Source organism: Trichosurus vulpecula, chromosome 5 (genome assembly GCF_011100635.1).
Source record: "Trichosurus vulpecula isolate mTriVul1 chromosome 5, mTriVul1.pri, whole genome shotgun sequence".
In the NCBI taxonomy this organism is placed as follows: domain Eukaryota; kingdom Metazoa; phylum Chordata; class Mammalia; order Diprotodontia; family Phalangeridae; genus Trichosurus; species Trichosurus vulpecula.
In genome coordinates, this window is record NC_050577.1 from 70,481,068 (window position 1) to 70,553,156 (window position 72,089).

The following is a 72,089-nucleotide window of genomic DNA, read 5'->3' on the forward strand; positions in this document are numbered from 1 at the left end:
TTGTCTGAATAATGGCCACATTAAGTTGAGATAAAATAAGTTTAATGTCCTATTCAAATTGGATCTTGTGACTTAAAGAAAAAAAAGGTCTTTTCCTTTGGATCTGAAAGCAATTGCTTGGAACACACTGAGTAGGTTGTTAAACCGGTAACTGGAAAGTCATTGTATATAAAATCCTAAAAGGATGCTAGGAGTCACCCAGTCTCCTTCTTGAGCATCTAGGCTCTAATATACAGTCGATAGGATAACTTTGTTTTAGAGAAAGGTAGAGAAAGCATTTATTAGGTACTTAGTATGTGCCAGGCACCGTGCTTGCGGTCATTAAAAGAACTTTGAAATTTTCCAAAGGCAGTTATGATCTCCTCCTCCAGGTCAACTTAATGCTTTCTTCATTGTCTGTTTGCAACATCTGTCCATAGATAGATAGATAAAGTCCATTCAAATGAATATTGTAGCCTGTACAATAGGCATTCTTCATCTATTTGATTGTTCCTATGAGAATGTTGTTGTTGTTCAGTCGTTTTAGTAATTTCTGATACTTTGTAACCCCACTTGGGGTTTTCTTGGCAAAAATACTGGAGCAGTTTGTCATTTCCTTCTTCAGTTCATTTTACAGATGAAGAAACTGAGGCAAACAGGATTAAGTGACTTGCCCAGGGTCACACAGCTGGTAAGTGTCTGCATCAAGATTTGAACTCAGGTCTTCCTGAGTCCAGGCTTAATGGTTGTAATAGCAATTTAGATTTGATGATCTTTCCCACCCATTAATAGGCCATGTGGCCTGCTTATGTCACAGGGAGCCTAAGTCACATGGGGTGGGAGGAGCTTCCTGACAAGAAAAGAAAGTTATGTCACAGGAAATGCTGAGAGAGAGAGAGAGAGAGAGACAGAGAGAGAGAGAGAGAGAGACAGAGAGAGAGAGAGAGAGAGAGAGAGAGCACAGTTCTGGCTGCTAATGGCTGCTGTGTGACAGAGCTGAACAGGCTGACTTAGCTGTACTATGAGTTTGTTTTGGGGAAAACCCCAGCAGAGGGTCAGAGAGGTTTTGGGATGGCGAGGCTCCATGTTGTGATATTGCGAATTGAATGTTTCATTGCTGTGGTAGACTGGATAAATGGCTTGTGGGATCTGGTTCTCTGGTGTCTGAATAAATGGTTCACTTCTACCGTCTACGTGGAGAGTCATATACTTTGCCATACAGAACTACATAGGCATTTTGACAATTATCATCTACATTGTTATCATTGCCTTGCTGACACAGTGGTCTCTCCACTGTACCGCCTAGCTTGACCCCTCTTATGAGAATAGTTAGGACCAATTGGTCGCATGTTGGGATCCAGGTATAACTATCTGACCTATCTTGCCTGACTGACAGCTCCTTTTTAATGTCCTTTGCTGGTTCTTTATCCATGCCATACCCACTAACTCTGGCTGTCCCCAAAGCTAGGTCCTCTTCTCCTTTCTCTCTCTATTATCTCTCTTGGTAGTCTCGTCAATTTCCAGGGGCTCAACCATCCTCCCTATGGAGATGATACCTAGTGTTTTTCATTCAGCCTTGAATAGATATTTTGAACTGCATGTTCCATAGGCATCTTAAACTCAACATTTCCAAAACAAAACTCATTATCTTTCCCTAAACCAACCAACAAACAAACACCAAAATACAAACCCACCTCCCTTCCCAACTTTCTTATTGTCTGACAACTCCTTCCAGTCATCCAGGTTGGCAACCTCAGTGTCTTTCTGGGCTCCTCTCTCTCACTCACCTCAACTAACCAATCGGTAATTGTATTACAATTTCTTTCTCTCCAATAACTTTCACATCCATCCTTTTCTCTCCATTCATACAGCTATCATCCTAGTTCAGGCCTGCATCATCTCTTACTTGGGACAACTATAATAACCTAGTTGGAATCCCAACTCAGGTGTCTCCCAATTCTAATCCATTCTCCACATAGCTGCTAAAGTAATTTTCTTAAAGTGTAGGTCTGACCATGTCACCCCTTCATCAGTAAACTCCAGTGGTTCCCCATAAGCTCTACAATCAAATACAAATTCCTCTGTCTAGTATTTCAAGTTCTTTAAAACCAGGGTCTCTTCCTACCTTTCCAGTATCTTCACCTGTATTCTACTAGCTAGACTGTCTTACTTGCTGTTTCTCACATCCGATGCTTCATCTACATTCTTTTTGCTTTTGTACTGGTTTCTCCCCTTGCCCAGAATGTTCAGCCTCCTAACCTCCACCTTGGAGAATCTATGGTTTCCTTGAACTCAGCACCAGTGACACCTCTCATTGGGGTTTCCACAGTTCCAACTGCTAATGCCTTCCTCTCCAAGGCTACCTTCTGTCTACTTGATATTTATCTTTACTATGATGTTTTGTGTCTGCTGTCTCCTCCATTAGAATATAAATCTCTTGAGGATAGGAACATGTTTTTGCATTTTCTCCGTATTGTCAGGACTTAACACAGTGCTGGCACATAAGTGTTTGTTTACATATTTGTTTACATAAGGTTACATATCTGTTTACACATTTGATTACATAAGTAATCGACAGACAGCCCAGCCAGCGGGTACCTTTGATATTCTCAAAATCTCAAGAGAAATTGAGAAAAGGGTCCAACAGGTTGGGCAGAATCTCTGCAGCAAACTTATGGAAGGACATGGATAGGACTTACATAGGATGTACAGGCATGGAGGGGTTCCAATGTGTACCACTGGAGGGAGTACCCACGTGCTGTACATCTCATTTGGCCATCTCACCATCTGCTACACCTATACCCTCCATGTCTGATGGGAGCTCTAGACCTTCACACTGGGTTTTCCAGAATCCAGGTGCCTATCCCTAATGGAGTTAATCCACTTATCTCTGGAGCTCCTACTCTAGGATCCAAACCCAATTGACTGGTGATTGATTATAGGCAAACTAGCCCATTGAGCTCATATAACTACTTCTTAGCTCTAAACACCAGACTAGGAATCAGCTTCACATTACTTCCAGCCATCTGACCAGGTCACTCACCATATGCCTGCTACTGCTGTATACAAAACCTTTCTCCCCTTTATCTCCCCAAAACAAGCATACCTTCCTGGCTACCACACCCATATTTGTGTTGTTTTCCTCTATTAGAGGGTAAATACTATCTCTTTTTTTTTAAAAAAAGTGTACCCACTGATTAGCATAGTGACTGGCACATAAAAAGCACTTAATAAATGCTTTTTCATTTATTCTATTATTTATTCATTCATTCATGAGATCACAGTTCCATCTGAGTATTTGAATATCTTCCCAACATTTCATGTTTATATGCTACTTACTACTTAGCTATTTAACAGGGAAATGTTTTTTAAAAATGAAAACTTTTCAAAAGTTAAAAAAGACCCTGGGAATCAATGAAAAATGTAAAGGAAGATGGCTGAGCAGTACAAGATCAAAAACTGAATTACAAAAAAATTATAAAAACTGAATTACAAAGTGGTAATCAGCAAAACAATCTGGAACTGGCCAAGAAATACAGTTGGTGGATCAATGGAATAGATTAGGTACACGATACACAGTAGTAAATGATCACAGTGATCTAGTTTGACAAACCCAAAGATTTTGGGACAAGAACTCACTATTTGACAAAAACTCCTGGGAAAACTGGAAAGCAGTTTGGCAGAAACTAAGTACAGACCAACATCTCACACTGTATACCAAGATAAGGTCAAAATAGGTACATAATTTAGCCATAAGGGGTGATACCATAAGTAAATTACAGGAGCATGGAATAGTTTACCTGTCAGATCTATTGAATTTGAATTGAAAAATTTGTGACAAAACAAGAGACAGAGAGCATTATGGGATGTAAAATGGATAATTTTGATTATATTAAATCAAAAAGGTTTTGTATAAACTAAACTAAGGCAGCCAAGATTGGAAGGAAAGCAGAAAACTGGGGGGGAAATTTTTACAGCAAGTTTCTCTGATAAAGGCCTCATTTTTCAAATATATAGAGAACTGAGTCAAATTTGTAAAAATACAAGTCATTCCCCATTTGATAATGGTCAAAGGATATGAACAGGCAGTTTTCAGATGAAGAAATCAGAGCTATCTATAATTATATGAAAAAAATACTCTAAATCACTATTGATTAGAGAAATGCAAATTAAAACAATTCTGAGGTGCCACCTCACACCTATAACATTGGCCATTATGACCGAAAAAGAAAATGACAAATGTTGGAGGGATGTGGGAAAATTGAGACACTAATGCATTGTTGGTGGAGTTGTAAACTGACCCAACCATTCTGGAGGGCAATTTGGAACTATGCACAAAGGGCTACAAAACCATGCATATTTTTTGACCCATCAATACCAATACTAGGTCTGAATCCCAAAGAGATAAAAACAAAAAAGGAAAAGGACCTATATGTACAAAAATATTTATAGTAACTCTTCATGGTGGCAAAGAATTGGAAATTGAGGGGATGCCTATCAGTTGGTAAATGTCACACAAGTTGTGCTATATGATTGTGATGGAATACTATAGTGCTATAAGAAATGACAAGCAGGATGCTTTCAGAAAAACCTGGAAAGACTTACATGAACTGATGCAAAGTGAAGTGAGCAGAACCAGGAGAACAATGTACAAAGTGATAACAATATTACATGATGGTCAACTGTGAATGACTTAGGTATGCTCAGCAACACAATAATCTAAGACAATTCTAAAGGACTCATGATGAAAACTGCTGTCTACCTTCAGAGAAAGAACTGATAGAGTCTGAAGGCAGATCAAAGCACACTTTTAAAAAACTTTCTTTTTCTTGTGTTTTGTGTCTGTGTGTTGTGTGTGTCTTCTTTCACAACATGACTAATATGGAAACGTTTTGCATGGCTGCATATGTATAACATATATCAAATTGTTTACCTCTCAATGAGTGGGAAGGGAAAGAAAGGAGGGCCAGGATTTGGAACTCAAAATTTAAAAAAAGAATGCTAAAAATTATTTTTACATGTGATTGGAAAAAATAAAATATCTTTAAAATAATAAAAAAAAGTTTTAAAAACTTTTTGAAATTTTTAAAAAGAATTTCTTTTTACACTTAAGTTTTAAGGTCCCTGGAAAATGAAAAGATTATATTAGAACATCTTTAAAGTCCCTTCCAACTTTTGCACCCTAAAAAACCCATTAGATGAAAAATTCCTTGAGAAGAGGATCTAGGATGTAACTATCTTTATATTCACAGTGTTGAATATAGTCAGCATGCCCAGTTGCATTGGAGAGCACAACCCAAATTCTACCTATGATAATTTGTGAAAATTGCAGGGGTAGTTACTGAAAAGAAAAAAAAAATCTCCATGTGTTAGTGCTTAAACAAATCTATCACAGAAATAATAGCTTTGTGGCATAAAGAGGGTAACTTAAGCTTTTAAAGATTTCAATAGATTACAGATCTTTCTGATGGTTCTTTGACACTTTTTATAACACTCCAGCCTTTAAGGGTCTAGAAGAGATATTTCAGTTCAAGCATTTATAAGGCATTTATGAAGGCCTCCCTATGCACAAGGTACAAAGATCATTTAGTCACAGGGGTGTCCTGCAGCCAGCTCAAACCTGGCTCTCAAGAGAATTGACATTGAAGAGATTGACAAAGGTGACAAATCAGGACTTGACTTCCTGTTTTGTTGGTTGTCTAGACTTTAAAAAGTGACAGAGAAAATTTTAACAACGCAGACTAAAATTTGAAGTATTTCATGAACACATTTCCCTCTTCCCCACTCCACTCCCAACCCTGGAGGGCTGATTGTTAAACATTTTCCAGCTCACCGCCATAAAGATCATCCAACTCAGACTCCTTATTTTACAGAGGAGGAAAATAAGATCTAGAGAAGTTAGATCAAGTTTTGTACAACTAGTAGGGACCAGAACCAGAACTCTAGTTCTCTGTCTTTCAGTTTAGTGTTCTTTTAAATGTATTTCACCCTGAATCAATGATCCATGTCTATACCAGTAGAATAATTGGGAAATTAAGTCAATCATCTAGAAAATCCAACCCCCCAAAATAATATTTTACCTAAAAACAAAGATAATTAAGCTAACCATTCTTTTTTAACCTAGCAAAGCTTTTTGTTTGTTTGTTTTTGTTTTTGCTCAGTACTTGGGAGCTCAATAAATGTTTTTTGAATGAACTGAAGTTACTTCTCATTCTATTTCCACGACTTTCGACTCCTAACAGAGTTGTAACTAATGCAGGCAATCAGGGCTTCGCCCCAAGGTGCTAAAATTTGGAGGCAACTGAAAGTACTTGAAGTATAGGAAGAAAAAAAGTCAAACTTGAACCAAGCACCTAGTTAGCAAAAATAAATTATTAGAATAAGCTAACCAGATGCTACTCCTATTTCCACTACCCTGGTAGTCAGCACCTTGACTTTTTCCCTGGTTGGGCAGGCCCCATCCTACTCCCCCCTCATTCTCTGCTGGTTATGTATCCCAGACTCTTGTTTTACACTGCTTGCCTCAGATGCAAAAATACTAGTTATTTACTGTTCCTATTTCTACTAACACTGCCCCTGGTCCAAGTTCCTATTACCTACCTCTTGCTCACACTACTGAGACAGACTACTAAAAATCTCCTTGCCTCTCCTCTTTTCTCCAATGAATCAATCCTGCATACCAGTGCCAGATTAATCTTCCTAATGCACAGATTTAATAATATCATTCTCTGCTCAAATGCTCCATATTACCTACTGAATTAAAAAGTCCAAACTCTCGAGCTGGTTTTCAAAATCCTTTATAATCTGGCACCCAGCTACCATTCAATTTAATTCAACAAGCATTTATTAGGGCCTACTGTGGTACTCTGCTAAGTGATTGGGATAAAAAGACAAAAAAATTGAACAGTCGTTCCCCTCGAGAAATTCACATTGCATTGGGAGTAAACAACAAATATTTAGATAAGTAAATAAATAATAGGTACATAATAAATACAGGCTATGGGTTTTGCAGACCAGACCTAGTTTGTACTCTGGGACTAACGCTAATATATCATTCTTTCTTCACCTCACACTGCTCCTAACCAGAGTTGCCTCTGAACATTTCCAAATATAACTCCTGTCTAGGTCTCCACAGATGTAGGTAATAGGGGCCTCAGATACCTACATGAGCATTCAAGCTAACAATGCATATATCAGATACTGGGTAGCCTTTCTGAAGATGTGCCCTGGCAACTGACTGCAGATACGATGGTCCTCGCCTGGTAAACAGCTGTTGAAGGATCGGAAGACTAAGTGCTCACCACTAAAGTCTTAGCACTGACAAATGGTTCATAGATGTGATTTTATCAATGGAAATGACACTCAAGAAGATATACTATGATATGTTTTGTTACCATTGGGCTCACTGGGACCATAAGGATGAGTTCCACCTGACTCGGAGTTGAAACTGCAACTACATGTTGTCCCCTCACCGCCCATTCCAATGAGAGCTCCTTAAGAAGGACTGTCTTACTTTTCCTTCTGTACCCCCTGCACTAACCATAGTGCTCTGCACATGATAAACAGTTATGTTTTTTAATTCATTCAATCAGTCATTCATAGAAAATAGGTGACTCACCATAGCTCATAAACAATCACTATAATTCTCTTCAATTCCTGACGAGTCCCTCTTTTTACCCAAGGCGCTAAAGCCCTCCCGACTCATAGTATTATTCTGTGGTTTGGACTTCCTTCAGAAAGCAAGCCAGCTTCAGAAAGCAAGCAAGTTTTCTAGCAGGGTTTTCTAGCAGGGCTACCCTTTGACACGGGTGATTCCCTCTTTTTCTCTCTCCCCACCAACACTACGCAGATATCTAAACTCATGGTATCATCTTGAGGGACCACCGAAGAAGGAAAAACAACCGCAAATTTGACAGGCAACCTCCTTCACACTGGACCTCCCCCATCTGAGTAACTTGTAGCGATAGCAGAAGGCAAAGTCCCAGGACTTTGCTCCCTAGATTGTATCTGTAGTCTCTTGCTGCTGCTCCTCTAAGGACCAGTAGCCATGCTCACAATCCTCAAGAACTTGGTATTCTAGAAAGTACTTCTTTTGTACATTCCGACCTCACCTCGCATTTGCTAAATTGTATCAGCCAAGTCCTAATCTTCTTGACCCCATTTGGGGCTTTCTCAGCAAAGATGCTGGAGTGGTTTGTCATTTCCTTCTCTAGCTCATTTGATCAGAAAACTGAGGGAAACAGGGTTAAGTGACTTGTCCAGGCTCACACAGCTAGTAAGTGTCTGAGGTCACATTTGAACTCAGGTCTTCCTGACTGCGGGCCCAGTACTCTATTCACTGAGCCAACTAGCTGCCCCATCTCTCATCTCTCTCTCTCTCTCTCTCTCTCTCTCTCTCTCTCTCTCTCTCTCTCTCTCACACACACACACACACACATGTATTCATATCTAATATATATTATATTTATATATATATTATTTTCCAGTGACTCTGAACTATTCAATTATTCTATGAACTAGTCCCACAGTCCCTACAATTAAACTTTTCCTCAGGCTACTCTCTATTAATTACACACATATACATAAATGTATATACAAAAAAGCCCACGAGATAATTATGGAGGGTGGGGTAGAAGCCACTAGCACCTGGATGGATCCAGGAAAAGCTTCATGCAGAAGGTGGTGTTTGAGCCGAGGCTTGAAGGAGACCGAGGATTCTAAAAAGGGGAACGTGAGGAGGGAGAGCACCTGGACGTGAGGAACGGCCAATGCAAATGAGCATAGCCTGGAGTTGGAGTGCCATGTGCGAGGAAGAGCAAACAAGGCCAGTCTAATTGGACCATTGAATGTATTATGTCTATGCAAACATATATGTGTGTATATATACACACATATATGCACATATGTGGGTACGTATATAGGCATAAACATACATGTGTATCCTATGGACATATAAGACCCTTTAGAGCTAGGATTGGGTCATCTTTGTATTTATATGCCCAGCCCACAACCCAGTGCTTGGCACATAAAACATATTCAATTCATGTTTGTTGAGGGATTGATTCATTCATAGCTGACCCATTGAAATGTCCCTTTCCTACAGTATACAACAAGAGATTATGGAGTGAATTAACCCATCTAAACATCTTAATTGTGAAATACTTGTTACAAATTTTTAATTTAAAATTTAAGCTTTCCCAGCAATTTCCACTTATATCTTTTGGTTGCATATCACCTTTACTTCTGAATACATCCCTCCTCAAATGTACATTCTTCTTTCTTAATGTTCCCTCCTTGGTTGCCGATGTTGGCCTCCTCGGGATGAGGCCATCAATAGCAGAAGGGGGAGGAAAAAGTGCTGAACAGGCAACGTGGTAGGTGGTCGGGCCAGTTCGGGAAGGGACACTGGGATTTGGGCAAGCAGAGAAGTCAAGCAAACTGATCAAATGGTTGTTCAGGACCCACTCCATACCAAAGACTTTGCTGGGTGCTGGGGTAAATGACAAATAACTGTGACTGTATCAGGCCTCTCAAGGAGTCTGTACACAATGATATAGCAGTGGAGATGACAAGTACACAGATAAATATAATACAATATAGGGTATGGTAGTGCAGTGGATAGAGTGCCAGGCCTGGAATCAGGTAGTTCAAATCAGGTAGTTCAAATTCCTGAGTTCAAATCTGGCCTCAGACACTTACTAGCTGTGGACAAGTCACTTAACCCAGTTTGCCTTGGTTTCCTCATCTGTCAAATGACCTGGAGAAGGAAATGACAAACCACTCCAGGGTCTTTGCCAAGAAAACCCCAAATGGGATCACGGAGAGCCAGACACAACTGAACAACGTGTTTGAACTCAGATCAGGAAAAGCAGGATATGTTTTTACATTAAAAAAATAGATGCCAGATTTTTGCCTCCCCCACTGGGAAACAGCTTAGTGGCTCCGGTCCATGTTGAAGCTACAAGTCTTGTCCTGTCGGGTGTTCCCTGTCCCTTCTCCCTGTCCCTTTTTCCTATCTGGGCCCAAGTTGGAACACTTGCAGATGGATACTTCCGAAATAGACCTCCTTGGCTGAGAGCAGGGGATGTGGCCTGGGTGAAAAGCCACCCATCCCAGAGTCAGATACCGGCCTGCAGCACTGAAATGGATGGAATGGGTAAAAAGGAGGGTATACTCCTCTGCGGCACCCTGATCCTCCTCTTTCCATACGCCGATAAAGCCTCAGCTGCCCCTCTCCTGGGAAAGGAGAGACTCTGACAGCCTGGAGAGGCCTGCTTTCTGCCTGGACCTTGCCAGGGCAGAATGTTAAGCCGAGGGGCTCCGGTGAAATGAGAGCCAGCGTTTCTAAATTAAGGTGAGCAGATGTCCTTGCTTTGCTCCGGGGGCCTGGTGCTGGGGTGGATATGGTGGAGGCGCTGGCCTTCCCAGGCTGCTGTCAATCTCCCCTTGTGCAGATGGTCAGCTTGGAAACCCTGCCCCACCTCCATTGCATAGGAGAAGCTGGGGCAGCAGGGAAATCTGTTGCAGCCTGGGGGAAAAAAAAGAGAGAGGAGGTGGGGGGCGGAGGGAAGGAGAAAAAAGGCCCTCTCTCCCAAGGCATGCTGCTAACAATAAAAATAAAAAATCCCCTCTGAGGGCCCCTTGGAGAACAATGGAAATCCTTTGGGGACCCAATGGTGAATCTCCTTACAAAGGCCGCCCTGCTCCTACTCTCCAGCTGCCTTTTCAGCAACAGGGCTCGTGCAAATTTACCCACTTGATTCTAAATCCTTTTAGACAGTATCAATGTGAGCCCGCCAGAGGACAGCCTACCTTACAAGGCTTGACAATTGAGGCAGCCTAGAAGCCCCAGAGGTGGGGAGAATATCTGCACCCCCGCATTCAAATGGATGTGAACCCTGGAGCCACTTTCATGTGGGGAGCTGCAGAAAGAAGGGGGTGGAAATTAACCTCGTGAAATAAATGTCTCTCTCCTCTCTCCTTCCCCCTCCCCCTACGCCCCTGTGTGTGTCGGTCTCCAGAAATGCCACATGATGGCCTCAAACCTTTTCCTAGTCCTGCCTCCGGGAGGACACCACATATTCTGAGAGCCAGACAGGCTGGACAGTCATTAGTCACCCAGGTATTTACACTGTTTTTCCTATTTCCTTTCTCCCATGGCCTCTGTGGTCAGAGTATAAAATTCCTAGGAACTCCCACCTAAACACTAGTTTCCTGTTTATGCTCTCCGTGGCTTTTATGTTTAGCCGTTAAAAGTAGTGGACTGGACTTATGAAACAATACTGGGGGGGGGGGGCGGTGCTGGCTGCAGGTAAGAAAGAGAAAGCATACTGTAGCTGTGCTTTGTGTTAGTTCTTTTTTAATCTTTTGTATAAAAAAGATTTGTAAAACTAAAGTTGTAAGCTAATATCCATGACCATGAGAGATACAGAGAGACAGATAGACACAGAAACAGAGACAGAGAAATAGAGACAGGAGAGACAGACAGAGACACAGACACAAACAGTCTGACAGAGACAAACAGACAGAGATAGGGAATTTATTAAGGGCTTAATATGCACCAGGCACTGTGCTAAGCCATGGTGATACAAATAAAAACAAAAACAAAATTTAAGTCCCTATTCTCAAGGAACTTACTTTTGAATAGAAGATGAGGAGGTAAGGCAGACCTGAGACAAGGCAGAAGTGGAAGTGAGCACTGCAGCTAGGGCCTCTATGACACGGCTGTTCCAGGCAGGGAGTCATCAAGGGTGAGAAAGGCATCCGGGTGGAGTCATCCTCAGGGGAACAATGCAGTTGGTGTGGAGGTGGACCAGACCAGAGAGGGAGCTGGGAGTGAGGTCATGATCCAGATTCCTTTGATGCTAGGCATCTACATTAATTTAATAGTTAAAAAAATATAAAGTTCACCACCAAGTATTGGATTTTTCATTTCTCTAGAACTGGAAGGGACCATAGAAGCCATCTAGTCCAATGCTTCCATTTTACAGATGAGGAAACTGAGTCCAAGAGGGACATGCTCAAGGACATGTAAATATTAAAAGGCAGAACCAATGTCTGAACCAACATCTCCACTTTGCTACAGCAATATTAAATGATCCAAAAACCTACGAAGATTAAACAGTTTTTGGTGAAGTTGTATGCCATTGAGAAATGTTGCTGTGTGCATGGAACAGATTTGATTATTACAGAGATTTCTTCTTATCTCTGTTAATAGTCCGTCCACATTTATGTAGGAAACTGCCTTTAAGGGTCATTAAAAATTGTTTTCATCCTGAAACTTGGTATCACAGAACCTGAGAGATGGAAGAGAGTTGTAGCTTAATGAGAGAGAGAGAGAGAGAGAAAGAAAGAGAGAGAGAGAGAGAGAGAGAGAGAGAGAGAGAGAGAGAGAGAGAAAGAGAGAGAGAGAGAGAGAGAGAGAGAGAGAAGAAGAAGAAGAAGAAGAAGGAGGAGGAGGAGGAGGAGGGAGGGAGGGAGACAGAGAGACAGAGACAGAGAGAGACAGACTGACAGAGAGAGACAGAGAGACAGTTTTTCTAGTGTTTTCCTGAAGATCTCCAGAGAGAGGAAACCCACTCTGGACACGGAATTATTCCACTTTTTGACCACTGTAATTGTCAGACACTTCTTACCCATATCCAGCCTCAATTTGCCTCTTTGCAATTTGCACCCTACTACTCTTGGTTCTACCTTTTAAAGTCAACCAGGAAAAATCTAATCCTTCCTTCCTATGACAACCTTGCAAGTACTCAGATGTAGCCCCCATGTCTCCTGTAGGTCTCTTCTCTTCCCAGTTAAATTTGCCAATATTACTGAAAAATTCCTGTTTAAAAAAGTTGTTATCTTCTCACTTGAGAAGAAGGAAGATTTACATCCCAGTCAAAGGGGCTGAAAAATTGGGTTGTGCTTTAGATAAATATATATTTCTTTGCATACAACTTGTTCAAGTCACGTTATTATAGACTTTGGAAATGCAAATTATGAAACTAAAAAAAGAGGTTCTTCCTATAAGCCAATCAAACTTAAGAATCCCAAGTTCAAGCTAAAATGCCATCTTGAGCATGCCTTTCTCGCCATAGTATTACTGAACAGTGGAGTGTTATGTTACCACTGAATTTCCTGTCTCAGATAAGGTTAAGCTAGACGTTTGATGTTATTTAAATAGTTTCACATATTTTATGATATCATGAATTATGCCATTTTCCACAGCTCACACTCTGGGCTTTAATGTTTCATTTGCCAAAAACAAAGGAAAAATGCCTTTCTCATGTCGACATGGCAGCTTGGGCAGTGCGTGCGATTTTGTGCTCGGCACAAAAACAACGAAGAAAAAAGTGAAACAACACCACTGCCTCCTGAATCATCCTGTACACATTTTAGAGACTGGGCAGGAGAGGGTAGAAAGAAATATGCCCCAAATGTGTGAGTGCATGAGGCCATATATTTTTGCTTCAAGTAGTATTCAAGCATCCTTCCGTTAAGTTGTTTTCTGCCAAAAGTGTTTGAAGTCCTTCCATCCCAGGAGAGCACTATAAAAGAAGTATGACTATACAAAGGGAATTTGCCCTGCATGAGAATTCTGTATAAAAACCCACATGCCACACTCTTTCAAGGGGTGACATATTGCCAACTAGAAACCAAGGTATAGTGGAGAAGTCAGAAATTCTACATTATTCTCCCACAAACTCAGGGTAGATAATATTCGTATGAGATGTGTCCAATAAGATACAATCTATGTCATTCTTCTTGGAATGAGTCATAAAATCAGCAGTTCCTGGAGGTATTGAGACTCACGTATATTCTAGAGCCTAGTGGCCTATAATCATTTTTGGTGAATGAGTGTAATGTTAATGGGATAATAAGATATTCCCCGGTCCATTAATAGACCTCAGTGGAGCCCACTGGTGGAGGGACTTGCCTAAGGAGGAGCTTGCTTAAGGGGAGGCTTGCTTGTAGGAAGGCTTTCACACCTTTTGCTAATTTCTAATTAGGCACTGAGTCACAGGGTTGTGATGCTGTCTGGCTCTGAGAAGTGTATGTATACTCTGAGTTGGTATTTTGCTTTGGGGGTGTGCCTATGAGAAGTATCTTTTGATTTCCTGGTTGAGACTCTGAGTAGCCGTATGTTCAGACTCTCTCGCTCTCTTAGGCTCTCTCGATCCAGGGGTGTATGTAAAGTGTATAGCAATATTGCTTTGGTTCGGGCAGTTAAGAGCCCTGTCTGTTGGTCTAATTTCTCTGCTTCTGTTTTCTCTGTATTTCTCTGCTTGTACTTTCTCTGATATTCAGGGCACTGACTCTTCCCCTGAACCAGTGAATGTAATTAAAAGTAGGATAGTTAACTCCTTTTTGAGCAGTCTTCCCTTGAAAAGCAGATCAAAGAACCTGTGCTAGCAGCCATCCTGGGTGTGCTAGGGTGCTTGCTGCTACAGTGAGCCACTGGGAAAATCCCAAATGTGGAATATGGTGATTGGCAGGCTCCTCCAAATTCCAAGTGAGTTTCGAAGAGTGGGATGTGAGAGTTGGGAGAAACAATTAATGGCAATTGATTCTTCCAAAAATTTGGAGTGGCATAGGATAGAGTAGCAGAAGTAACACAATCTGTCCTTGTCTCTAGCTGATCAGTCCCCATTCTTATCTCCCTAGCACGGATTATCTCCTTTTCAAAGACCACAGGTCTTCCCTGGGATTAGCTTCTGGTCTAGTAGGAAATTTAGCATATTAGGGACTTCTGAGATATCAAAGAAATTACTTCATTTTTTGCATGTCCCTGTGTCTGCTGTCCTGACCAAAAATGTGTCTTCTGAACCTCTGGCCTGACAAGATCTCTGGTCTTATAAGTATGCTCTCTTGTTCCTTCATGATTGCCCAATTTCTGACTTATAACCTTTTCTTGACCTCCATCAATTAATCAGTCAACAAGAATTTATTAAGCACTTACCCTGAGCTAGGCGTTAGGGGTAGAAAGACAGAAATGAAACAACCCTTGTCTTCAAGGAGCTGGCATTCTTTTTTCTTTCTTTTCTGCAAAGGTATGCGTTGGATTTATCATGTACTTAAGAAAAGCAAGCTCTGCGTAATAGAGCTCTTCAGTTCTGCATGCAATCATTTCCTTCTGTTTCACAAATGTGGAAATGCTCACTCTGTTTCTTGTTTGTTAAGTTCAGAATTTTTTAGAAATTGAACTTTGGCTCTCTTGGGTACATAAATAATACAGGAGAAATAACTTTTTAAAGTAATTTTTAAGCTTTTCTTTTCCTTTCATTTTCCCTCCCCTTACCCCCAACAAAAAAGAAAACCAAAACCTTTGTAAACAATATGCATTCTCAAGTGAAACAAATTCCCACATTAGCCATTTCCAAAAATGCATATCTTATTTTTTGTTTGGAGTCCATCATATCTCTGTCAGGAGATGGGTAGCATTTATCATTTTTGGTCCTCTGGAATCATGGTTGGTCATTGCATTGATCAGAGTTCAGAAGTCTTTCAAAGCTGTAATTTTTAAGTTATATTATTATATAAATTGTTCAAGGAACTTACATTCTATCCAGGGAGACTATATGTGTGTGTGTATGTGTGTGTGTGTGTATGTATATATACTATATTTTGTATTTATAATATATTTATATACAAAATATATATTCAGTAAATAAAAGGAAGAGGAGCCTGTTACCAGGAGGAATCAGAAAAGGCTTCATGTGGTAGTGCAGGAGCTGAATCTTGAAGAAGACTAAAGATGTGGAAGTGATGAGGGAATACATTTCAGGTATGGGGGATCACCAATATAAAAGGCATACAGATGTACCTCCTGACTCCCTCCCACCTGCCCACCTGCCCTCCTACTCCCAGCCCTATCCTGGATGCTGATTTCTGAACATCCCCTGGGACTGGATTATTAATTTTCTTTGGTCTGGTTCTTACTTTTCATTCCTTCCTTTGCTTTGTCTCTCTTGACCTTGGATTTTAACCCAGTCTCTGAGATCCATTGCTGCCTATGACATGATATATCATTAAGCCAAGGTAGTTGCCATGTTGGAACAGAAGGTTCCAGGACACCCGGCATGGTGGGACTCTCTCCTGGGTAGTCCTTGAGTCCTCTAAGTTCTATGTTGATTTTGAGTTGAGGAACACTACTATACATCGAATCTCAGTCTTACCATGGAATCTCAGCTAGCTGAGGACTATGAAAAATAGAATGTAGGTGCTTTAAAGGTAGGATCAATTTTTATTTTGTCTTTGTATAGCCAGGGACTAACATAATGTTTGGCATATAGTGGTTGCTCAGGGATGCTTATCGAATCCAACCAAGAAGCATTATCTTACTCCCCTTCTCCCCCAACACGGATCTTCAAAATAGTTAGGGGTTTGTTTTTTTTTAATTTAGTCTAACCTCAACCTGACAAATTTCTGCTAACCCTATATGCACTTACCAGCGTCATACAGACAAAAAAAACCACATGGCAAGGAACAACAAGAACAAAAAAGTGAGCATCAAGGTCTGGGGGCAGGTTTTGTAGGCTATCATAGCCCATCTATGCACACCCCACCACTACCCAACCACTCTTAGGCCTGGTCTAATTTCTTTCTGGTCCTAGACCTGGATTAATTAACATAGCTGTGGGTCAGCCTCACAAAGATTGCAGCCTACATCTACAAATAGCCTCAAAGGCTTGAGTGACCCAGGGCTTGACACACTTACTGGGAGCCTATGAAGGGCTAATGAAAAATCCCACTGGGACTGAATTCATGGCTAATTGGAGTTGCCCTGTGGTCAAACTTACGGGTAAACCATTCCATTGTTCTTGTGTATCTCCATTTATCAGACACTTGTGGGATTGCAAATTGAGCTTTGGAGGTAAAATTGTAGTGTAGTTCCTATGGTTTCCACAGTCAGAATTAAGCCTCAGGACTTATACAGTTAATTATGAACTTAGCTAGCAGGGCTTTCCCCTCCTTTTAGTTCATGTACTTCTATTTAGTGGGATCACACTCACACACACATATGTGTATGTATGTATCATATTTCTACATATTCTCATGTACATCAATAACATATAAATCGCAATGGACAAAATAAAGTTTCTATACACCTTTTTATAAATGCATTTCACATAGGCTTAGCTAGAGCTGTATTGGAAAAGCCGTTTTCCCAAAGCTGCTCTTTCTCTATATTTAGATAACAAGCAGAGTGGTGTTAGAACCACGAGGGCTTCCTGGGAGACCCTGTGCTATAAAACCCAGCATTGCTAAGAACTTTGCCAGGCTCCAGAGAGCAGCACACACCTACCCATTAATCAGCCAACAAGCATTATTAACTGCCTACTACGTGCTGGGCACCGTCCTGGGAGCTGGGGATACAAAGACAGAAGAGACAGCCCCCAATAGACCAGTATTGTCAGCAATCACAAACATTTATTAAGACTGTACCATGCTCTGAGCGCTGTTCTAAGTGTTGGGGGTACAAAGAAAGGCCAAAACAGTCTTTGCTGTCAAGGATGGAGAGAGGCGACATGTACACAGGATGCTGGGCTTGGAGTCAGAAAGACCAGAGTTCAAATCCTGCCATTGATACTTATTCGTTATACTACCCTGGGCAAACCAGTTAATAGCTTGGTGCCTCAGTTTCCTCATCTAGAAAATGGCCTTTAAAATCCTTTCCAGCTCTACATCTATGAACCTCTGAGCTTACATTCTAGTGAATGAGACAATGCAAAAATAATTATGTACATACATAGGGAGTTGATAGAAGCTAAATTTAGTCAAACATTTATTAAGCATTTCCTACATATCAGGGACTATACTAAACACTGGATATAGAAAGCAGGGCAAAAAACAGGTCTCTATCCTCAAGGAACTCACATTCTAATGGTAGTGATGATAAGCAAAAAAAAATGTGCATACAAAATATATACAAGTGTACCTGGGAGGTAATATTAGAGAAAACGCACTAGGGTGGGGAGGGGAAGGGAAGAGACTGAGAAAGGTCTCCTGAAGAAGGTAGGTTTTGAGCTGATGAAGGAAGTCAGGGAAGCCAGGGGGCAGATGTGAGGAGGAACAGCATTCTAGGTATGGGGTACAGCCAATGCAAAGGCGTAGAGTCAAGAGATGGAGGGGATGCGTGTGCAACAAAAAGCAAAGGTGCTATTGGTGTTGGGTCATAGAGTACATGGCATGGATTAAAGTGTTAGAAGCCTGGAAAGGTAGGAATGGACCAGGTTTCAAGGGCTTTAAAAGCAAAAGAGGATTTTATACTTAATTATGGAGACAAAAGAACTCACCAGGATTTATTGAGTAGGGCAGGATGGGAGGGGAGGGTAATGAGGTGGCCAGACCTATACTTTAGACTGACTACTTTTGGCAGATGATTGGAGAATGGCTTGGCATGGGGAGAGACTTGAGGCAAGAGAGTGCCATAGTCCAAGTGCAAGGTAACAAGGACCTACAAAATGGTGGCAACTGTGTGAGTGGTGAGAATGGGACATACAGGAGAGATGTTATGAAAGGAGAAATGACAAGACTTGGAAACAGATTGGCTATGAGGAGTGCACATGAGAGAGGAGTCAGGTATGACCCTGAAGTGTGAGCCTGAAGGACTGGGAAGATCATGGTGTCCTTGGCAGTAATATGGATGTTAAGAAGGAGGAGAAGGTTTGAAGGGAAATGTTGAGTTTGAGATATCTATGAGACATCCTCTTGGAGATGTCCAAGATTAAGTTCATGATATGTGATTGAATCTCCAGAGAGATGTTAGGATTCATCTATACATCTGGCAATCACTCACATAGAAATGAGCATTAATAACCCAAAGGGGGTGATGAGATCACCAAGCAGGGTAGTATGGAGGTTAGGAGCCTGGGTGATTGGGGAGATAATTATACTTTTGACAGTAATGGGGAATTTTGGAAGAGGGTAGTGTCAGGGGTGGGGTTAAGATACTGAATTCTGTTTGGGAAATGTTGAGTTTGAGATGCCTCTTCTAAAACAGGACATTCAGTTGTGGATAGGCAAGAGTCAAAGGACTAATACTAAACCATACCAATATTATTTTGTCTCTCTGCTTCTGTCCCTTCCCTTTCCAATCCATCATCCATACAGATGCCAAAATAAACTTGCTAAGGTACAAGTTTGACTATTCCATCATTTTCTTGCTTAAAAACCATGAGCAGGTTCCCATTTTATACAGGATACAACATAAAATATTTATCGTGAGAGCCAAATTATGGAAGACCTTCACTACCAGGATAAAGATTAACTTTCACCCTTATTTTATGCTAATCCCTTCTCAAACTCTATAATTGGGACAAATTGGGCTATTATTAGCCATTCCTCTAACTCAGTTCTCCATCTCCCAGAATTCTTCATGCCGGCGATGCATCATCTCTGCCTGCAATTGTTAATAATCTCTGCCTTCTCAATTTTCTTGTATTATGCTAATTGGCACACATAGCACATACCCTCAAGTAGAATGAAAGCTCTGTGAGGGCAGGACCGCTGTGTCTTTGTATCCCCCAGAGCCTGTCAGAATATCTTGCACATAGTTGATGCTTAGTAAATATTTGTTGAACTGTGAACTGAATTTGTTACATAGGAACTAAATTTTGTTACGTGTCACATACATAGCTATCCTTTTAAATTCAAGGGTGATGAGACTGGTAGTCATTTCTGTTGGAGTCAATAATAATAATAATAATGATTTAACATTTATATAGCACTTTAAAGTTTGCAAAGCATATATTATATAGCTTCTCATTTCTTCACAATAACCAGAGAGGTGGGCGCTGTGGTTGCTGCTTGTCTTTCAGTTTCCAAGAGAACCATTGACATCGTGGGTTGATGTCTTGACTTGCCTGTGAATTGGATTTAAGTGAGGCAGAGTTGTACATAGTTGTCAGCCTTACTCTCAGAGGCATCAGAGGCATTAGTGGCCAATGACAAGCCAAAAGTCAGGACAAGTGGTGATGGCCCGGGATGCAGTGGATAACCAACCTTACCAGGGTGTGGCTGCTGTACATGGTACAGCTTCTTGGAGCCACAGATGAGAGTCAGGTGAAAAGGTGGACACCAAATACTTGGATGTGGACACTTGAGTCTGAAGAAGTTTGCCCATGACCACATGGCTAAGTGGTTTGATCACTGAACTTAGGGTCAAGATCTAGATTCAAATTCTGCCTCAGATTCTTACTAGCTATGTGATCCTTGGCAAAGTCACTTAATATAGTGGTTACTATAGTACCTGGCATATAGTGGACACTTAATAAATGATTATTAACTGACTAGTTTAACCTTTCTGTCTTTCAGTTCCCTCATCTGTAAAATGAGGGGGTTCAGCTTGATGGCCTCTGACTAAGAAGCCCTTCCAAATTTATGAGCTATGATCTTCATTGTCAGAGGTGGGTCCTCCTGACTCGAGGTCCAGCCGTGAAAAGAATCAATCAATTAACTATTGCTAAGTTAGCCTCATATGTGCTTGCTACCAAGCTAACTAACTGGAGATAGAAACACAAAATTGAACAGTACCTTCCTTCTAGGAGTTACAATCTAACTCATTCTTCTTTGGAGCTGCTAGGTGGTAAAGTAGATAGAGGGCTGGGCCTGGAGTTCAAATCCACCCTCAAACACTTCCTAGTTGTATGACCCTGGACAAGTCACTTCACCATTCTTGCCTCAGTCTCCTCATATGCAAAATGAGCTGGAAAAGGAAATGGCAAACCATTCCAATATCTTTGCAAAGAAAACCCCAAATGAGGTCACAAAGAATCAAACACAACTGAAAAATGACTAAACAAGTCATTTTTTCTTCAAAGAAATTATTCTTCTATTTCATGTCAAATGAGGCTAAAAATATTCATTCACAAACCATACTGCATTCAGCTGAAGATCATTTTGGCCCTTGAGGATGTGGTTTCCATCAGCTGAGTCCATCACTACGTTTGTAGCTCAGTTTCTTAGACAGGTGGTCTGGGGGAACACGTCTCAGATCACCAATAGCTTATAGTCTCTTGGTACACTGGCCACCTGCCTTGCCTTTTAAATTTTCATTGTTAAGGTGGAAGAGGAACCAGCTTTACCTGTTTATCTTTGGGTTTTGATAGAAAACGTTTATCTGCCTTGCTTTGGGGGTTTTGAAGCAACTGCGCCTCTGGGCTGCTGAAATGGCCATCCAGGTGTGTAGCAACATCAGCATCCGGTTTGACTTCCTGGCTTGGGTCAGCCTCTTCTGAGACCGCTTTTAAAAAAATGTCTTCAGCATAAGTCTAAAAATAAGATAAGCAAAGAAACGAGGTCTCTGGGATAAATGCACTTACCAGGCCCTGAGACAGCCAGCTGTATCGGGTTCAGGCTATCCCCTGCTGCCAAGCCGCAGTCCTGAGAGCCTTCTCAGGCTGGATTCATGGAGCTGGGAAAGGAGAAGAGGAAGTGAAAAGGCAGGATGTGGTCAAGAGGTGCCTGGAGGCCAGGAAGTGGAGGGTGAAAATCCTTGTGATGACTTTTTGGATGGTGGTGGCCAGGGATTTGTTATTATTAATTTTTTAAAAAAAATTTTTCTTTCTAAACCCTTTGTCTCTTTTTGATGCTGTTCCTCCGTGGTAAGCCAAACTCTTTGTCTTTTCCAGGTCTCCAAGATTAACATATTTCCATATCAGCAAACAAAATCACCTATGATATACAACCTAGGATTATAAATTTAAAAGTAGAAGGAACCTTAGATTTCATGTGGGCCAACTCCTTCATATTACAGATATGGAAACTGAGGCCCAGAGAGGTTAAGGGATTTACTCAAAATTATATTGTTATGTGTGTGTGTGTGTGTGTTTATCCTTCCTTCTCAAAGAGGACCATGACATCAGGGAAATGATGACGTGACTTGCAGTTGACTCTGATTTGAGTGAGGGAGTGCCGTGCAAGGTCACCAGCCTCGCTTTCTCCTCCAGAGCCATCTGGGTCTAGTGGCCTGATACTCACCAGGATGACTGGAGATGGTCCAGGATGCATTGGGAGACCCTAGCCCTTTTAGGCTAAGGTCTTTTCAGGTTCTCACTTGTGAGTGAGTGAGGCCTAGCTTCTCGGTCTTTGACCATAGGTCCTTGCCCTCCTGGCACAGAGTAAATGTAAATACTAAATAGTAACTGTTTCTTTTTTGGCCAGGAACCCTGAGGGTCTTCCCCTCTCAGTTTGATTTCTTTTTTAGTTTTGATTAAAGGCACCATCCCTTGATTAACTCAAAATCATATAGGTAAAAAGTGACAAGATCTGGATTTGAACCCTAGTCTGCTGACGCCACATCCAATCTTCTTGCCACTGCACCACTGTGCTAGTCAGGTATGATGGTTACAGTTTTTACATAGACAGGACATGGTAGAACATTCTAGGAGCAATGCTCCAGTCATCATTCTCATACTTTTAATTCTCAACCAGTCATGGTCCCTGTGCCACCCCTCCTTGAGGACCATCAGCTGCTTATTCGCCAGCCCGACCAGCCATCTGGAAGCTGGAGCTGTTTGAAAGCAGAAGCCTCTCCTTTCCAAGGTGTTAGAGTTATTATAGCGTTCAGCCTCAGGTCCTAGGCCAGGCAGGTCTATTCCTTCTTCTGAACTGCCTCCAGAAAGAGAATTCCATGCCCAGGAAGAATAGGCCAACTTCGTCACACCCAGGATCTCTTCAGATCCAATTTCATGGGCCAGTTATATTAACAGTAGGAAGGAGTGACCATTTTCCAAAGCCATTAAATATGAAAAGCTCCAAAGCAAATTTCTGGTGAGTCACTTGGAAGGGATGACTCTAACCTTTCAGACTGGGATGATACTTATCACTGACATTTACCAAAGAAAGCAATTACTGAATCCTGTGGACTCAGACATGTCCTATCCTTTACAATCTCCTTGCAACATTCAGCCCAAAGAATTAGCCCCTCACCATCCCTTGACGATCAGGAGAGATTATTGCATAGCTTATCTTGACATATCTTTTTTTGCACATAGTTGTTTGCAAGTTGTCTCCCTTACTAGACTGAGACCCTGGAGAACAGGGACTGGCTTTGCCTTTCTTTTTATCTCCAGCTTTTAGTACAATGTCTGGCACAGAGTAGGTACTTAATAAATACTTGTTGACTTTTTGAGGAGAGAATTGTTTTCTTTGGAAAGAAGATTTGTACAAATACAAGGTAGAATTTGGGGTATTCAAATTGAATGGGATCAAGAGTGCTTGGGATTACTAAAAACAATTTGGTTAATTTGAAATGGTAGGTTTAGCTTCATTTTCTTATTCATTGGTTTAATCATAATCTATACAAAAAGATTTTGTATTCAAAATCTATGTAAATCCCCCAGGATGTATTCTTCTAGGATTGGTGATTTCATCAGAGGGGGTACTTCCCCCACTGATACAGATTGTAGCCAGCATTTTTTTAATGTAAATATTGTTTTATTTTTTTCTAATTACATATAAAGATAGTTTTTAACATTCATTTTTTATAAGATTTTGAGTTCCAAATTTTTCTCCCTTCCCTCCATCCTCCCCAAGACAGCAAACAATCTCATAGAGGTTATACATGGGCAATCATGTGAAACATATTTTCACATTAATCATGTTGTGAAAGGAGAAACAGAAAATGAACAAGGAAACACACAAAAAAACCAAAGAAAATGAAAATGGTATGCTTCAATCTGCATTCAGATTCCATCAGTTCTTTCTCTGGATGTGGATAGTAATTTCCATCATGAATCTTTTAGAATTATCTTGGATCATTGTATTGCTGAGAATAGCTAAGTCTATCATGGTTGATCATTGCATAATGTCGCTGTTACTGTGTGCAATGTTCTCCTGGTTCTGCTCACTTCACTTTGCATCAGTTCATATAAGTCTTTCCAGGTTTTTCTGAAATCTGCTTGCTCATCATTTCTTATAGCATAATAATATTCCATTACATTCATACACCACAATTTATTCAGTCATTCCCCATTTGATGGTCATTCCTTCAATTTCCACTTCTTTGCCACAACAAAATGAGCTGTTATAAATATTTTAGTACATGTAGATCCTTTTCCCTTTTTTATGACACCTTTGGGATATAGACCTAGTAGTAGTATTTGCAACCACTACTAATAAATGGTCTTGAAGAGCATTAGTACCCAACAAACTTATCACCTAGCAACCAACCAAGTAAAGGGTTTTTTTCCAAATTCAGAGAGACTGGTTCTTGAACAATAGATATTCGATCAGTTATCATCTGTGATAAGAGCAACAACTACTCCATACATGCTAGATTAGTTTACCCCTAAAGAGAAATGAAGGCATCCTCAAGACTTAATTATAAATAGGACTAAAGTTTGAACCATTAATGTAGCTTCCTGGTCGCCTAAGTAAAAATGCCCAGTGTAAGAAGAGTTGACTGGGCTTGCTACCATGGCGAATATGGAACTCATCTTCCATCCTGGCTATATATTCTTTCCATTCTATTTTTAAGCAGATCTCTTTTGTGTTAAATGTTAGATGTTCTACAAGTGTTTCATTTCAATCCTGAGCCAACCGAACCAACCTGAGTCAGCCCTGGCCCAGAATACCATCCCACTTTTCAACAGCTTTCCAGTGGAGTAAGAACCTCCAGAGTGTATGCTTAACTGGCACAGACTTTGAGAACCCAGAGTTAACTCTACACTACAAATGAACTTTTTTTGTAGGAATGAGACAACAGATTGAAAGGGCAGCAATGAGTTTACAGGCAATGGCTATTTAGAAGAATACCTATTCCAGAACTCAAGAATGTCTCCCTCTTATCAGAAGCAAAAAAAAAATTGCCATGCCTTTTTGCATTGTAAATAGTGTGGACAGAGGAAGTGTGAGGTGGTGGTTAGAGATACGCCCTTGGAGGAAGGAGGAAGGAGTACCTGGCCTAAAATACCACCTTAGTCACATACTGGCTGTGTGACTCTGGGCAAGTCACTTAACATTTCAATGTCTGAGGCAGCACCGTAGGAATATAAGTGGCAGATCAGGTGCCAATCAGCACTGGTAGAGAGAGTTTCTTACAACAACAATAACCATGAATCTGATGATGATTATAATAATAAGGACATGTATAGAGCACAGAGTTCCCTGATTTGATGATGTCATAGGTCCAGTTCCTATCCCTATCACTAATAACCTGGGGCTCCAAATCATCAATACAACTATTGCTTGGGATTAATGGTGCTGATTTAATAATTCAGCATTGTCTTTCCTATACAAAGATGACAATGCTAACTCTCCACAAGTAAGACATACATTATTAATTATTTTTCTAGCATTAATTCTACTGTACTTTCTCAACCAATTCTCTTTTGAGACCAAGTGTGTATATTTGAAGTGACCAACTAGAATTAGGGCTATATCCCAGAACAACATGGAACGGCCCACATAGGAATAGGGGACCTCGTTCCCAATAGCACTTTGCTTGGATCACCTGAGCTCACTACTTTTAAGGTACAAGGTTTCATCACCCCCATTTTTGATGTTCATGTCGCCTCTTGCTGTTTACTAACCATAACATCTATAACCTGTTTGATCTTCAAAGTAACCCCAAGAGCAGAGACTGAACAAATGGAACCAACACCATGACTGTGGCTCAGACAGGTTAAGTGACTTAGTCGGAGTCATATAGCTAGTAAACCTTGGAGGCAGTAACTCAAACCCAGATCTCCTGACTACATACCCAAGGTGTTTCTGCAGCACAGCTGTGTCTCTCCTCTTTAAAGTCCACCAGCACACCTCTGGCTACCTTCTACCTCTTCTGTGTCTTATATCCATGCACTCTAGTGCTTACAAAGAGTTAATTTCTCCCATATGGGAGAACACTTAACTCCCACAAGTGGTTTGCTCACCATTAGCATCCAGGTATCATTTAATCCTTCAGCCTTTTATTACAAAGAAACCTCTACGGTTACTAGCGTTAGGTGCTAAAAGACCCAAAGTGTTAGAGAATAAATTTGTTTATGATGATGGATGGGCATTTGGTAACCCAGAACTCTGTTTCTAAAGCATTTTTTTTTATTACTCCTTGATACCACCAACCAGTAAAATGACCCAGACCACCATAAAAAACTAGATGCATATGACTCTTGGGTTGTAGATGAGAACAGGGCTGCCCACAGAGAGAGATTCAGCAATTGGCTTAAAAGTATCCAGTGAGCCCGTGACATGGGGGAAGGAGAATTCTGACAGGCCACACTGCTTTTACACAGAGGTGAAATGAAAGAGCCAGTAGTTCACTGCACAGATGTCTTTAATTAGAAACAAAGGAAGCCAGGACTGTTTAAGCCACTTGAGAAAAATAGTGAAACTTTACTAGCTAAATTGAAAATCCCTGTCACCAAGAGTCTGAGTGAATGAGCTTCTGGAGAACCAGGCTGCTTATAAACATTTTTGACATAGCCGTCCAGTTGCCGAGTTAAAGGCATCTGAGACTCAGACAGCAGCTGCAACAGGAGATTGGAGAGGGGACTGGCCTCACCTTTCCCAGCCCTTCTGGGATCACTCAGGATTATTGCCTGTCCCTTTGCGCCATTATCCTGAAGAAACAAATCTTGCGCCGTCCCATTTTGGAATCCAAATGCTAAAATAAAAATGTCAAGGCAAACTTGTCTTATTAAGAAGAGATATCCAGGGACCTCAGAAATGCTTATTCGCCAAAAATCACTTTCCTAATCACATGGTTGGGTTGGTGAGCTCCAGTTTGGGAAAGTCTCTGGGTGGTCCGATTTCCTCGGAGTCCTGCTGGTTTCGGTTCTGAGCGCTGTAGGCACGTCTCAGAATTCCAGGGAAACTGACCTAGCTCAGGGAGTGAGTGCCAGCAATCGGGCTGCCCAACGTAGCTGGAGACTGGGAAGAACTAAAACTAATTAGAAATACCCTAACCACTGGGAGCTGGTCGGAGGCACACAGACTGTGTGTGCGCAGAGACTTGCTTATTTAGATATGTGTCACACGTGCATAAGAAAGATGCTCAGTTTAAATTTTCAAACATGCTGGAGAGGATTTATACATTTTTTATATGTGCCAAGAGGTCTCCTTCCACCTCTTTCGGGTGTCAGAACTGTTAAGACTCAGGCAGCTACCTCCCTAAGGGCCCCAGTCAGTTGTTACTGGTGTGCAGGAGAACTCCATCCACTGCCTACTTTAATGTGTCTCTCTAATTTAAGGTATGCAAACAAGGCTTTCTCCCATCAGAATGATCCCAGGCAATTTGGCTGAGGAGCTGTACACATTTCAGAAAAAGTTGGGGACCCCTGGGGGCTGGGGAGAAGGGACTGATCCAAAAGGGATGAAAATTGCTCAAATGAACCATTATCATTGAGTGTCCTCCTGGGGAGTGAACACACACCAAAAAGAAAAAAAAATCTTTTGCAGAATTTCAAGCATAATCTTGAACTTCACTAACTTTTCCAGTCCTCCTCTTGTCGAGGGGATGAGTAGCTGAAGAAATGCATATACCCATCAACATAAGAGGTACTAGATGATCTGACTCAGAATTTTGGAGCCGGAAGGAATCTGAAAAGTTATCCAGTCATGAGATTGTTGATTTAAAGTCAGAAAGGACCCTAGAGGTCTTATTGGAGCCAGCTAGGTGGCAGAGTGGATGGAAAGCTAGACTTGGGGTCAGGAAGACATGAATTCAAATCCTACCTGAGTCACTAACCAGTGACCTGGGAAAGTCCTGTCCATTGTACCTTCGAAAAACCTTTTGTGTATTCTCCGATTCTCTCCTCTGACACTGCCACCACCTTGAATACTGGCCCTCATCACCTCACACATGGGCCATTACAAATAGCCTATTGGTTGGTCTCCCTGCCTCAAGTATCTCCTCACTCTGAGGTCTGACCACATTACTCTATTCAATAAACTCCAGTGGTTCCCTATTACCTCCTGGATCAAACATAGAATCTCCTGTTTGACATCCAAAGCCCTTCCTAACCTGCACCACCTAATAATGCAGTCCTTATATCTCCTTCCTCCCTGCCTCCCACCACCTACTCCGCAATCCAGGGAGACTGGTTTTCCTGCTATTCTTCCCCCAAGACCCTCCATCTCCTGACTTCAGGTGGTTTCCCCGACTGTCCTCCATGCCTAGAATGCTCTCTCTCCTCATCTCTGTTTTCTGGTTTCTAGAACCAGCTAAAATCCCACCTTCTCCAAGAAGCCTTTCCTGATCCCCCTTAATACTAGCACCTTCCCTATGTTGATTAGTTCCAATGTGTCCTGTTTATATCTTGTTTGTATGTAGTTGTACAAATGTCTCTTCCATTATATTGTGAGCTCCTTGAGGAAGGAACTCTATCTATCTATCTATCTATCTATCTATCTATCTGTCTGTCTATCCATACATATATGTATGTATGTATGTGCCTTTCTTTGTACCCCTAGCACTCAACACAGTGGTGCCTGGCGCATAGTAGATGCTTTATTGATGCCTATGGATCAACTGACTTAACCTCTCTCAGCTCCTGTTTTTCCATCTGTAAAACAGGGATAATAATAGTACCTAGCATATTATCTTTTCCAATCCTCTCATTTTACAGATGAAGAAGCTGAGTCCCAGAGGAGTTAGGTGAATTGACCGAGGTCACACAGTTAGCCGATGGTAGAACCAACACCAGAACACAGGTTTCCAAAGGATACTCCATTTTACTACACCAAAATGATTCATGGAGACATTGAAAGTAAAAGCTAATTGCAGGGTCCTTCGTGGACTAGGGTAAATCACTAGAGTGTGAGGGGGAGGTCCTCTATGATGGAGTCAGGAAGGAGTGACTCATCTTCCTGCAAGATCACATAACCTCTGAAACCCATGCCATTTTGGTAAATCCTACTCCTTGTTCCTCCCGCCCCCCCCCCCCACCTCCCTGTGATTGGAGAGGTGGAGGTTGGACATCAGAAAGCTCCTCTGAGGTCTTCTGTTAAGGAGGCAGAGCCAGGGCAGACACCTCATCATTTCCCACCTGGCTCCAGGACTTCTTCATGTGCCCTTCCTAGATACTCTCCCTTGATGGATAATTTCCTTCCCCCATCTGTTTCTCCACCCCACTCCTCCCTTTTCACCTTTAAAAAAATATGTGTTGTCTCCCACCCCCTCCCCCACTGGATTATAATCCCCTTGAGGGCAGGGACTGTCTTTTGCCTTTCTTTCTATCCCTAGCACTTAGCGCAGTGCCTGGCACATAGATGCTTATTGACTAACTGACTGGAACTCCCCAGGATCCCAAACAAGAGAAGGAGTGAACCATATTGACTGCTTTAAAGAACTTAACACAGGACTATAAATGAGTGGAACCCTTCCCAGACTTCTAGCTCAGTTAAATTTTCCTATTTAAAAATCCTGTGCTTGATTTAAAAAAAAAAATAGATGGAGCGGTGTTTCCTGGAATCCACTAGCCAGGTAGCAGTTTCAAAGCCAGGCTTAGCTGACTTTCTTAAAGCAACAGAGAGATTTCACAAAGACATCAGCTAAGAATTTCCCTCCTTGACAGCCTCCTCTTCCACCTGACTATCACTCGGAGGTAGAGGAGGTAATACTAGCACCTGGACAACTGTGCCTTGTATCAACAGGCTGGGTATTTAATCCAAAATCGAGTATGAAGTAGAGTTACCCATCCTTCCTAGGCTTCCATTGGTTGTTCACATTCAGAGTTTGGCATTAAGGACAGCTTCAAGTTAAAACAGAAGAAAGGTACTGTCTGGAGGAGCATGGGACTGAGTGGAAAATATTAACAACTGACAATTATCACAGCACATTCAAGTTTATAAAGCGATTTACACAATTTCTTCATCTATAAGAAAGGTCTTATTATTAATTCCATTTCACAGAGAAGGAAACTGAAGCTGAAGTTAACTGACTTTCTTATACTCACAAGAGTTAGTGTCAGAGGTGGGGCTTGAATTCTGACTTAAAATTCCATATGCTTTCCCATACACTCTTTTATCTGCAGATTAAAAATCGTTCCCATAGATGACAGGGTAAGTCTGGCAGCAGTGCCTATAATTAGTTTAAACCTTGGATTTCAATTACAGGACATTGTGATCTCCAACAAGACTACATCCATTCCAGTCTGGACTGAAAAAGGGTATCCCTAGTTCTCCAGCTACTCCTAGAAACACTTCTTTTCTCCCCAGCTGCCTCGCACTGCCCTTAGCTCAGGAATTGGGTTGTTCAGACTGTAGACGTCAGTTAGAATTAAGTGCTTGACTTGGACCCATTCTTCATTCTTGCCTCATTTTTCCTTGGGTCTATTGGGTAAATGAAACTTCAAATGGAGAAATTCCATATATTTGGTCTCTGCTGATTTTGGCACATAGCAGCATCCGGCTTGCATGAACAAGAGACCCGGCCCCAACTGAGGCCAGCTGGATGAATGTCACCAGGGACAGTCTCCCACCAGAGCAACTTGTTTTCTTTCTCAGGCCAAAGCTGCAAGGGGTCTTTCATAAATGGTATAAAAGACTGGGATACTTCATGTTTAAAAAAAGAGAGAGAGAGAGAAAATACATCAACCCAGCATTCCTAGCAGGAGAAAGAAAACCCTGACTGCTTATATTTAAAAGTCCCCATGATCTATAATACCCATAATTCATATAAGGCTGTAATTTATATAGTGCTTTAAAGCACTTTACAAATATTACCTCATTTGACTCTCACAACAAGCCTGGGAGGGAGGTGATATTATTAGCCCTGTTTTACACATGAGGAAACTGAGGCTGAGTGAGGTTAATTGACTTGTTCAGGTTAGTAAGTATCAGGGGCAGGACTTTAACTCAAGTCTTCTTAACTCCATCTGTAGTAATTCCAATTTTCTGCTAAGGGTGAAGTTGAGAAGTGCACTGAATTATTCTCTCTCTCTCTCTCTCAATGTAAGTTGTAGGCATCATTTCATTCTTTGTATTTGTACCACTCAGCACCCAGCACAGTACCTGGTATACAATAGGCACTCAATAAATGCTTGCTGACTGACCACTTGATTTGGGTTGTAACCAGAGACTATGTCTCCTCCATAGCTCCCCAAATTCATAGTAACCATGCAATTGATATTAATAAGGCCAACCTTAAGAGGTGACCCCCTATGAGGTATGAATGAAGAGATGTCAGAAAGAGCACCCCTTTCCCTTTCCAAATATAATTCCTCCATATGCTCACTGATGCCTAAATTTCCTTTAAGTGGGAACAAAGCCATTCGTTCCATAATTAGGGACAACTTAAGTACAAATACCCCTGGGAGAGGAAACAATTTGGCTTTGAGTTGCTCTGGTGGGAGGCTGTCCCTGGTGACATTCATCCAGCTGGCCTCAATTGGGGCCAGTTCTCTTGTTCATGCAAGCCGGATGCTGCTATGTGCCAAAATCAGCAGAGACCACATATATGGAATTTCTCCATTTGAAGTTTCATTTACCCAACAGACCCAAGGAAAAATGAAGTAGGGTAGGTAAATGATTGATATAGAACTTTTTTTTTGAAAGCAGGTTTTAAAGGGGGGGATTGGAAGAGGAACAGGCCTCTGGGTATGTGAGTTGGGCAAGGGTGTCTGGCAAAAGGAAGAAAGAGACTCAGAAAGGGGAAGATGGGCTCAGGGGGGGTAAAAACCTCTAACCTATTACATAAGTTGTTTTTGGGACATGTTGATGACAATCACTTCAAAATCATTTAGAATATTATACAAGGAATCATACTCTCTGTGAAAGTAAAGGTTTCTCATATAGCACACAAGACACTTTAAGGAAAGCACTAGAAGTGGAGAAAAAGTACCCAAAACCTCTCTGAAGATAGATCATATTCTAAGTATGCTGGTCTGCTCCATAGAAAGCAAGGATCATTGTCCATTTTTGTGTCATGGACCTCTTTGGCAGTCTGGTGAAACCTATGGATCCTTTCTTAGAATAATGTTTTGCAAATGGCATAAAATAAATATAGGATTACAAAGAAACCAGTTATATTGAAATATGGTTATCAAAATATATTTCAAAATAAACAAGTTCATGAGCCTCTGGTTAAGAACTCTTGATATAAAGGATGTGGACTTTCCCACAATGTGACCAGCATTGATTTTTCACATTGTTTGGGTCACAAGAGAGTCTCCTTCAGCGGGGAAAATTCTCCAGACTACAGTTTTCAGAAGGCTATGTTTGAACTTGCCAGGTCTTAATGTCCCAGCATTGATGCTTAGTAGGTGAGAAGAGGTGGGTTTTTTTAATGCTACAAGAGATCTTAGAAAAAAGGTTAGTTTGGGGCAGCATAGATGGCAGTAGCTAGAATAGACATGGAGAGAAACACAAGTATCATGGACCTAACCATGGTGTTCTGAAAAGCCAACACACCACCTGGACAATGATGATGTCAGGAAGAGGTGTGGCAAGAAGCTTAAATATTCATTCAGTTCCCAAGAAGTGAGAGCTCAGTGGATTGCTGCAAAGTGATCAGAAGGGAAATTAGTAATCAGAGCAGTTTTGAACTCTAATCTCTAATCATGACTGGTGTCATGATGGATTTAATCATATCTCTTTCTTGCTATGTAGGAGAGACCAAGAGATTAGTTAAGGGTTCACTAGCATTCCTCTGAATACATGTGGAAACGATACCTATTTGGTATAGGGGTGCTGATATTTATTACCTCATGCAATTCCTTGTTATTTACCTTGCTATCCTGTTTCATTAAATGCCTTTTGCTCTGAATTCATGTGGCATCTGGCATGATCTTGCTTGAAGATAAATGAGCAGGGGCTCAGAAATGCAGATTTGAAAAAATTACAATCCAAACAATACTCTGACCCCAAGTGTAGGTAAGAGGAGTATGTAAGCAATAACGAAATGCTCAGTTAACTGGGAGTCAGACCCCAGAGCAGTAGAGAATGACCTTTTTATATTTTTGTGGTAGATAGATAACAGAAAACTTCATTGTAAGACACCAGCCTAAGTCTGTCATTTGTAAACACAGTGACTCAGTATTTTAGGGGTTGGCCCAGGGAATAGCCAGAAAGAATTGACCAACAGAGAGTAAAGCCAACACCAGAGTAGTATCTGCTGTTGTAGAGATGTTCAAGATAGTTCCATTACATCCTTAAGACAATTTGCTTCAGAAATAAAATTCAACACAACTGAGATGAGATAACTTCTTGATGGAAAGAATGAAAGAAAGAGGACCAAATTAACCTCTTCACATGCCCCATGACCTAACATCTTTTGGTGCTCATTTTCCCTGGTGCCATTTTCCTTCCCATTGGTTAAACTGACAGGAATCAAGAGAAGGAAGGGACTGACTTTTCTGACTTTTTTCATTAGCAATACTTATTATCTGTAACGCCCTAGAGCACAGAAGGACAAGGGAGGGTTTTTTTTCCTTTTCCTACTTAAAAAAAAACCCAGTACTAACTCTGAACAGCAGGGTAATTGGATAAATAAAAGACCACGGATACTGGCTGGTTTAGCATGTGTAGGCAAAATTTGAAAAGCTGCCAGCAGATGCCAGAAATCTGATTTGGGATGAATACTCTCTCCTCTTCCTATCCCCAGGCTTAATATAAATGCTGGTATTTGTTTAGGGCTTTTGAATATTGAATCTCATTGGATGCAAAAGGTTGGCCATAATAGACAGCAATGAAATAAGATCAGTGAAAAATTGTGTCCTGGTTCTTTTACCTTTTCTTCTTAAAATTATAGCAGTATTTTGGATCAGAGAATGGAGGGATTCTTCGTTTTGCTGAAGCCATGGTTGAAATAACTAGATAGATTTTCCAATATCCCTTGATTGACTGCCTAGGAGACATCCAGTCCCAAACTGCGTCAATTTGTATTTATATTTCCACCTCAGGAATATTTTTCCTATTGTTCCATTTGTAAAAGAGATTCCCCAAGCAAGTACCTAAAGACATTTTCAAATGGCATTTTCAATATCTGCCAACCCATGAATGTTTCTATCTCAGCAAGAAAGGGCTTAGCTTGTGAATAAGCTGCCTCAACATCAAACGTAAAGGGAACAAAATAGAAGTCATCTCCTGCTCAGCCAAATTGTCCCAGCATGTATTGCAGTTGGGTTAAGTATTGGCTATTGACTACAGTCAAATAAAAAATCTTTTTATTATTTTATTAGGAGGAAATTATATAAAATTTCAGGGGGACACATTCATAGTAAAATGTCAGGAGATTTCCTTTTGAAACGAGCCCTTTTACCCAAATGCATGTTAAATATGTTAGCTTGTGTCACTGTGGAACTTATCCCAACCATCATAGCTTAAGCTAATTTGTTCCTCCTCATAGTTTCTTCACTTTAAGGAATAAAAGAAATCAACGTCATGGATCTGGGTGACTAGATTTTGAAAATATGTCCTTGAAGGGGTTGTCTAGATAGCCTTGAAGGTCCCTTTTGGTTCTCAAGCTTACCGTCCTCTGGTTCTGCTAGCTTGTTTCTCATTTCCATGTCCATTGACCTTCTCTGATCTAGCCACACTCTGACTTCATATGCTGGCTTTCCAAGAGACACAGTTTTGCCTCATCTGGTTAGCAATGTAATTAGAAAGCAATTTGGCACACATGTGCCATTCAAGGGTAATTTGGCATAGTCTCCTCATGATGCTGGCAACGATGATTTTGTTTCTTGTTGGCGACTCTCCCAGATGCCTCACAGCTCATGAGATTCTCATCTGCACATCCTTAGGAAAAACTCCTGGCAGGATGTGGATGTCAAGTATTGTGGGTTGGATAGCTGTGTTTGCCATACTGGAGTGTGTAGTGTCAGTCTCTTCATCAGAGGCAATTGCTGGGCGTCATAGGCTATGCCACGTTAGGTTGAAGAAAGGAGAATAGCTAGATTGGCTATGTGCAGCCTGCGTTATTTCCTTGGCTTTATTTACTGAGCCCCTCTTCAGACCTTTGGGCAGCTAGGTGGTGCAGTGGTTACAGTACTAAGCTTGGCGTCAGGAAGACTCATCTTCCTGAGTTCAAATCCAGCCTCAGATATTTACTAGCTGTGTGGCCCTGGGCAAGTGACTTAACCCTGTTTGCCTCAATTCCTCATCTGTAAAATGAGCTGGAGAAGGGAATGGCAAACCACTCCAGTATCTTTGCCAAGAAAATCCCAATTGGAGTCACAAATGAAAATGACTCAACAACAACAAACTTCAGTCTTGGATCTAGACCGCTCTCTTCCTGGCATCTGTCCTCACCCTGTCTTTGTCAAATCAGAGCCACCCCAGCTCTTCTCTCCTGACTCTCCCAAGACCTCACTCCCTTTGGTCACTCCTGCCTACTGTGACATACTCCTTCTGGGTTTCACAGGACAGAACATTGCTACCTGGGAGCAAAACTGGACCTCAAGGGAGAACTTTGAACTCGTTAATTCCCCGTCCCCCTCAGTAGATCTCTTTCTGGCCCAGCCTGGACTCATTCCACCTAGGTAGCACCGTGGATAGAGCAGCGGACTTTGGAATCAGGAAGGCCTCAGTTCAAATGCTGCCTCAGACGTTTACTAGCTGTGTGACCCTGGACAAGTCGCTCAACAACAAAAACAACAAACAAGTCTGCCTCTCTTTCCAAAATCACAGGGTCTGGTCATCCTAGTAAGGTTAGGAGAGAACAACTAGATTTGGTGATCAGTTAATTATGGGACAATAGTATTTGATGGGTAGAAAGCAATGAAGGTAACTTGAAAATCCAAGGCCTTTATTCAGAAATATTTTTTCCTGAAATGGAGAAAAAGAGAGAGCACTAGATAGGAAGATAAAGAATGAAATCTTCGCTCTATTCTGTTCTGAGAACAAGCGAAGAAGTCAGAGGTACAGAATGAAATGTGTCTTTGAAAGGAGATCATTAGGAAGTAAAACCATAATGGAAGGAGGAGTTATAGAAGGACAGAGGTTGGCAAGGACAAACAGTACTACTCGACCAGCACAAAGGGCTGAGGTGTACTCTGTTGGGGTTTGGGCCAGAGTGGGTTCTTTTTTTTTTTGCATATTCTGTTGATGAAATGTCTGATTCAGCTGGAAGTCTGATCACTTGTAAATTCCTATGAATATACAAAGCTCAGTGACCTTCCCTCTCCCCAGCCCCCTTTTAAATTTATTTTTGGCTGTAGTAGCCAGGCAGAACAAGTTCTTCAGTTAATGAAAATTAATGTCAACTTGCCAAACACCCACCAGCCCTTCCTATACTCGCCAGTGATGTAGGGCAAACATGGTCTGTAACAGAGACTATCAGAAATCTGAAGAAACATTTGGGCTTGTAGTTGTCACACTTATGGAATTAAAAAGCCTCACTTGACCACGAACCTCTTGGCCTCATTTTTTCCTTCTTTTGTAGGACATCGCTATGGCTAACTCTCCTCCGTTCTCAAATTCTCTCCTTCGTCCCAATAAAAGTGCATTTATTTGGAATAAATAAGCACAATCAAGCAAAAACAATGCACACATGGGCCATATCTCTTCTTGCACTGATAGCATGTTTTATGATCAGCCCCCTGGAATTACAGTTGGTCACTATATGGATCCATCTATCCATCCATCCATATCTCTCTCTCTCTCTCTCTCTCTCTACCAATCCATCTATCCAATCTATCTTTTATCCATCCTATCTATCTATCATCTATGTAACCATCCATCCATCTATCTATCAATCCATCCATCCAATCTATCATTTATCCATCCTATCTATCCGTCTACCTATATATCTAGCATAGGCAATTTCAGGGACTCGCCAATTTTCTTCCTTGAGTTACTTATATAGATGTGGAGGGCCATGGTGAGGCACAATCTTCAGAGACCTGAATCTAGGTTCAGGTAATGGTCCCAATGTTCATTCCAAAGAGACCATTCAGGACACGAAGTCAGAAGAAGACATCAATGGGCATATCACTAGGGATTGCTTGTTCCCCAGAAGTCAGACCCAAAGTCTCTCTAAGCTATTCTATCTTGAATGGATATGTGAATGAAAGAATACATGAAAGAATGAAAAAGACATTGTGCTAAGCCACCGGGCTATAAATACACAAAGTGAGACAATCCCTGCCTTCTGAGAGACGACACATATATTCATGTGGATATATTCTCTCTTCCAATCCTTCCCAAGGGTTCCTCTAGATTGTGCTGCCTAGGATTTATTTCCTTTATTTCCAAAGCTTTGGGGCCATCTCTTGTCTCATATTATCTTCACTCTGTCACTGTGTGAAGAGGTAGGAGCAGGTCCTATCATCTCATTTATAAAAATAGAGAATGAACCACCCAGCTCCTGAGTGCTTTGCTCCAGAGAAGTAAAAGAAGTCTCATCTCTGGCCCCAATCCTGGGAGTTCTCTCCTCCCCCACTCTTCTGTCCACATGCAGCACATCCTGGGATTCTTCCTGAAAAGCATTTCTGTGCTCCAGGAGCAGCCTGTGACAGCTCTCTTTCCAGGGAGACCTAGGCTAGCTATCACATCTGTACTCCATATGTTCGTGGCTTTCTGGTTCCCTCTGAGCACAACCGAAGGTATTGGTTTTAACCTTTAAAATCCTGCCTGGTCTGTTTTTTGTCTCTGACCGACCTCCTCTCTCCTTTTGCATGAGTTAAGGAGCTGGAGTCAATGGAGACAGCTTTGCTCTCTGACAGTTGACAGGGATTCCTCAGTGGAAGACCGTTGACTTTGGAACTGTTCCCTCTGTCAGCCCTATAAAGCCCACATTTCCTGACCTTCAGGTCACAGTGACAGACCCATCTGTTTTTGCAGTCAGTCACTGGGGGGACTTAATTGGAAAGAAAGTATGTCTAAAGTCGTACTAAGTGATGAATGAAAACCTGGCCATTCCATTTGTTAAACGTTGCAATCGGTACATCTTCCACTCCCCCACCACATTTTCTTCTTTCACTCTTGTAGATATGGGCTTAAGAAATGCCCAGCATTCATCAAATCCAAGAGAACCAACACAGGAAATGGAGAAAACAGCCACCAAGTGGCCTGAGGCTTTTAGCTCTCTCTCTCAGCTAGCTCTCCATCAGTTTTCAGTCTTAGCACTGAATGGTTCCTGATTAATGGACTAATTCAGTGGTGACAAACTCAAATAGAAACAAATCCTTGAGGGCCATAGATAACTTAGAAAACTACAAATTAACATTATCTATGTTGCATTATACTTCTATTTTTTAAACATTTCCCAATTATATTTTAATCTGGTTCTTGGGTGTTTTGAGTACAGCAAGTTTGACACTTCCAGACTAATTGATGGAATCCATCATGAAGATAGGGTCATTCTGAGTGCATTTCTCAAGTTGGTGAAAAAAATAAGAATTTTATTAACCAGATACTTCTATCCATGATCACTCCATAATGAGTTATTAAAGGAAACTTTTTGAGGTTGACACAAACCATGCTTCTCTGAGAAACAAAACCCTAAAGCTGGTTTAGATCATGCACCTGATCCAGTGTAAGGAGTCTACCATTCTTCTTTTGATATTCTATGTTCTTATAAAATCTTGTAGAGATTCTACATTGTTATATTCATTCTTACAGCAAATATTCGTTCTTACAGCAGCCTAATGAGACAAGTGAATATCCATTTTTAAAAACCATACATGAAAACATAGTGAGGTCTAAAGTGGATGACCCCTGCCCCTGGTCAGCTTCTCTCGGTTCCAAAAGGGGCATGGCCAACAGATAGCTCCTCTACCCCCAACACTACTTTACCTGATCTGACATTGCCAGGCCTTGATGTCACCTGCACCCTCTGGGTGGCATCACGTAACTCTGAAGCTTCCATTGAGAGATGAGGAAGTGCTGGCCCTTCTAAAGCTATTATCATGGTGACCAAGCCCACATGGCAGCCAGTACAGGGGCCTGGGCCTATGCCTCTGGCTTCCTCTTTGCGTTTTCTTTCCTGATATCAGGTAAATGATGTATGTGGCAGATCACTTTGTAAGAGGCTTTCTAACCCTATGATTTTTGTGGTCAGGATTCTCCAGCTCACAACACCAATCTCAGAGCTTCTGAGTTCCCATAGAAGATGTTTAGGGCTTCAGGGGTGGGGAACCTGTGGCCTCAAGGCCGCATGTGGCCCTCTAGGTCCTCAAGTGTAGCTCTTTGACTTCTATGTGGAATTTGGATTCAGTCAAAGGGCCACACTTGAGAACCTAGAGGGCCACATGCGGCCTTGAGGCCACAGATTCCCCACCCCAGTTTAATTCATCTGCTAAGGAATGTCTCTACTCTTTGTAATTTTCATTTTCACTCTAGGGGTTAAGGAGAGAGAAGAGAGGACAAAATTATGAGACAAGGGCAGAGTAATTAATCCATCAACAGCATTTACTAAGGGCTACCTATGAGTCAGGCACTGTGCCAAGCACTGAGGAACAAAGATAGGCCCCATCCTCAAGGAATTCACATTTAAATGGGGGAGGTAATACGTACACTTAGAAGTATACAGAATATACACATAAAAGGCAGACAGGGCAGTGTGGGGAGGGAGTGCCTAAGAAGCTGGTGAGACTAGGAAAAGTTTCCTGAAGAAGGTGGTACCTGCGCTGAGACATGAAGAAAACAAGGAATTCCAAAGAGGTAGAAGTGAGGAGGGAATGAGTGCATGCCACGTGTCAGCGACGGCCAATGCAAAAGCATAGTGATGGGAAATGGGAGACCAGTATGCAACATGAGTAGGTGAGTACCATTGAACCACAGAATGGGAAGAAGGGAGTAAAGTATGATTGTGATGGAATCCTACTGTGCTATAAAAAATCATGAGCTCAGCGATCTTAGAAAAACATGGGAAGATTTGCACAAAAGAATGAAGCGCGAAATGAACAGAACCAAGAGGACATTGGATACAGTAACAGCAATATTGTTTTAAGAATGACTTTGAGCATTTTGACTATTATAAATATCCAAATTAAGTATAAAGGACATGTGAAGAAAGATGCTATCTGCATCCAGAGAAAGAACTGATAAAAAGAAGTATGTATAGAACAGTTTTACATATATATAATATGTTTGTGTGTATATATAGTATATGTACATATACATATATACACATACATACATACATATATATGCCTATTTGTGTCTAATGGTTGCCATGTCTAGGGCCGAGGGAGGGATGAAAAAAAGGAAAAAAAGAAATTTATACGATACCTTTATCATATATTTAAAAGGAATAGCACATAATAGATTTGCAGTTTCATGCACAGTCATCTTTTTTATTATACTATGTTATGAAAATGCTTGTTTTATTTTATTAATTAATAAATAAATAAAAAGAAAGGAAGAAAGGTAAGGAGGGACCAGACTGAAAAGAAATTAACATGTCAGAGGAGTCTATATTGGAACCTGAAGGCACAAGGAAGCCCCTGGAATTTATTGTGTAGGGAAGTGACATAATCATACTTGAGGAAAATGGTAACTCTACGGAAGATGGTTTGAAATGGTGAGAGACTTGAGTGAAGGAAACTAAATAAAAAGTCAATTAAGCACAGTAAAAAGAGCACTGGTTCTGGAGTCAGAGCACCTAGGTTCCAATCCTACCTCTGACCCTTACTACTTGTATGACCTAGGTCAAGGCCCTTCACTTCCCTGGGTCTCAGCTTCTTTATCAGTGAAATGAGAGGACTGAACTAGGTAGCCTCTGAGGTCTTGTCTTAGGAGAGTGATAATATAGGACATTGGGACATCTCCATTTAAATGGCATTTTTCTCAAAACAAGGGTGATCAACATTGTTATTCATGTATTGTATTGTTGGGTTTTTTTTTTTTTGGAAGGGGGAAGGCAGGGCAATTGAGGTTAAGTAACTTGCCCAAGGTCACACAGATAGTAAGTGTCAAGTGTCTGAGGCCAGATTTGACCTCAGGTCCTCCTGATTCCAGGGCTGGTGTTCTACTCACTGCACCACCTAGCTGCCCCTAGTCCTGTTTTTAATAGATGAGGAGAATGGTCTGAGGTACTCATCTGAGTTAAGCGACTTAACTCTAGATCACATCCTAGGAGGCAGAGCTCTATCTTCCTTGGATCTTTTTCAGACTACAAAGCCAGCCTCCTGTTCACCATCTCACACTTCTTCTTGGTAGTCTTCCTCATTTCTTTCTCCCACCAGGACTAGGGTCAATCCTACTGCATTGACTTCTTCCCATCCTTCCACCTCCCCTCCCCCTCAATGTTTGTTATAAAGGTGAAATTTGGTCCAAGTGAATATTCTAGGAAGACTTGAAAAGCAAGTGGAGGAGATAACACAAAATCATAAGGGGAAGAGGAGGTTGGGCACCTGCCCTCAAGGAGTTTACATTCTACTATATTCTAAATTCCTTTTAATATTAGCTTCAAAGCAAGTAGAAGTCTGAAACAAAACTTAATTAATGGACAGAAATTTATTAACCACCTATGTGCCAGACACACATCATATAGTTTATTCCAGAGTAAAATAGAAATTAATTTTGGATTATCCACAATATTGGTCCTTCTCTTCCATCCCCTGCCCTGCTATCCTCTCCATGCCTTTTCTGCCCCTTTACCTTTGTTCCCTTCTTCCCTTCCCTTTGTTTCCTTCTTCCCTTCCCTTCCTTCCTCCCCCTTCCTTCCTTCCTTCCTTCCTTCCTTCCTTCCTTCCTTCCTTCCTTCCTTTCTTCCCTTTTTCCTTCTACTACTACCATCAATGCAAGCAGTGAAGATATGCCTGTAATTAATGTATTTTTCTTCCAAAAACAAAACCACCCTAACCATAACCAGAGCTGTAACCAAAACATGGACACTAGTAATTTGCCTGAGGATGAGAAATTTAGGGGGTGCTAAAAGCATTATTCCCCCAGACCCTCCCTTGCACACCCCATCCCCAGCAACAGTGACAACCAGGCTACGTTTCTCACACACAGATTCCTCCTCCCAATTCAGCTGAAAGTGTGCAAAGGGCAGACAGCTGGAGCTCAGGCTTCCTCTCCACCCATCCCTGCCCTCAAGAAGGATTCACTTCCTCCCTCTCTACCCTGTTTTTTAGAAATTTAGAGAGAATAAACAGCTTGGACTTAAACTTTCTCCTTAACCTAACCCTACCCCCACTTTCCCCTCTCCCTTCCCCCTGCTCCTTTGCTGATCCTCCCCCCAGTGAGGGTGTACTTCCTGCCCTCTGTGGCTGGAAAATTTAAGACAGTAAAGAGTGCTAGTCTTGAGCTCCACCCCAAACCCCTCCAGCTGCAGTCCTTCCCTTCTCAATTCAGTCTCCTGCAAAGGTAGCAGCAGGTATATCTAGGGGATCACTCCTTCCCTCACCTCCCATGGACCCCATCTGTGCCACACCCCCAACAGCAGCCAGGTCTTCATGGTATCACAGAGCGAGCTTCCTTACCCCACAATATGTGGTATGCCACCTCCCTACTCTGCATTTGCCCTAGGCACAAAAATTGTCAGCTATGGCTCTGACTATAGCCTTCCTAAAGACTTCGTACACTTCTGGTTATCCTGAGTGCTGAACATTATCTTTTTAAATGAAGTGTACAAAAGGTGAAGGTAATTAATATAATTAATAGTAATATATAGACATTTGCATACATATATGTATGTATTATATACATACACACATATATATATGTGTGTATATTATATATATTTCCCCCTGCACTATTCCCTTTCCATTCTAAGTCAACCACTGGATTTTTCTGGAACAGATGTATTTATCAAGATACTTTCATTGATTTGCTTACCCTGACTATCCCTCCAGGTCTCTTTCCTGGGAGACAGGCATTAATTCAGAACCCATCAGTGTATACTGTTTAAATTATGTACGGCTTAAATGATTTCTTTCAATGTCTATTACCTTTTGCCCTTCTATGTTAAATTTGATCAGCCGCCGTGTTTGCTCAGTCACCCAGCTTTATTAGATCCATCCAAAGTCCCTCCCAATCCACCTTAGCGCAGAGGAACCTAAATAGTTTTGTGTCATCAGCACATTTTTCCACACTGCTGTTCACTTTATCCTCCAGGTTATTAACAAGTATATTGAGCTAAATCACTGAAACTACAAAGTTGATCTCAGAGCATTAGCAGCATATGAAGCTGCCGCCATGCCAAACTTGGCACCGTCTTTAGATCAGGTCCTCTCTCCTTCCCGGAAGCATCTAGGTCACTCTCTTCTCTTCTCTGTATAATTCCCTATAAAACTGGGAGCAGGAAAGGTGGGGGAAGGAAAGTTAAGGAATTAATTCAATACAACAAACATTTGATATCTGCAACATAAGTAGTACAGTTAGAGACAGAGCCAGTCCTGCATAAGCAGAGGAGGTGTTAGCCTTCACGTCAGGGTTTGAGAATTGTACAGCAGCTCTCACTTTGACCAACACTATAACTTCCACCAACCTGGAAGACCGTGTGAAATTCCACAATTAGAAATTCATTCTTTTCTATTGAGAAATGCCTTTAAAAGTAATTTTTAAATTAATTTAAATGAGTTTTTAAATTCTGAACTTAAAAACACTAAATCAAATATTTCCACATACAGTGTAGAACAGAAACTGAATTGTATCTGAAACCACTGATCTCTATTACATAGGTTTTGCTTTTCCTTTTAAGTATATAATATGTTAAACATATAACTTTCAAAGCTTTATTGCTTCTCTGTGTTTCTTTCTGGTTTCCTTCTGTTCTCTTCTGTGCATTTTTTTCCAAAAAGGCTTTGATGACCCTCTTTAATTTTCCTTTTATGGGGGGAAGGGCAACCTTATTTCTAGTTTCTCTGTTTTCCCCAAATCCCCATTTTCTACAAACAAAAGCCAATTTTTTTTAAATCTTTATAATAAATATACAAAATCAAGCAAAACAAATTCCAATGTTGGTTACGTCCCCAAATACATGCCTCATTAAGTCAGATCACAAGTCTGTTACCTCTCAGTCAGGAGGTGGGTAGCATGTTTCTTGCTAGGTCTTCTGGAATTATGGCTGGTTATTTGATGTAACAGAGTTCTTAAGTCTTTCAAAGGTGTTTTTCTTTACAATATTGTTTGCATAAATTGCTCTCCTGGCTCTGCTTACTTTACTCTGCATCAGTTTTGTTGTTTTTAAGGTTCCTCGACGCCTGTTTTTACATCATAATAATTTCCAGATCTAGTCCACACGCATACATTGAATGCTCCCTTGCAACAAAGAAAAACAGTTAAAGAAAACCAACTGATACAGTGTCTGCATCTGACAGATGCACATTTCATTATCTGTTCTCTGGGACCAAGATTGGGCATTACAGCTCCTCAGAATCTGGCTTTGTTTTTGCATTCTTTATAATGAAATTATTGTAGTCATCGTGAATATGGTCCCTCTGATTCAGCTTACTCTAATCTACATCGGTTCGTATATCCTCCCATAGTTCTCTGGATTCATTTCCTATTGTATAATAATATTCCATCACATTTTTTATGCCACAGTTTGTTCAGCCACTCCCCAGTCGTTGGGAACTCACTTTGTTTCCAGTCTTTTGGGAAGCATCTTTTTAAAAAAATTTAATTTATTTAATATATTTAGTTTTCAACATTGATTTTCACAAGAGTTTGAATTACAAATTTTCTCCCCATTTCTACCATCCCCGCCCACTCCAAGATGGCGTATATTCTGGTTGCCCTGTTCCCCAGTCATGGGCAAGCATCTTTTAAAAAAAAAGTTGGTGTCTCTGGAAGGACTGGTACACTTAACTTGTAGCCACTATAGTGTGAATTTATCTAAACTGATTTTTCTCCTAACAGGTGGTTGAGAGCGGTATGATACAGTGTAAATAACATGAGATCTTGAGTCAGGAGACCTGAATTAGAATCCCAGTTCTGCTTATTACTATCTGCATGGTCTTGGGTAAATTACTTAGTAGTTTCTAAACATGTTTCTTCATCTGTAAAATGAGAAGATTGGACTAAATGACCTCCAAAGTCCCTTCCTCTTCCAAAGCTATGAACTTAGGACAACTTGGATTTGGCAACTTTTCAGAAGGAAGCTACCTAGGTCAGGGCTGTCCAACCTTAGGTTTTCATTGAAACAACAATCTATTTCGATTTGCCATTTTAGTGAGAGCTCTGCAGTAGCTCGGCTTCCTTTACTAAAGCATTTACATAAATTTCTATGCTTGTAGGCAGGCCACATAAGCCGGATTTTGGACAGCCCCGACCTAGGTGATTACCGCTGTTCAAGCATGTGAGGAAAGGAAAGAGAATGCTTAGGATGGGAGCAAAATGAGCAAGCAATACCAGGGAGACCCTCTTGCTTTTAACAATCTTGCTCCCAAACATTCCGTTAATTATAGACTCCTTTGTTCTTGTTGTGAAATGCAAGCATGCGACAGATTAAGCCTGTCAATCAGTCAGACATTATTGTGAGGCATCTAAATCAGAGATTCGGACTGAAGGGCTAAGAGTTTTCAACACAATTCAATTCAATTAATAATCAGCCATTGATAAGGCCTCTATTATGTTGGAGGCACTATGCTAGGGAGAGGGGATGCAAAGACAAGATCAAGCAGTTCTTACCCTGAAGGATCTTACTTTCTACGGGCAATAAACAAAATGATAATAATTCTAATAGATGGTTGGAAGTACAACCCAAGTGAAGAGAGATCAGGGGGAAGAGGATCAAGGGATGGAAGGCTCCTTGGAGGAGGTGACTTCTGAGCTGAGCTGAAAAGGAAGATAAAGGTTCTAATAGGCAGAGATGTTGAGAAACTGCAGATCAGGAATGGGGATGGGTTATAAAAATGCATGGAGGTGGGAAAAGGAATGACCAGTTCAATGAACAGCTAGCGATCCACTTCTCTTGGAAAGTAGTGTATGAAAGAGAGTAACATGAAATAAACCTGGAAAGGTAAACGGAAGTCAGATTGAGGAGCATCTTAAAGCTAGGGTAAAGAATTTGCAAATTATCCTACAGACAATTAATGGGAAGCCCCTGGATATTTACAATCAAGGGATGAAATGATCACACCTCTGCTTTAGGACCATTAGGTGCAAGCTAATTAGGGGCAAGGATTGTTGTACAAGGTATACAATGGAGGGAAAACATTGCAGGTCAGGAGATTGGTTAGGAGGCTAATCACCGTTGTTGTTTCCCGTTTGTTCTCAAAGAGGACCATGACTTCAGGAAGATGATGCCAAGACTTGGAAGTGAAGCGGATTTAAGCAAGAGAGGGCTGGGCAAGGTCAGCAGCCTCGCTTTCTCCTCCGGAGCCATGTGGGTCTAGTGGCAACATATCGATCAGGACAACTGGAGATGACTCGGACGCAGTGGGCAGGAGGCTAGCAGTCCGCTGAGAAATGATGAGGACATGAAGGGAGGGGAGCGGTGAGTGGAGCTCGGATAGGGGAAAGCAGGGAGAAGTTATTTTAGGGCAGGCTTATGTTGGGTTCCATCATGAGGTCTTGGGACTCTCTTAAGGCAGCCTGAGGATACCAATAGAGTCATGCCCCAAACAAACTCTGACTACTCTGTAAATATGGTGTTCGTCTCTTGTAACCAAAAGCCATATCCCTTTTGGCTTGGAGAACTGTAATCTGCTAATGCAGGCCTTAAGTCCAAGAAATGAACCTAATGGCAGAGATTTCAGAGGCTCTGACAAGTCAGTCAGGGGAATGTTTGGGGACAGATGGTGCCTAGTAAAATTTTTCTAATAACAAAATTAAGGTAGTCTCCAGACATAGGCCTAGTTATGGATTTCCCATTTACCCCGCATGAGTCTTTTCTTTCTTTTAAAAAATATTTTTCAAATCCTCAACAATTAAGCTATGCTAAGCAGTGAAATTATAAAGAAAGATAAAAACACAGACCCTGCCTTTGATCCATAAACATTTATTAAGTACCAGGCTTTGTGCCAAGCAGTGGAGATACAAAAAGAGGTAAAAAAACAGGCCCTACCCTCAAGGGGCTTACCTTCTAACGGAAGACACAACAGGTGAACAACTATGTTCATATGAGATACGTGCATTGCAAAAGGGAAGGAAAGTGCTAATAACAGGGCCAGCATAGGCCTCTTGCAGAAAGTGGGAATGTAGCTGATTGAAAGAAGTTGGGGACAAGGAGGGAGAACATTCCAGGTGTGGGAACAGCCAGAGAAGAGGTAGAGTTGGGAGATTCTTTTTTTAATATCTGACTGTCAGCTCCAAAGGAGATGCCCCCATCACCACCACTACATAGAACCTTCCCCTGTAACAACAGAAGTACTCACAGAACACACTCCTCTTGTCTAACAGTGTTCCACAAAAGACTTCAAATGCCGGCTAGGTGGCCCAGTGGATAGAGCGCTGTCCCTGAAATGAGGAAGACCTGAGATCTAATCCAACCTTCCTAGCTGTGTGACTCTGAGCAAATCACTTAACCACATCTGTATAGTGGTGACGATAATAGCATCTACTTTCCAAGGTTGTAAGGATCAAATGAGATGATAACTGTAAAGTAAATGGCACATAGTAAGAGGTATATAAATGTTAGCTATTATTATTAATTACCTTTGGGCCCTTTGTTGACCAAAGTGCTGAAATCCTCCAGCTTTGTTTTCCTTTACACGGTCAAGGCCATTGTATAAATTATTATCCAGGTTCCCTTGTTAGATGACGAGCTCCTTGAGAATAGGGATTGTTTCATTCTTTGTCTGTGTAGCTCCAATGTCTGGCACATACAAATCACTTAACAAATTCCTGTTAATTATTTGAACGATTCTCCTTATTTCAATCTGCATCTGTTCATGCAAGCCTTCTCTAATTTTTCAGAATACTTCACATTTATTATTTCTTGTGCCATTTCTTTGTAAAATTTTATTTTATTTTTTTCCATTTAACAAGCATTTATTTTCTCTCCCTCTCATCCCTTCTCCACCATGAACAACATAAAAAGGAAAATGAAAACCCTTACAGCAAATATGCATAGTCAAGCAAAATAAATTCCTTCATTGTTGGTGTTTAGTCATTTCCAGTCACATCCAACTCTTTGTGACTCCTTTTTGTGGTTTTCCTGGCAAAGATACCAGAGCTGTTTGCCATTTCCTTCTCCAGCTCATTTTACAGATGAGGAAGCTGAGGCAAACAGGATTAAGTGACTTTCTCAGGGTCACACAACTAATAAGTGTCTGAGGCTGGTCTTCCTGACTCTGGGCCCAGCACTCTATCCACTGCACCACCTGGATGCCCTAATTTACCTCATTGGTCATACCCAAAATTTATGTTTCTATCTGCACCTTGAGTCCATTCCTTCTGTGTCAGCAGGTGGGGAGCATACTACATCTTCAATCTCGTAGGATAGTGGTTGATCATTGCAGTGATCAGAGTCCTTATGTCTTTCAAAGTTCTTTTTCTGTATAATGTGGTTATGGCATATATCATTTTCCTGGTTCTGCTCACTTCAGTCTGCATCAGTTCATAGATGTCTTCCCAGTTTCCTCTGAAACTTTCCATTTCATCATTTCTTAAAGTTCAACAATATTTCATTAGATCCACATGACACAATTTGTTTAGCCATTCCCCAATAAATGAGAGCCTCCTTAGTTTCCAGTTCTTTGCTATCATAAAAGAGCTACTGAGGTCATTGTGTAAATTATAAATGTTTTAATAATTTAATCATTATAAATTATAAATACTTTTTCATACGAATCTTTTTCCTCTTCCTTTTATCTCTTTGGGGTATATGTCTGGTAGTGGCATTACTGGGTTGAAGGGTATGCATAGTTAAGTAAATTTTAAGGCATAATTCCAAATTGCATTATAGAATGGTTGGACCAATTCGTAGATTCATCAACAGTGAATTTGCGAGATTGTTTTCCTTCAGCCCTATAACATGTCCTATTTTCTTCTTTTGATATTTTTGCCAATCTGATGTGTACTTTAGGTGCTTTAATTTTAATTTCTATAATTATTAGTGATTTAGGGGCATTTTTTCCTATGGTCAATGATAGCTTGGATTTCCTCCTTTGAAAATTGTCTTTTCATATCTTTGAACATTAAGTAATTAAAGACTAGTACTTCTTATAAAGTGGAATCAGTTCTATATATGTATATACATGTGTCTGCATATACATATATGTAGACATACACATATAATGCAGTATATGGAACTTCAGATTTTATATGTATTTATACATATATGCATTACATGTTATATACATGGCATCCTTATCAGAGAAACTTGCTGCAAAGATTTTTTCCTAGTTATCTGTCCCCCTTCTAATTTTAAGTGCACAAACTGTTTTGTTTGAACAAAAACTTTTTAATTTTATATAGTCAAAATTGACCATTTTGTCTTCCATGATACTCTGTTGGGTCATAAACTCTTCCTATCTTCACAGGTTAGAAAGACATTTTTTTCTTGCTTCTCTAATTTGCTAACGATGTTGCCTTGTCTGTCCACGTCATGTAGTGATTTGGAGGTTATCTTGATATATGGTGTGAGATGTTGGTATAAGCATAATTTCTGCCAGAGTGTTTTCCAGTTTTCCCAGCAGTTTTTGTCAAATAGTGAATCCTTACTGCAGTAGCTGGAGTCTTTGGGTTTATCAAACATTATGCTTCTATACATTTTGTACCTAATTTGTTCTAGTGATAGACATTTATTTTTAACCAGTACCAAATCATTTGGGTGTATGCTGCTTTGTAGTACAGTTTGAGATCTAGTATTACTAGGCCCCTTTCTTTCCCACTTTTTTTCTCCATTATTTCTTGACATTTGTGAACTTTTGCTACTCCAGATGATATTCATTATTTTTTTTTAGCTCTGTAACATAATCTTTTGGTAGCTTGATTAGTATCTTATGATATTTCTTAAAGGAACATATTCTAATGGTCCAGTAGCATGGTGGGTATTTCTCCCTTAAGTCTATCAGTGCAAGCAGAGAAGGAGAGTCAAGGCCCCTAATCAAAACTCCCCTGATTTCTCTGAACAGATAGGTGGTGAAGCAACAACTGAAAATAAACCTTGATTATTCCCTCCTTCGGAAACTGATTCAGTTACTCCGTTCCTAATGGATCTTGGGATCATTTATTTAGTCCATTGAGAAAATGGAGGCCAAGATGGGATGAGAGACTTGCTTAATATCTCTCAACTAGTTAGGGTATAACAGAAGACTAGCCACTGGGAGCCCAATCCTGAGAGCATGCCCAGAGCCTACAAGGGCCACAAGTACGATGCCAGAACTAGTACGTAAGTTTCCTGTCTCTTATTTCAATGATCTTCCCTCTCTAGGCGTCCATGCCTTTCATCATAAATTAGCTTAATTAAAACACTAGGTTAGATAATTCCTTCTTCTTAGTAGAGGAGCGGGAGACAACCACGGTAGAATGATGTAGAATGTATATATCAGCAGATATTTACATCGTCAATCAATTTTGCTTAATTGTTTTTGTTAGAAGAAAAAGAGCAGTGCAGGGAGGCAAGGCATAGCAGGAGATGATGGTGATGTAAAACAAATATAGATCAGTAAAATATTTTCTAAAAGAAATGTCGGTTAGGACAACTGATATTATAAATAGCCAGATATCGCCTCTCCATTAAAGCTTTACTTTTCTGCCCTTCTGTTCCATCTCTTAACCAAAATCAAAGCAGAGTTTAAAAAATAGGAAATTATGTCTTCGTGCATTTTTTACAACAAATATTGTAGCCAAATACTTTAAGGTGTCCTGTTACTCATTAACCTCCTTGAGCCTCAGTTTCCTCATCTGTAAAATAAAGGAGTTAAACTAGATTGCTTATGAGTTCCCTTCTAGCTCTTAATCTAGGACCTTATATTTCTTTAATTTATTATGCGCTTCAATATTTAAAGATTAAAAATATCTTTTCCCAAATTAGGGTTAATTTCTATTCCGAGCACACATACGCTTAGGAAGCACATTAGCAAAACCCTCCCTACACTGGTTCTCAGAAGGTAAAAGTGACAGACAGCAGAGGTGAATATTTTCTCCATAAAAATTCAGATTGGAACAGACACTCTCCATATTTGTTGACACCAACCTCTTCTGGATCTGAGTTTGATATTACCAGAAGCTAAAGCATCTGTTCTGGCCAAATGGGCAGCACTGGGGAGTTGGGAAGGAGTGGGCTGTGGTTGAAAGAACTGGTGGGATGGGGTTGATCCAATCACTAGGCTGCCTCTTACTCAGCAGGCTGAGAGCAGCAAAAGAACACCAGATTAGAGATGCATCAAGTTTAGGTTCAAATCTAGATCTTTCTATCGAAAAATTCAGATGGACCCACACCCCAGCTCACACTATTGGGCAATAAGAATATTTGATTTAACTTTAGCTTTTCAATCTTATTGCAATGAGATGAATTATTTTAGGCTGAAAGAATGCTTTGCTAGTAACTGGTTTTTTTTAACTTCTCCCTAAATATAATTTATATTATTACCAAAAAAATTAAGATCTATATTTCCAATGCTGTATTTTTAGTTTAGTTTAGCTCCAGGCATGAGGGTTAGACTTCTAATAGGCAGCAGCTCTATAGAGACGTTAACACTACCTGCAAGAACATATTTGCTAGAGGTAGAACTCCTTATTAATCCAGTTATAGAAATAGTAACTTAAATAATGAATGAGATTTTACTACTGGCTGTAGACAATGGGATTTAAGCAGCAGGAGGAAAGGTAATAGTATTCACTCAAGTAAACATGTATAATTTATAGTGAAGAACCATACAACTTCTAGGGAGAAAATATCAGCTATTTTCATCTATCAAATTTCTTTTTTCATCAATTTTTAGAAATCATAATATGTTAGCAACAGCATTTGTAGCTTAAAGCCATACAATGCTCTAGTGTATGACTAAGGCATTTAAAAATTAGACTTCTTACCTAGGAAAGAGAAGGAGACCATGGGCATCTTTTTAAAAGGAAAAGTTCTCTTTTCTTAAATATAGGAGTGAATTGGGGACTACTGCACGATTTACTCATCTGTAGATTCATAATTCGGTTCGTACTATGAAACTAGCATAAATAAATGTGAAATAAGGCATTTAAAATGGCGAGTTTCAAATGAAACATGCTTTGGAAAGAGAAGAAATGACCCTGCATATCATTGGAAAAAATCTCATTATTCTGAAACTTTTGACTCTCTGGCCATTTTTATTGGCTCTCCCTTGCTAGTTTCCCTTCTCCAAACCCAATTCACTTGGCCTCTTCGAAAGAGAGCCAAACTTTGCACGGTAACACAAAAGTCATTTAAAACAAAGCAAGTTTAGTTTTTACGCAAGCGTCACTCTCAGAAATGATGAGGCAAAGTTGCCCAAGGGTAAAATATACTTGGTCCTCTCTCATATTTTAATGAAAAGTATATATAAGTGAGCAGGAAAGCAAAACAGCTTCGAGATGCAGTAACAGGTTCTGGGGAATATTGGAAGGCTAAGATTTTACTCTATCCACCAAAGCAGAGCGACATGTGAAAAGCATCCCTAAAATCTCCATGACACCCACTAAATGGATTATTTATTTATTTCTCTGGATCCAAGGAAGGTACCACTGAGATTCTTAAGAGTCTTATTCTCAATTGCATCATTAGGAACTAGAATATTACAGTCATTTACTATCCTACCCAGGTATTAAATCATTCACTACATAGTCAGAGGATGTATAAGAAAAGGGCAAAACTTTAAAGATACATAAAGAGCGCATAAATTGTAGAACAGATTCTGGATACTGGGCTGATAACTAGTTTACACTATTCTCAGCTATCAAATTAATCTGACCGTGTCATTCCTTTATTCTATAAAGTTCAGTGGTGGCCATTCTCTGCCTCATTTCTTATTAAGCCTTAATTTCTGAATGGTCGTTCCTTCAGTCAACCTGAGACCTGTTAAAGTCTTGAAAAGGCCAAGGTCTCCCACTACATCCTGGGCTATCTCTAATTGTTCTGATAGATATCTGGCCACTGGACCCAGGTGGCTCCAAAGGAGAGAGGGAGGCTGGTGACTTTGCACAGCCCTTCCTCACTAAAATCCAATTCACTTGCATGTCATGGCATCACCTCCCTGATGTCATGGTCCTCTTTGAGAACGAAGGGCTAACAACAACAAACCTCAGTGGCTCCTTAATAACTCTAGGATCAAATATCAAATCCTCCATTCAGTGTTTAAAGTCCTTCATAATCTGGATCCTTCTACCTTAACAGGTTTCTTACACCTCACTCCCCTCTATAGTTTGCAAGCCAGTAACACTGTCCTCCTTGATGGTTGTCCCATATGACCCTTCATCTCTCAACTCCAGGCAATTTCACTGGCTGTCCCCTATGCCTGGAATTATCTCCCTCCTCATCTCCTGGCTTCTCTGGCTCCCTTCAAGTCCCAGCTAAAACCCCATGTTTTGAAAGAAGTTTTTCCTGTTCTCCCCTTAATTCTAGTGTCTTCCCTCTGTTGATTATCCTGTTTATATCTTGTTAGGGGAGACTAGGTGGTGCCATAGTGCACCTAGAGTCAGGAAGACCTGAGTTCAAATCTGGCCTCAGATGCTCACCAGCTGTGTGACCCTGGGCAAGTCACTTAATCCTGTTTGCTTCCGTTTCCTCATCTGTCAAATGAGTTGGAGAAGGAAATGGCAAACCACTCCAGTATCCTTGCTGAGAAAACTCTAAATGAGGTTGCAGAGAGCTGGACACAACTGAAAGCAATTGAACATCAACATCCATCTTATTTGTGCATGGTTATTTGCATGTGTTCTCCCCTATTAGACTGTGAGCTCCTTGAGGGCAGGGACTGTTTATTTTTGTTGTTGTTGTTGTATCCCCAGCTCTTAGCTTAATGTCTGGCATGAAGCACTGACTTGACTTTTCCTTTTGGGAAATATAAATGCTCCTCCTTCCACAAATGGGACTCGAAACTGCAGCAGGACTAAATATCATACTGAACTAAGAAATAACAACCTAATAAAGAATGATACAGACTTTGGGTCTTTCCTCCACCCTGTGAAACAGCTCTGGAATTTCCTGCTTCTCTTTTATGTGAAATGCTCATCTTTCTTTCTGTCTTTTTTTCATCATTTCTCTTCTGGAGCTGACTGGTTATTTTTTATCATTTTTGAATATGCTTTTTCCTTTAAAATTTCAAATTAAAAAATTCTCAGCCTTGCATTGTCCCGTAAAGATGACGCCATGATTAAAACCAGATTCAGAATGTAGATCCACCCTCACTTGCTTGAAACAAAAACAGGGACAGTCTCAGCAAAAACATTCCATTTCCCACCAGAGACCCTCGCAATGGTAATCCAGGTATTACTCTATCTGTAAATATGCATCCAACAAGCAGAGGATATATGGAAATACTTTCAGAGCTCAATGTAAGATTTTCATATTAAGAATGGAATGTGATACTATTTGATTCCTTAAAGCCTGGATTTTGAAGAAAGATACCTTTACAAAATATCCATATGAGAAGATTATGGTAGTAACTTGGAACTTTTTTTTTGCTTAAATAGGAATGTAATATTTAAAAAAAAACTCAGAAACGCCCAATATTTTAACAAAACACTCATCATAGACTTTGAGCTGGAAGGGAACTTAGAGGCCATCTGGTTCCTAGTTTTATAGTTGAGGAAAATTAGGCACATAGAGTGCCTTGCCCATAAGCAGTGTAATAAGGGCCATCCATCCCAGGGAGCATGCTCAGAGTTGGTCTTCTGGGCTTAGGCCAACCACTTATGTTGACTCAGTACTTGGGCACATGGGAGATGATCTGACCACACATCTGACTCAGAACTGAAGGATGTAGGCACTTTGAATGACAAGTTGATCCCCTCATTGGCTACTTTGCCAGAAGAACTGATTCAGTGGACCTTTAAAAAGAAGAGAGAGCTTCCAGTTTGGTCTCTTGCTATATCATGTAGCAAGTAGTGCTACATGTGCTGTCTACCACAAAAATACCTATGAGGGGCGGGAGGATTAGCAGTGTTTCCTTTCCTAACTAAATGACCAAACATCTTTCTCAAGATGGCTATGTCTAGGCTTGGAGGCAAATGTATTAGTTCAAGAAGTATGTAGGTCCCGGGTCCAATGAGTGGAACTGACTGGTGACAAGAGAAGCTTCTGCATTAGAGAAGTTGACTAGTGACAAGAACAGGAGGAGGAGCCCAAGCCCCTGTCCTGGCTTTGCAGATGATTGGCTTTGAGGGAGACAGTAGAGAACTAAGGCACAATGTAAAATGCCTAATCTGTCGTCTTGCAAACAGCTTTACACTTAAGTGAAATTTAAATATCAGTCTCCCAGTAGTTTAGAATAGAAGTTACAAGTTCCTATTTTAAGTTGTTCTGTCATTGCATGCCATAAATCTTTTACCATTACTTTCACATGTGGGGAATAAATACCTGTCCCATACCTGATTCTTTGCTTCCTTCTTTTGGGGATGCCTAAATATGATACGAAACCTAAGCTCTAACTAATTTTAAGCCACCAGAGTGAGTTCAAAGAATGTGAAAAATGGGAGCCTAGCGGGTCTCTCATTAGAGGTCAGGCTCCCTTAGGTTTAAGCCCAATCTTATGTGTACAAGTCCAGAATCAAAAGGACTTCTTAGTAGAATGGCCCAGCATTAGTTCCTCAGCATTAACAGTAGCAAGTGACAGAAGTTGGGATTTAAACCAGGCCATCTGATGCCAAATACAGTTGTAATGTACAGAGCATGTGCAGAGCTGATTCAGTGGACCTTTAAAAAGAAGAGATAGCTTCCAGTTCAGTCTCTTGCTATATCATGTAGCAAGTAGCGCTATGTGTGCTGTCTACTACTAAAACACCTATGAGGGGCAGGTAGATTAGCAGTATTTTCTTTCCTAACTAAATGACCAAACATCATTCTCAAGATGGATATGTCTAGGTTTAGAGGCAAATGTATTAGTTCAAGAAGTCTCTGTTTTGGGCAGATTACATGGGAGATGTGGCGCTGTCTCAGGTAAGATGGCAACCCCTTCCCAAAAAGACTTGGCATTTCAGTATGAATTGGAAAATCCTTTGTGGTCCTTTGGTCTTCCCCAATGGTGTGACAGCAAGGGATGGAGGGAGGCTGCAGTCACTAAAAAGAAGGAATAGCTTCTAGATCAGGTCTGTTGGGCTGCGATTCTTCAAGTAGCAAGATGTGACTTTAGTGAGATGTGATGTGATGTGATGTGATGTGATGTGAGTATGGATCACCTGAGAACAGTTTTGTACCAGGAAAGTCAGTCATTTATTAAGCACCTACAGTGTGCCAGGCACTGGACTAAGCACTAAAGAAAGGCAAAAGACAGTGTCTGCCCTCAAGGAGCTCAGTCTAATGGGGGCGGCAATGTACAAACAAGCCACGTACAGGCTAACTTGGAAGTGAATGAGTCATCTATTACTGCATTTTCCACTGACTGAGCAAGACTTACCTCCCAGATGGAGACTCCAGCTCACTGAGAGAGAATAAGGAAATAGATGAGGAGTTTGGGTAGTAGCAGACTTGACATGGAAGCAAAAATGGGGAGTGGTGGGTGCTCCTATGAAGCGGTCATTGCCCATCTCCTGTGGGTGACAAACTCTCCACTCAATGCTCTTCTTAGCCCTGTGATTCGGAGTCAACAAAAACATTCTCCTCCTATCCTTGCCCATATTCTGCCAGTCAGTCAGCAAGCACTTATTGAACATTTACTATGTGCCGAGCACTGTGCTAAATGCTGAGTATACAAATACAAGCCAAAAAAAAAACCATTCTAACAGTGGAACATAGATCATAAAAGGAAGCTGAAAAGGGAGGAGGAGAAAGGACCCAGGTAGATGTATGGTGGTGAAGTCTAGAGAATGAAAGATGGCTGTCCTGGGCCCTTCCTCAAAATGGAGGTTCTGGGAAGAACTCACCAATGGGTGAAGAGGACCACAGAGGGCCCCTCTTCACTTCAGCCCTTCCCCTCAACAGTCTACACAACAGTCTATATCTACATCACTCCCTGGACATCTCAATCTGCTTTTCATCATCGTTACCTCCAGACTCTCCAACTCTCCTGGTTTGCCTACTCACTCCCACTCTGGCCTGTCTTTCCTCATTTCAGTCTTGAGTTGGAGGATGGGTAGGGATTGGCAAGGTGAGATCGGCAGTGGGACAAGGGGGCAAGAGACTCAAAGGTAGCTCTTTGGGTCAACCACGGGCTCATTTTGTGTGGACTTTATATGTATTATCCTTCAAAATTTACAGGGGTTATGCATTTTTTAATGGAAGGGAGAGAACTGAAGATTCCTGGCCATCTCTACAACATGCCCTCTGTCTCAACCAATCATACTCTCTCCTTCCTACGAGGAACTTGGATTCCATCTGCAGTCCCCTGGCTCTGGTAGATGTGCTTTTACTTTATCTTGCTGGGGGCCCAGCCTCCACGCTTCTTCCTGGCTATCTCTAACCATGCCAACTCACTTGTGCACCCTTCACTTGCTAGTCCCTCTTTATGTGCTATCTTCCCCCGTTAAAATGTAAGCTCCTTGTCAAAGGATATGAACAGGCAATTTTCAGAAGAAGGAATCAAAGTTATTTTATAATAATATGAAAAAAATGCTCTAAATCACTACTGATTAGAGAAGTATAAATTAAAACAATTCTGAGGTACTACCTCACACCTATCAGATTGAATAATATGACAGAAAGGGACAGAAAGAGACAAATGCCGGAGGGGATGTAGAAAAATACCCATTGACCCAGCAATTACCACTACTAGGTCTGTATCCTAAATAGACCAAAGAAAAGGAAAAGCATCTATATGAATAAAAATATTTATAGCAGCCCTTTTTGTGGTGGTGAAGAATTGGAAATTGAGGGAATGTCCCTCAGTTGGAAAATGGTTGAACAAGTTGTGGTATATGCTTGTGATGGAATACTGTTGTGCTATAAGAAATGGGTGGGATTGTTTCGGAAAAATCTGTGAAGACCCATATGAATTGATGGAGGGTGAAACAAGTAGAAGCGGGAGACCATTGTACACAGTATCAGCAATGTTGTAATGATGATCAACAGTGAAAGACTTGGCCTCTCTGATCAGTACAATGATCCAGGACAATTCCGAAGGATTTATGCTGAGAAAACATGCTATCCACCTCCAGAGGGAGAACTGACCAACCCTAAGAGCTAACTGAAGTCTAATTTTTTCACTTTATTTTTCTTGCCTTTTTTTGTGACAATGGGCTAATATGGAAATATGTTTTGCAGGATTTCACATGTATAATTAATATCATATTGCTTACCTTATCAATGGTGTGGGAGGGACTGAAGGGAAGGAAAGAAATTTAGAACTCAAATTTTTTTTTAAAATGTTAAAAATAAATAAATCTTCAAAAAAGAATACAAGCTCCTTGAAGGCAGGAACTGCTTGCTTGTATTTATATCTCCAGTGTGTAACAACTCCTGCCACCACATGCTAAGTACTTAATAATAAATGCTCTCTCTCTCTCCCCTCCCCCCTTTGTCCACCTCTCTCCCTCTCTCCTTTTCTCTTCTCTCTTTCTCTCTCTCCCTCTCTTCCTCTTTCTCCATCTCTTTTCTTTCTCTTCTCTCTCTCCCTCCTCATTTCTTTCTCTCTCTTCTATTATACTAGAATAATATATTCTCTATACATATACACATATATACATGTATATAATATATACATGTGTACACCCCACACACACACATACACTAGCACATTGGTTGTTAAACATTTACCAGCACACCACTGAACAGCAAATATATATGCGTGTGTATCTATACACACATATACATATATACGCATATTATATAATTATATAATATATATGCATATAAAAGTCCTGTGTCCACCTCTCAGAGTTTAATATTATACATGTTATTAAATTAATATTTAAAATTAAAGTAATTTCAAAACATTATAATTTAAACAGACTTATTAATATAATTATATAATATACAATATATTACACATACATACAACACACATATACATGTGTTTATTGTGGGTATATATACATATACATATATAATAGTTTATATTATCTAGTAATATAATATTAAACCTGGAGGGGTGGGCATAGGACTGATGTGAAGAGCATTTTGCTAACAAGGGAACAGGGGTTGCAGAGGGCACAGTGCTGAGGTATAAGAGAGTGGGCTATGGACAGAAGGGTTGTCTGCCCAACCACATATGCACATATGGTATCAGAGAGTCAGAAAGAGCTAACTCATTGTTTGACTCCGTGGCTTTTTAGACTTACCATTGGGAAAAGCGTGGGTCTCATTTACCATGCCTGAAGTATTCTAATTTCTTAATTGCTACATTTTTGTTTTCTCAACAGTTCACCAGAGTCAAGAAGAAGCTGCCATTTCTTGGAGTTTTTTTCCTGAGTGTTAATTCCAGGATATTTTCTCCTGTGACCCAAAGGCCAAAGAGCACGTCAACTTGCTCCCACACCTGCTTTGGAATTCGGAACACAAGGCCAGAACGGGGAAGAGCAGCATGTCTGTAGAAGTGGATTCTCTCTGTGGCAAACCTCAGGAAACAGACAGGAGCCAAGGAGGACGCTTGGAGGCATGAGGATCATAGGAAGAGTCTTCAAATCTCAAAAAACCAATGGGCCATCCGGTTGGAATCCTGCCCCTAGCCTGGGCAGTCAGGAAGCCCAGGGCACAAGCAAGCGCCTGCATCCTGTCACTGGCTCCATTTGTGGGTTATCTATCCATTCAGGGCCTGCCCTCCACCAAGCCATGAAGGACGTAAAGCTTGTGTTTGCCTCATTTTCCTCCACCTCCCTTTCAGCAGTCTTTCTTTCTTACAAGGTATTCCCTTACCCTTACCCTGCTCCAAGTTAAGGTACCCACTGCCTCCTTCCCACCCAACCCTGCATATGTTTGGTGTTTCACCTATGTGTGAATTTAAATTCCTGTTTGACTTGACCCAGGGAGATAATTATAGCCTAATGGTTAGAGTGCTTCAGTGGAAGTGATGAAGACCTTGGTTCCTATCCTGCCTCTGATATTCAGTGTCCGTGTGACCAGAGAAGAGTGGTCTAATCTCTGGACCTTGAACAACTCTCAAAGACTTAACTGCTAAGATTATGTCACGCTGACATTACCTCTCCCAGGGTTAGCATCAGCTCTAATTGTAGAATAAGATGTCTCTAATTATAGTATTTTATGGATCATGATGGGAGAGTGGAGAGGAAGTGAATTTCTTGACATTCATGAAATCTTCCTGAGTAGGTACGGTGCAAAGGCAGGTAGGTGGCTCAGTGGATAGAACGTCAGGCCTGGAGACGGCAGTTCAAATCCCACCTCAGACACTTACTAGTTATGTGAACCTGTGCAAATCACTTAGCTCTGTTTACCTCAGTTTCCTCACCTATAAAATGAGCTGGAGAAGGAAATAGCAAACCACTCCAGTGTCTCTGCTAAGAGAACCCCAAAGAGGGTCACAAAGAATTGGACAAGACAGAACAACAACAGCAGCAACAGGTGTGGTGTGCACAGTAGGAGAGTTGTGGAGACAGGCTATGTCTTCTCTCCAGTTTTAGATTCCTCCAGTATGCTTAACTCTCCCTTCAATTAGTTACTGATTCCAGAGCTGATAGCAGGCCCAGGGCCAAGATTATACCGGGCATGATCATTCATAAACATGGTTATCTTGACTCCAGGGTGAGCACTCTAACCACTGAACCACCTAGAGCCTCAGTAACCAAGGAAGGCATTATGATCTCAATTTGCCAGGTAAGAAAACTAAGGTCCAGAGAGAATGACAGTAAGAATATAAAGCAAGGAGGCAGGATATTAAGGAGATAAAACTAAGTGGACTCATGACCGACTCAGTGTAGGGCATTAGAGAGAAGGCCTTGGCTGGGAGACGGGAGCAGCAATATTCAGGCAGTCCTAACAAAGCTGAGCCTACAGCCATTCTCAATTGTGCCTTGCCTGGCTCTCATGGGCCACCCTATCACCACCAGGCAAATCCCTGCCTAAGAACTCTTTTCCAAACTGGGTGACAGCCCAGTCAGGCTTAGGCAGAGCTGAGACCTAGGAAAGCTTCATAACCTCAAGCATCATTGTAGAATATAGATTTAGATCTGGAAGAGAAGCTAGAGTTCTGCCTCTACTCTATAATTTGACAAATGAGGAAACCGATGCCATTAGAAGTTTGCTGACTTGCCCAGAATTGGGATTTGAACTCAGATACTTTGACTCAAATCCAGTGCCATTTCCAGGGTACCATGCCTATCCCTGTTGGGGCGATGGTAAATATGTTTGCTCCTCTTGGGAGAAAGAAGGGGCAAGAGGTCTCAGAATAAAGACCACCGAGCCTAGGGACAGAAGCAATAACTACACTTGACAGGAGTGAAGGATCAGGGGCTTGGGATGGGGAACAAGGTTGTTCCTGATACACAGACCCAAAGAAACTGGTATGACTCAGCCTTCTCACCATTTACTGTTGACTTCTCAGGGGACTACCATAAACATTCTTCAAATAGACTGGGTCTTTTTTTGTAAGAGTGAGGAAAAATATCCATTCCCTAAAATGTATGGGAATATACTCCATATTCCCATACATTGGAGTATATGTTTGGATGGGTTAGGGAGCAAATGTGATATAATTGGAGGCTTTAAATATATGCTAATGTTTGTACTGAAGGAGATTTGTTGGACAGATAGCAAATCTGTCAACAGAGACCTGGATAGAAGATGAGATGGAAGAAAGAAACTATCAGAGAAAAAAGAAATAAGAAAAGGAGATGGGAAAGAAACTGGAAAAGGGCAGAAAATGTCGTGAGTTGGTGAAGGTTTCAAAGTTTCACAGAGAGAACGCTTGAGAGTCAGGGGGTGGTTTATGGGAACTGACTTGAGGTTGTGTGCCCAAGGAAGAGAGAGATGAGTTTAGGGGAATTTCTGTGAGTTTTGTGGCCAGGGGAACATCACACCTTGGAATGTTAGGGGGATTGCCCAGGGCACAGTTCATGCTGGACTCTAGTTCTCCAGGTAAAGCCTAGAAAAATTAAACAAGAGGACACTGGTTCCTCCTCCCCTCCCCCACCCCCCACCTCAGTGACTAGGGGAACTGAAAGGGGCTCTGGGCCAATCTAGAGGAAGCAGCAAGGCAGAACCAGGAAGAGAAACAGAAGCAGCAAGTGAATCTGGAGAGGAGACTTCAGAAAAAGGGGGAGAGAATCCTTGATGTTTGGCTCACAGGGTGACAGGAGGCCTCTGTGACCCAGAGCCTAAGCTTGGGGGCCGAAAGAGGACTTTGCAATCCCAACAATCAGATCTAAGCCACAGAATCAGCCATTCTGGGGGAGAGTTGCAATGAAACTGTTGAGAGCTACGTTTATGTTGTCAGCTAAGCTAGGCCAAACTGAGCCATGAGGCTGATGAAGGGCTTCTAGAACATTAATCAACAAGCATTTATTAAGAGCTTACTGAGGGCTGGGCACTGCGCTAACCACTGGGCATCCTGAATGACAGTCACTTGGCTGTCTTGCAAAGAGGATTCTAGTTGGGGTAAAGATGGGACTCCACGGCCTCTGAGCTCCCCCACTCATTCTCAGTGGGGTGGGGAACAACCATATTCTTTTGCCAATGTAAAAGTCATCAGTGCTTGGGCACTGAAGCAACTAAGCTGGCTGTTGAGGCTCAGCTCTCTCCAGTCCTGCTCAGCACCAGGAAGTGAAGGGGGGATATTTTCAGGTAACTTTTGAGTCCCTATTGGTGAACTTGAAACTGGCCATCTTGATTCTGATGGAAGCCAGAGTGAGCATATTTAAGGCAAGCTATGTCCAAGGCAGAGTGAGACACAGTTGTGAATAGGGGAAATCATATATACCTTGGTGGTCTTGGACTCAGAACCATAACTAGGACAGTGTGACCAGAGCTTTGCCCCAGGGAGCTGCTAATTGGAGTAGTGTGCTTCCTCCCACTGTGGACTACTGTCTTCCCCTGGCCTGAGTCAGATGGCATGACCCTGCTCTCCTGTCTGTCCCCTATCCCCTGTCCCCACCTCAGGGTGTCATTACTACGACGTTCTCTTTTCCAAAGCTACTTGCCCCTCTGACCCCACTGGGCCTTAGAGAGAATATTGGGAAAGGAGGGAGAGGAAAAGCTGCCTTTTCGACTGGAGTGAGTACATTCACATTCACAGATTACATTCTCTATTTTTGACCCAGTAGCTCTGTTTCAACTACTCACTCACATATACGTTTATGTGAGTCCCTGGGTGCTTCATCCATAGGATCAGGAATGCAGAGATTTCATCCTCTCTGTGTTCTAGGAGAGAAGGATTCCCTGACAGGGCCCCTGTTTGTCTGGTTGGTCTGTGGAGCCCGGCTTTCTTAGGTCACTGCAGGAATCAGTGAGTGATGAGTCCTGGCCCCAGGCTTGGCTGACTCAGAGCGTGCCTGAAAAATGTCAAGCACAGCCTTTCTCTGCATAGTAGGCAGTCATGAAGGAAGGAGGCCGGCTAACTCACAGTCGTATGCAGCTGAGGGAAATTAAGTCCCTTCCTTCCCCATCTACCTCAGGAGAGTTCCCGCATAGCCTTGACATCTCTGACCTGAATCTGGGTTTGGTGGCAATTCAATCCTTTGATTATATACTGGCAGCTCCCAGTGGTTCCTATGTCTCTGACTTGGATTCCAATGTGGCGACTCAGGGCTGCAGCATCACTATCCACCTGTTTTTCATTTGGTGCTCTGTATCCCTGAAATACTCTGACTCTTCCTCCAAAAAGCTGTCAGTGTGCCCAAAATTCAGCAAGCAAAAAAAAAACCCAACATTATCCACTCCCTTCAGCCTGCTTCTATTTTAGGGGAAATGAAAGAGGAAAGGGGAGTGTCTCTCAGATGATGGGATCTGGGTTCTCACATTTGCCCTCCAGATATCAGCTCTGCTCACAAACATTTGGACAGCGGGCAGAACCGAATACTCTCTTTCATATGGCACTTTCATTCAGAAGTGGCCGATAGCTTTTAAAGGTATGGATGCATCACAGGAAAAAAAAAAGGTTTAGGATATTTTGGGCCTTTTGTATATACTCTTCCAAGACTCTACGCACTCAAATATAGAGGACAGCATTATGACATTTTCTTTGCTTGGAGTATTTTTTTTTCCTAAAGACAGAGAATTCATTAAGGAATTCATTGAAACTTTGTCTTTGGATGCACGGACTACCCCAAACAAGGCCCACTGGCCATAAAGATAATATTTTGGATGGTATCACCACTTCATGAGATCCCTTACTTGCACTAATTAGGACCTAGCTGTACCTCATACCTGACATCCAGGCATCTAGCCTTTGTTTGAAGACCCCCAGTGATGGGGAACTCATTACTGTTCAAGACAATGTGTTTCACTTTGGGATACGTCCAATTGTTAAGTAGGTTTTCTCTAAACAAAACCTAAATCTATTCCTTTACAACAGCTTCCATCATTGCTCCCAGCTCTCTTCTGGGTTGAGGTAGCATAAGCCTACTTCTTTCTCCATAGGACAATTCTTCAAAAGCCTGAAGACAGCTACTAGCTGAAATCTACTCTTTTGAAGTGCAAATATCCCCACTTCCTTTAGCTGATGCTCATACAGCACAAACTCAAGGCCCTCCACCCCTGGCTATTCTCCAGCTAACCAAGGTCCTTCATAAAACATAGACCCGTCAACACTTTCTATTCCCCGCCTCCATCCTGGCAACAAATAATGCTTGTGGCTACAACAGGAATCCTTTCAGGCTGCTGGCTGGAATAATCTTATTTGGTCAATCTCATTTAATGAACACTTACTCTGCCTAGCACCCTAAGAGTGAGAAGGGCTGGACGTATGATTTCATCGGCACAGGGAAACTCCAAAGAAGAAAACTCCTTCTGTCAATACAGGTTGGCACTTTTTCCTGAAATTCATAGTCTTAGAGATTTATCTAGCGCCCTGAGAGATTAAGTCATACAGGTCACACAGTTGGTATGTGTCAAAGACAGGACTTGAACCCAGATCCTTCTGACTCTAAGGATGGCTTGTTACTTGACATGCCAGAATGCTTCTAGCAGACCCTAAAGTTCCATTTATTCCATAGGAGCCAGATGTAAAACAAAACAGAACCCCCGAGGAAGAAACCATGAGGAGTCTTCCCACATTTTCTATTATCCTTGTTAACATAGATGGAAAGAGAACATTCATGCCTCCATTTTGGAGATGGCTACACTGGTATACTCACTGAACACTGAATATGACATCCTTATTCCCAGCTTATACACCTCTTGACCACTTCAACTGTACCCATCCTTTAAGGTTCCATTCTATTTTCACCTTCTCTAATAAAGCCTTCCCTGACTATCCTCCAGCTTCTCACTCAATTTGTTATCTACCACTCCTTTGGTACTTAATCATTTCACATTTGACAGTCTTCAATTGGTTATTTTTTTAAAATGCTTTATCAATGCCTTTTGTTTTTATATACCAATACTTTCACATTTCTCAGAATTGAACCCTTCCTTTAAAATAAAAACATCTTGATAATGTGACCACATATGTGCCCTCCTGCCTCAATGGTCTTCCACCTCTTTGCTAAGTGGTAAAAGATAGGTTCCATCCAGGGTCCTTTTCCAGGGTCATTACTGGTTTTTCAATTACTCAGAGCTTAACTTTCTTTTTTCATTTCCATTGTTGTAGTGAATGTGTATGTTTCAATGTGTATATTTCAGTGTGGTTTCTGCTTTCTTCACTCTGAATCACTTCATACCGATCTTCCCATATTTCTCTGAAATTCTCATATTCGTAATTTTTATAGCACACTACTATTCCATTCCATTCATATTTCAGACTGAAGCTATGATTTTTCCCCATATATGGAGCTCCTACCAATACAGACCAGCAACTGTTCTAAAATTTAGAGCTTTGGCAAGGCACCATGAGAGAGGTTAAGTGAGTTAGGGTCACTCAGCCAGGAACCTGATCAGGCCCAGTTTATCCCCCTTCTGAGGCCAGCGTCAGAAGTCTACTATGTCACAATACTTCCCCACAGTCACAGACCTCAGCTATTGCAGCCACTACCCAAATGACCTGATTTGCTTATTTCACTCCTAAATTAATATTTAATTCTTCCCATATGTCATCTAACCTTAGCCTCAACTTCCTCACCTACAAAACAAGGGAATAATACATGCACTACCTACCCCTATGAGACTTGTAAAAGATATTATAGAATGTCAGTTAGTCTCATTTATTCTAATTTCTTTCTCTCTAACTCAATTGTATTCCACTGGAAGTTATCTCTTACAACACCTCAACAAATACACATTGACTGCCTGAATTGGAAGAAGGAAGGAGACTAATACCTGTGTGATCAGCTAACCAAGTTATATCAGGTTTCATATTTTATGATGGTATCTTTTTATAGTTTCATATTTTGTAGTTGTGTGTGTGAGAAAGACAGGGGGGAGAGAAAGAGAGAGAGAGAGAGAGAGAGAGAGAGAGAGAGAGAGAGAGAGAGAGAGAGGGAGAGAGAAGTATTACAATATTACGATCTGGCTATTGCTTGGACAAAATGAAATAATTAGATGTAAAAGTATTTTTAAAAAATTAGAAGCATTGAGTCTAAGGTATTATTATTATACCTGTATAATCTGTGTAATAATTGGCCATTCTAAAATGGGTTTCTATTGTTGTATCCTCCTGGGTAGGGTGCATCCCTCTTTGCCTCGCCAATCCCCTTTCCCTATTACCTCCCACAAATCAAGGATCTCTGTGTGTCATTTACTTTTTCCCCAAAAGTTCCAACTTTGCCTAACAGGAATTTTTGGGAGGCTCATATACATATGTGTGCATATGTTTGTGTGTGGATGGGACTGTGCAGAGTGGATGGTGAAGGGGAGAGCCCCCCTTCTCCCGCTCTTACTTTTTCCTGGCCTACCAAGTTCTATTCTTTCATGAGGAGCTTAACTTGAAGAGAATTCTCGCAGCCCCTTTCCAGGTCCTACAGCCTACAGCCATTCTCAAATCACGAGAAGCTGTTGGGTATTTGTGAACAAGGTTGCATGGCAGGCATATGTTGGAGCAGGGATGGGAGTGCTTTTGTTACCGAACCGTCCCTAGAGCAGATGCCAAATCTTTAGGACTTTGACTTCCTAATTGTTAAAAGACTAAAGACAAAATTGTGCTTAGGTCTAACCCTCATCATAATTCCATAAAAACTAGAACCTTATATCCTAATTTTAATAAAATTTTAAAGCTTCTATCAAGAAAATCTAAAGTATGTTGACCAATCGATGGGCATTTATGAAATGCTTCCTATGTGCTGGGCACTGTGGGTACAAAATAAATTAAATGGTCCCTGCTCTCAGGGAGTTTACATTTTGTCAGGAGAGACCATGTGTACATATATGTATATATGAAAGATACTTGCAAACAATATTGTTGTCCAGTCATGTCTGACTCTTTGTGACCCTGTGGACCATAGTACACCAATACTGTCCATGAGGTTTTCTTGGCAAAGATACTGGAGTGGTTTGCCATTTGCTTCTCCAACTCATTTGACAGATGAAGAAACTGAGGCAAACAGGGTTAAATGATTTGCCCAGTGTCACATAGCTAGTAAGTATCTGAGATCGGATTTGAAATGAGGTCTTCCTGACTCCAGGCTCAGAGTTCTATTTACTAAGCCACCTAGCTGCCTCTAAATTCAAACAATAACAGACATTAGAGAAAAAAGCTTTAATCTAAATATTATGATCAAACATTTTAAAAACTCTCTCTTTTGGGCTAAACTGCATCTTGGGAGGAGCTGAGGGTGTTATATTTCTCACTGTTATAAGCATCTGCCCTCCCTCTCAATTTTTAACTCTGGCCTCCAATCGTGGCCCATTCTGTATGAGGTGAATTAAGGCTCTATATAAGGGAGAACTTCCTGACAATTAGAGTTATCCCAAAGTAGAATGAGAGTCTGTGGGAGATAGTAGCTTCCCCATCACTGGTGGTCTTTGAGAAAAGGTCAGATGGCTATTTGTTGGGTATTTGTTTGGTAGAGAGGATTCTAAAAAGGATTCATAGGTTGGAAGACTTGATGGGTTTCCAAACCTCCTTCCAATTCGGAGGTTCTGTGGTTCTCTGGGATTACCTAGCTCTTGTGGGACCCAGACAGCCAGGAGCAGAACCAGAACTCAACACAGAAGTCTTTACACCTAACTGGTGGAAGACTAGATGGTTTCCAAAGGCCCTTCCAATTCTGAGGTTCTGTGGTTCTCTGGGATTACCTAGCTCTTGTGGGACCTGGACATCCAGGAGCAGAATCAGAGCTTATCACAGAAATCTTCTCCCCCAACTGATGTGTCAGCAATTCATGGGTGAGTTCACAATGTTCCTCCTCCCTAGACACTCTTCAGGGAGATTCACTGTCCAGCTGCTTTTTGAATCAGCAAAGCAAATGCATATATTCATTTGTCATTATATCCCTTTAGGATATTAGGGAACTCATGGCTGACAAGATGCGGTTTTTCTGGACCACACGAAGCTCATATTTAGCATTGATCAATGATTTAAAAAATTTAAAATCCTGGAACTATGCCCTTGAAATAGTTCTTATGCATCCTAAAGAGACATCTATCTTCTCTGGGGAAACCCCAGAGTTCAGTGACATCACTACTGCCTAGATCTCTTTTCCAAGATAAATCAAATTCTCTGGAGTTTGATTGTTTTCTGATAATCCTCATCTAAAAATCATCTTTCTTAGTGGAAAGAAAGGAGAAGGTAGAAGTTGATTATGTATATGCCATTCTATTGATACCCATGGAAAACATTTTTCTCTAGAAGAAACTGACCAAAATTTAGATGTTCTGTTTCCAATAAAGACTTGAACAGATACTTTTTAAAATCTATGTCTCTATATTTCTGGGGATTATATCAATTTTAAAAACAATTCTCAAAGCCAGGAAGACCCGAGTTCAAATCCTGCCTCTGCCATGTGCCCTGCTCAGTGATTTTGGACAAACTACCCTCAGCGCTTTCCAATACTCCAAGAGAAGCAGATTCTAGCAGAGACCTAATAGCTTAGAAAACCACAAATTAGCAATAGCTTGTATTGGATTTTTATTTATTCTGTTAAATATCTTCCAATTTCACTTTACTTTGGTTCAACCTCACAGGAGTGTTGTGGGTCACAAGTTTCACACTTCGATCCCAGACATCTCTCTAACATTAGACGTGACAGAGAGGGGCAGCTAGGTGGTGCAGTGAGTAAAGCACCGGCCCTGGAGTCAGGAGGACCTGAGTTCAAATCCAGCCTCAAACACTTGACACACTTACTAGCCGTGTGACCTTGGGCAAGTCACTTAACCCCAATTGCCCTGCCTTCCCCCATCCAAAAAAAAAAAGACACAGAGAAGGGTTTGACCCACATTAGTACAGGGAGCTTCCTCATCTGGAATTCTCTCGATCCTATAAAATCCCAGGCTCAGTCCCTATCCCCTTTGATTATCCCCTATTATTAGGGAATTGGGTATCTGAACACCAGCATTACCCAACAGTCAATGGAGACAATATTGAGCTCTGCCAATAATAAAATCAAGTTCTTTGATTTATACTTGGATATGAAGTGCGGTGGAAAAACGGAATTGAGCAATGAGGGTTTTTGCTTCTTCTTACCTTAACCTCTTTGTTTATACTGGGCCCTACACCAGGAATATTACAACAGTCTTAGTTTCAAATACCTCACATTTCCACCTTCTCCCAAGGAAGTATTACAGGCTCACAGTTACACAGGGGTGTGATCAGGAGGAAGAATTTTTCCTTTTTCCATCATTTTGAGGTAAAGGGCAAGTTTCCTCAGACACTAGCAAATTTGGGGCTTAGAGAATAATTTTCTGGCAGAAACATATTTTATGGGCATTTAAAACAGGCCTAATACTGATCCCTGTTACTTAAAACAAAATAAAACAAAAAATAAACCTTCTCCAATAATAGAGCAAGTCGCTCCCAAGCACCTCTGAAAATGGAAGGTGGTTCTGAAATCTCTGCAACAGTTCATTTCAACAAACCTTAATTTAATACCCACAACGGACAAGATGCGGTGCCAGGCCCTGCGGAGACAAAGGCAGGAAATGCAAAAGTCCTTGTCTGATGCGGCGGATAGGTGCTGGGCCAGGAGTCAAGAAGATCTGAGTTCAAATCTGGCCTCAGACACTTGCTAGTTGTGTGATTCTGGACAAATCTCTTCACTCCCGTCACCTCAGTTTCTCCAACTACAAAATTGGGATGATAGCACCTACCTTCATACGGTTGTTGTGAGGATCAGACGAGATAATATTTGTAAGGTTAGTGTAGTACCTGGCACTTAATAGGTGTTTAGTAAATGTTTATTCCCTCCCTTCAAGGTGCTTAGCTCTTCCATGTTGTTGAGAAACCTCTAAGAGTGAGAGTGTATTCATAACTTAGGGATCAGGAAAGGTCTCATGGAGGTCGTTCCTGAGGTGGACTTGTTAGAAAGCTAGGGATTCTATGCAGCAGAGGCGGTGAGCACCTTCCTGACATGTAGACCACCTGCAGAAAGGTCCATTGGGCAGGATATGGAATGTGGATGAGGAAGAGTTAGTGGGCCAGTTTGTCTAGAAAGGAGAGCACATGAAAGGGACTGATAGGAAGCCAGATGGAGAAGGTAGATGGTATCCAGATAACAACAAGATCTAAATGCAAGGTGAAAGAGTTAGCAGTTTATCCTGGCAGCCATCAAGAACCATAGAAGACATTTGAGCAAGGGAGGGACATGGTCAGATCTATGTTTTAGTAATGTCAGTGTGACAACTGTGTGAAGGATGAATTAGAAAGGAAAGAGATTGGGAAACAGAAAGATTAATTATAATAAACCATCAGAATAGTTTTTATGTTACTCAGAGTTACACCTGGCATTTTGCCCAGAAGCAGAACGCCTGGAATGGTGGATCCTTTCTACGATATATCCTAATGACTTCCTAGTGTTTCTTAAAGGTTGCCCAACAACAGCACCATGAGCGAGGAATCCCACTCATTGGCCATCAGTGGCACCACAATGATTGCTCAGCCACTCTCCATCCTGCAGTGTTTACCTTCTGTGTTTACAGTTTGAGCACTTTCTGCTTGTGAAGATTTATTGTTTAGCTTAGTGGATCACCTTTCATGCTTTTACCCAAGTGAAAGGGGGAAAGTCTATTTTAAAACTCAAAAAATTTAATGGAGGGACAGAGTAAGGGAGAAGGAAGCTAGCAGACAAAATTTTAAAGGAGAAGATGCTCCAAAATAATGTTGGGTTCTTAGGACAATTAAAATCCAAGGATCAGACATGGAACCTAATCTAGATCTCAAGGAACAGAAATACAGCTCCACAGTCATTGAATTTAATTATAGGATTTATCGATACTATATAGACCCTGATGGTAAGTACATACAAAAAAAAGATAAGGGATCCACATGATAATCAGCTTCACTGGCCAGGCAATTTCTCAACTGTCAATTCTGGTCTTGGAGAGAAGCAGTAGCCCATGCATCAGTTATAGGAAAACTAGCCCTGTCCAGAGCTCCTGGGTAAGTCTGAGGGTACCTGCAGTTAGGGCTGGTATGATTTTATTCTCTGGAGGACAAAGGCAATAGGAGCCTTTTTCAAGTGTATGAATCTAGGGTAAGCAGATCCCAGGAATCTTTTTAATACAACAATCATGAGCAAAGTTCTAAGTAGTGTGAGCCAAATGGAGCCTTGCACCAAGCTATTGATATCTGCAAGAGACTGTATGTCGTTTTTCTGGTTTAGTCATTTTTCAGTTGTGTCTGACACAGATACTAGAGTGGTTTGCTATTTCCTTTTCTAGATCATTTTACAGATGAAAAACTGAGGCAAATAAGGTTAAGTGATTTTCCCAGGGTCACATAGCTAGTAAGTATCTGATATATATGCGTGTGTGCACATATATACACACACACGCATATGGTATATCTGTAGATATAGATAGCTCTACATATATGTAAATCTATACTCTGATATCTAGGAGAGGGAGTGTATGCCTCTTCCCTATTATAGCCTCACCTCATGGTCCTTCACTAGCCTGCAATCACCCCTGGGACATAGGACTGTTACTTCTCTTCAAGGACTGACCTTACTTCCTATACTTCACCCCCCACCTTGAGGATGAGGGTTTGTATTTAAGGTAGATGGGCTGCCACCCCCCATAGTACAATTATATAGAGAGTTGGGCTGCCCTCTCTGATGCTGCCACTCTCCCCAATCAAATTTGTCCCAGGTTATCAGCT